The sequence below is a fragment of the Sturnira hondurensis genome, unplaced genomic scaffold (genome assembly GCF_014824575.4).
Source record: "Sturnira hondurensis isolate 20B ecotype Veracruz unplaced genomic scaffold, ASM1482457v3 Scaffold0018525, whole genome shotgun sequence".
In the NCBI taxonomy this organism is placed as follows: domain Eukaryota; kingdom Metazoa; phylum Chordata; class Mammalia; order Chiroptera; family Phyllostomidae; genus Sturnira; species Sturnira hondurensis.
Genome location: NW_028091156.1, coordinates 5,645,790 through 5,714,913, shown reverse-complemented (window position 1 = coordinate 5,714,913; position 69,124 = coordinate 5,645,790). Strand labels below are relative to the sequence as shown.

At 51.1% G+C, this 69,124-nt stretch overlaps 3 protein-coding genes, 1 long non-coding RNA gene and 1 other non-coding gene across 6 annotated transcripts in view; 4 read left to right on the top strand and 1 right to left on the bottom strand.

Moving 5' to 3' along the window:
• Window positions 1-1,857, top strand: part of CUNH1orf115 (chromosome unknown C1orf115 homolog) — a 7,870-nt gene extending 6,013 nt beyond the window's left edge. Inside the window, exon 2 of the mRNA XM_037069420.1 lies at window positions 1-1,857. This exon is cut by the window's left edge and continues 547 nt beyond it. The gene's annotated coding sequence lies outside the window, so the exon portion shown is untranslated.
• A 10,880-nt stretch (window positions 1,858-12,737) lies between these two features.
• LOC119003268 (uncharacterized) lies at window positions 12,738-13,933 on the bottom strand. The gene is made up of 3 exons (XR_005069919.1): window positions 13,485-13,933; window positions 13,318-13,410; window positions 12,738-13,108 (listed from the first exon to the last, which is right to left on the bottom strand). It is a non-coding gene; the product is annotated as an uncharacterized LOC119003268 (long non-coding RNA).
• A 79-nt stretch (window positions 13,934-14,012) lies between these two features.
• MTARC2 (mitochondrial amidoxime reducing component 2) lies at window positions 14,013-29,748 on the top strand. Of its 2 annotated transcripts, none has more exons than XM_037069524.1 (8): window positions 14,013-14,436; window positions 17,828-18,001; window positions 19,706-19,868; window positions 21,276-21,416; window positions 24,973-25,034; window positions 25,123-25,194; window positions 26,208-26,347; window positions 28,907-29,748. In XM_037069524.1, the coding sequence occupies exons 1-7, from the start codon at window positions 14,141-14,143 to the stop codon at window positions 26,332-26,334; spliced, it is 1,035 nt and encodes a 344-aa protein (XP_036925419.1). In that variant the 5' UTR covers window positions 14,013-14,140; the 3' UTR covers window positions 26,335-26,347; window positions 28,907-29,748. The 2 variants fall into 2 exon arrangements, with proteins under 2 accessions (XP_036925419.1, XP_036925420.1); XM_037069525.1 differs by having other exon boundaries at window positions 14,039-14,436; window positions 26,208-26,355.
• A 96-nt stretch (window positions 29,749-29,844) lies between these two features.
• Window positions 29,845-49,986, top strand: MTARC1 (mitochondrial amidoxime reducing component 1). Its single transcript, XM_037069370.1, has 7 exons — window positions 29,845-31,235; window positions 34,486-34,659; window positions 39,748-39,958; window positions 43,268-43,306; window positions 43,415-43,476; window positions 43,568-43,639; window positions 48,602-49,986. Exons 1-7 carry the CDS (start codon window positions 30,940-30,942, stop codon window positions 48,729-48,731), a joined length of 984 nt encoding a protein of 327 aa, XP_036925265.1. The 5' UTR covers window positions 29,845-30,939; the 3' UTR covers window positions 48,732-49,986.
• Window positions 49,987-59,502: 9,516 nt separating this feature from the next.
• Window positions 59,503-59,626, top strand: LOC119003289 (U6atac minor spliceosomal RNA). Its single transcript, XR_005069925.1, has one exon. It is a non-coding gene; the product is annotated as a U6atac minor spliceosomal RNA (small nuclear RNA).
• Window positions 59,627-69,124: the final 9,498 nt, after the last annotated feature.

Below are 69,124 nucleotides of genomic sequence, written 5' to 3'. Positions count from 1 at the left end.
CCCTTCCCAGCCTTGGTTCAGAAGGTACCCAAGTCACGTCCCCCCACCTCCTCCTCCACCCTTTGTCACCAGGAGTTTAATTACAGGCTTGAGAAGAAGGAAGGAAGAAAAGTCTCTTTGAAGGCTGACACTTTGAAGCTGTGTTGACAATGTGTCGTGACTGTTTAAAGTAGATAAAAGCTTGTCATTGTCACCTTTCTCTGACACGAATGTGCAGTGGGTGTGAGAAGAGGAAGAAGGGCAAGTTCAAGTGCAGGCTGCTTGGTGAGAAAGGTTGGGTCAGGGCCGGCTCCTGAGGCTGATGTGCCCGGTCCAGCCCAGTCTGGCCCAGACACGTTGGAGCCTCGGCTTAGCATCCCTACACCCAGCCACCGAAGGGTGCTTTGTGTTGGGCACGAGGGAGGTACCACATTCAGAAATGAACGTGTGTAATTTAGAGAACGGACCAGGAAGTAGGAGACAGGTGCAAAGGAAGTAGAAACGGGACAAGAAGGCGGTTAGGGGAGAGAAGTGGAGGTATGGGACCCGGATCTGGGTTCTGAGTGTTGGGAATCTTCGGTGGGCTGGGACTTTAGCTCAGGAAGGAACAGCCAGGGGCAGCCTGATGGCCAGAGGTGCTGTCGCTGCTGGTGGACACCCTCTGGAGCCCATGAGCTCACGTTGTCATCCTTTGTGGCATCCTTTCCTCTTCTGTGCTGCCCGCTCTGACCATGTGTCACCTGGATTCAAAGGTTAGAGTGAGCTGGTCCTCACACTTCCCCAGGATGACCCATCAACCAACTTTGGACCATTGGACAGGGAGGTGGGAGAAAGAGGAAGCCCCTCATCCCACGCCCTCTGCCAAGCCCCCGTGATCAGCCACTATTCCGACTTTGTTTCCAGAATATCCAAAAGCGCCCCCTGGTTATTGTTGACCTATCTGTGGGGTCAGTTGGCCTTAGAAGCTTCCAGGCCATGCCAAGGAGGCCTCGGTGCTCATGTGTCACAAATCAAGCCCAACCAAATGGCACTGGAGCGTGGGGAAGGTGGGAAGACAGACAGACAGACGGAAAGAAGAAGGAATGGGTGGAGGAGGACGCTGAGGTGGTGGAGCTAGCCTCAGCTTCCTGTCTCGGAGGGCCGTGGGGAGACACAATTTGGATCCAGTTTCTGCATCCTTAATATTTGTGAGGAAAAGAGAAAACGAATGTTCTTGTTTTAGCTCGAATGATGAAAGTTGATAACGGGACATTTTCACACATGTGAGATAATTATAGCTTGCTTGGCCACACTGGGAGTCGGGGGGAAGGAAGATGGAGGGGGAAGAAAGAGCGAAGCGTAGTTTAGCGGGAGAGCTGAGCCTGCTGCTCACAGAAAGGACCAGGGGACGGATTCTCCCCGGTGGTGCTGAGATGCTGAGCTGCCCTAGAGACACCCACTGAGTTTCTGGGGGATGAAAACGTCCGCCCAGGAAGGGACAAGACCTACTGAGGCCCGTGTGAGAAGACCTTCCCCACCCTGCCCCCCATGTTGGAGGCACCGTCAGGCCAGGTTCATTTGGCTTTGAACTTCTTGAAGCCTGGTTAAGAATTAACCCAGAAATTTCAAAAGTGGAAACCAGACAGGGATGGTCCCGGGAGCCAGATCCACGGGACAGACGATGAACCCCAGACCAAGGCTCAGCCTGAGTGGTCACTGACTGCGGGTGACCTTTGAGGCTTTTCTGTCTCTTCAATTTCGTCTCAACCTCCAGGTCCACACCCTACTACTGAGCATTGAAATTTAAAGGTTTTTTTCCTTTTTCTATGTGTTTGATTTTGAGGCTTCTTTTGTATCCCTTCCTTGCCCAATGATGTGAATAAACCGCAATTGGTTGGATTTTCTGTGTGTGAAGACTTTTTGCCACCTCCTGTTCTAGCCTTGCCTTAGGTGTCTGTGGCGTCCAGCCAACCCCGAGGACTTCGTACAGCAGGTGAAGGCCAGGCGGGAGACCTCCGCGGGACAAGCCCGGAGGGGCCCGGTCCTGCTCTGAGGCCCAGGGACAGGGCGAGCAGCCCCGACTCACCCAGAAGTCTGCTTGGGGGTTCCAGGTGGGGTCCACTTCCTGCAGAAGAGGTGTTGATGTGCGGCTCACCCTTTGTCAAGAATGGAAATTTCCAGACCCCTCGGAGTTGGAATGGGAGATTTTTCACTAGTAGCTTCTGGAGGAGTTAGTGCTCTCCCCGAGCTGGGGGACGCTGGCCCCTAGGGACTGCTGCCCTTTGCAAGGGCCAGGGGGCTCCAAGGTGGGACCCAGGGGTCTGGCCCAAGCAGGGTGCCCGCCCACTGGCTGAGTCCTGCCCTTGGGGGGGCTCCTTGCCTTCTACCCCGCAACCCCCTCTAGAGACTTGAATTAGGATCCGAATTCAACCCCCGCCTCAGGACTAGTGGTGCTTTTGTTTGAGGTGTTTCTCAGGTGACTCCTCTGGCAGAACAGGTTGACCAGCCTGGAGAAACAAGTGTGTCTGGTCCACAGCAGCCATAAAAATGAGGGCGGAAGCGCTAGCCGAGCCAATGGGCTACCCTTTCCCCACAGGGCTGTGCATTCCAGAGTGAACTGCCTCCATCCAGAGCTGCTTTCTCCACCACTTTCTCCCCGTCTGCAGTGGACAGACAGCACGTGTTTCCTTTTGCTGTCCTTCCTGAGGGACATGTTTCGAATTACTGCCAACACAGAAAGTGTGAGATAACACTTTCTCTTTTTTGCCGGGGATGCCTCCATGGGGAGAAACACTATAGGTGTTTATCTTTTTTTTTTACACTTTTTAAAAATTGAATTTATTGGGGTGACATCGGTTAATAAAAGCATACAGGTCTCAGGCATACAGATCTTTAACACGTCTGCCGTCTGCCGTCTGCATTGGCCACTCCCCAACTTGACTCCCCAAAGTCAAGTCTCTTCCCCCCCACCATGAATCCCCTCTTTGCCCTCTTCCGCTTCCCCGGCAAACCTCCTTTCCCTCTGGCATTCCCCTTACTATTGTCTGTGTTTGTTTTCCGGTTTTATTTTGGCTTAATCCCTTCCTCGTTTCACCCAGCCCCTACTTCCCCCCCGCTTCCCTCCGACAGCTCTCAGTCCGTTCCTTGGGTTTGTGCTTCTGCTTCTGTTTTGTGTGTTAGTTGGTTTGGTTCGCTGCGTTGCACCTGTAAGTGAGATCATGTGGTGTTTGTCTTTCTCTGACCGGCTTGCTTATCTTTCATCATTAAAAGGACCCTGAGTTGGGTGTCATCGTCAGACCCACGCTCAGCGCTGGGAAACAGAGACGGCTGATGGTGGGGATGACGAGGTGCCTATTTTGAGATCTTTCGACTTGAGGAGAAAAAAAGCCTGGAACTTGTTTATGAACCTTCTTTATCATCATCATGTTTCCGTACAAAATCAGGCTTGAATTTGCCCTTCAGTGTTTTCCTTGCGATACGTCAGAGAGTCCTTCCTTCATTTTTTTTTCTTTCCTGTTCTGTTTGTCCACTTATTTCACGCTTTAGAGTCTACATGTAAGTGAAGTCATGCGGCATTTGTCTTTCTCTCACTGGCTTATTTCACTTAACATGGTATGCTCTAGGTCCATCCATGCCGTCACCAATGGCACGACACCATTCTCTTTCATGACCGAGTCATAGGCCATTGCCTATACTACCACAACTTCTTTATTCATTTATCTGTTGATGGAAGCCTGGATTATTTAATCTTGTTATCAGTGACAAGGCAATACCCAGAGTGTTCCGAAGAAGGAAGGAAACCTAAGAGTTCTTATGATAAAACAGACATCCTTGACAAGCCTCAGTCCTGTAGTCTCAGCCTTGGGATTAGTCCAAGGCGTTCACCTTCCAGATGTCAGGTTGGCCTGGATAATGGACGTGCGGCAGCCTGGACACGGGGACGTTCTTTCCTTAGCCCTTCCCGGGCTAATCAGAGGGTTTATCTATAAGGTGTATGTATATATAGCTCCAGACAGAACCGGCAAGTTCAAAAGTTTAAGTTGCCAGGCTAGTTCAGGAGAGCATAGAATGATGTCCTCAGGCCTCAGCCTAACTATTTGAGTGTAGTAACTTGTCAGCGTGACTACTGGGACTCCGTTTGATTTCCTCCCTCGTTCCTCCATAGACGCTGTTCTTATTCTCGGGGTTGAACGGGAAAGCTGGAGGCAGGGTGGGTAGGGTAGCGGATTCCCCTCTGAGGCTGTGGCCCGGGGCCTGTGCGACCAGCCCTCCCCAGCGCTCTCCCAGCTGGCTCAGGCCCCTCCCATTTCTGTTCCCCACCCCCAGGTTCCCATTAGTGCAAGGGACTGTGAGGAAGAGGGAAGCTGAGTGTGGAATGTCATCCAGCTTGCGTTCTTGGTTCCAATATTGGATCCGAGTACTTAGAAACACTCAAAAAAAAAAAAAAAAGAGGCGAGGTGCTTACCAGCCCATCATACTTCGGATGTTTGAGATGCCAAGATTGCTGAGCTGCTGATTTGACAAGGTCAAGGTGTAAGGGGAGGACACAGGCCTGGGCTGGGGAAGGGACCTGTGACCCTGAGCCGCTGCGCTCAAATTTATTTTGCCCCATGTCCTTGGCCTGATTGCTCTGACCATTGACTGGTGACTGTGTCCCAAGGAGCCACCTCTCACCCCAGGACCCAGGGGCCTCAAGCCAAAGCCCCAAGGAGAGCAGGAAGCCACCCTAGGTGATAGGAAGGGTGTTGGCATAACCTGGCGTCAACTCCTCCAGCCCTGTGGCCTGGGCCACGTTCCCCAAGCCCTTTGGATTTCAGGTCTGGCTTGGTTTCATGGGCACAGTAAATAGGACCTGCTCCCCAGGGTTATTTGGAAGATTAAATATGGATTGCACTGAAAGCCCAGCAGGGGGGTATCAAAGTGCTCTCCTTCCCCAGCTGAAAATCAAGTCTTTCTTTGCCCCTGGGAGAGCAGAGGGAGGGGTGGACCTGGCAGAAGTGTGGGGTGGGGGAGGAGAGGAGATATAACAGGCCTCACCATCCCCCATGGACACCTTTCCCTCTTCCCCTAATTTCATCCTTTACCTGCTGAGAGTGGCTTCCAAGTTCAGGGTCAGGGTGATAACCCCACCTGTACCTTTGCTGCAGGGGAGCTGGGGCAGGGGCTGGAGAGCAGCAGGGAGAGGGGTCCAGGCTGCAGAGGGGACTGGGGATGAAGAATTTGGCCCAGGGGCTTGGCTGGAGGGGCAGGGAAGGGTTTGTAGCTCTTCGTCTCTTCCAGCGGAAGGGCTCTGAACTGTTACCCTGAACTCGGGTTGCTGGGGGCGGCTGGTTTCCCAACGCCTGCAGTGTCTCATCTGTGACATGGGGATGCGGACGTCCTGTCCATTCGCGGGTGCGCAGAATGTCCAGAGGACCAGCAGGCAGGCTGAGGACCAAAGGGAAGGTCCTGGGGTCTCCTGGGAGGGCTGGCAGGGGGCTCAGCCCTCACTCCCTGCCAACATGCAGGGGACCGGCTGACTCCACCGTAACAACCGAGTGACATCCAGGAGGGCCCATCTGCCCTTTCCTGAGTCACCTCTGGGCTCATTCATTTATTCACCAGATCAGTTTGGATCCCCTGCCCTGGAGCCCCACTGAGGCCAGGCCCTGAGACTTTTTGTAGGGGGCAGAGCAGGGCTGTCCCACCTGGTGGGGAGTCGAGAACCATCTTCTGCCAACACAGGACAGAGAGAGAAGGGCTCTCGCCCCCCGGAAGCCACCTGAGCATGACACAGGGACTCAGGAAAGCACCTCGCTGCATGGCCTTGACACCATCGCCCTGCCGCTCTGGGCCCAGCATCTCCTGCAAAACAAGGAGGTGGATGTGCATGCGTCTGCCCTTGCTCTGCTGTGCAGCTGGAGGAATTTCCTAGCAGCCTCCCTCTTGATCTCCATGGGCTCTCAAGGTCACGACACTGGCAGTCAGCAGCCCCGGGAGGAAACAGGAACAATAGGAATCCCTTCCGCCCTCTGCCCTTGGCCAGCAGAGGCATGAAGTTGTTTTTCTGGCAAAGCGGCTGCTTTTCCCCACCCTCAGCCCTGCTGCCCCTCCTGACCGAGGTTCCCCGTGGCAGGAGGAGTGGCCAGGACCGTCCGTCCCCCCACCTGGAACGAGGTGCCTGGAACGAGGCCTCTCTCTCCAGACTCAGCTCAAGGCCACCTCCTCCAGGAGCCCTTCCCTGATCTCAGGCCCTGGAAGGGATCGGCCTCGTGCACGTCCTGAGTTCCAGCCCCCTTTTATTCTGCTCTGTGTTAGAATTAGATTCCTCTATACCTTCCCCAGGCTGAGGTTTGCATGGGACAGGAGCTGGGGAAGGAAGGAGAAGGAAGGGTGACAAGGAAGGAAAGAAACCGTGCAGACTTCCATAGGAAGCTGGGCGGTCCTCCTAGGGCACAGTCGGCCCCTGTGTATTGTTTCACGGCCAACAGAAAACAAACACCTGTGGACGGCACGTGGGCTCCGGCCACTTCCACAGGCCAGGGCCACGCAGGAAGGTGTGTGAGCGAGGTCTCCCCGCGTGATTACTGGCAGCACTCGGAATGAACCTGCTGCTGCCCTTGGCTGCCCCTGTCTGGAAGGTATAGACAGGGTGTGTGGGTAGTGGGGAGGGCAGGGCCCTGACCAGGCGGCTCTGAGGTCCAGCTGGCCATGGGGCTGCCCGGGTGTCATCTGAAAGGGAGAGGGTTGTCCTGGGTGCTGCCTGGCCTGACTGAGGAGAAGCCGGTTGCCCAGAGGGAGTTTGGGGACAGAGTGGGGAGGGGACGAATCCAGGGAGCTGAGGGCTAGGGGACATGGGGCTGGGGACAGCTGTCATGCAGGCCTGTGGGGGTCTTACACAGAGTGAGACGTGACACCACTGTGGGCACTGCCTGCGTTGTGTGTTATAAGGGCCCTATGCTGAGGGACTGTCAGCCCATTTCACGGAGGAGGAGACGGGAGCAGAGGAGGGCCAGAGCCTGCCCAGCCCTGCCCCCGACGAGAGTACCTGGCTCCCCCTCCCAGCGCCCTCTGTGCCTCTGTGCACTTCCTTCTCCGTCCCATGCTCACGTGTTTGGGGCCTCACTCCCCCACGGGAATGTCAGCTCAGCGAGAGCATGGACCGTTTGGTGCACGGCTGCATTCTTGATGCCTGGCACATGGAAGCAACTCAGTGGACCTCCGATGAGTGGACGAGGACAGACGAGAGACAGACAGCCCAGAAGGAGATTCTCAAGTCCCGAAGGCCACATCCATCCTCCATGAAGGCTCAGTCAACACTCAAGGTTCCCAGGAATCCCTGGGGCCCTAAGCAGATTTGAGGTCTGATATGTGGGTGGCCTGCCTGGGCTGGTCCCCACCCCACCTTGGCGCTGTGTCCTGGAGCGTCAGCGAAGGGCGCTTGGTGACACAGTGCCATTCCCTCATCCGTCCCTCCATTCCATCACAGACTCGGTCACCCAGACAGTCCCACGAGTACTCCCGGAGCACACGCTCTGTGCTGACACTGAGCCGGGGCAGTCCGCAGTCACCAGTTCTGGGCCCTGCCCCCTTGCCTCCTGCTGAGGGGCGGCCCCAAGGGAAAAGGCACAGGAGTCAAGTGCCGTGGGGCCTCCAGTGGGTGGTCAGGCTGTCGCAGTCCCCGCCACCACGGAACAGCCATGCTGCAAGCCGGCAGAAGGCCTTGCACGTGGTCAGAAGAAGACACCCTGCAATGAGGGAGAGTGAGAGGGAGCTTCTGATGGGATCTTAGAGGAGGGGATCCATTCCATGGTGTGAAAAGACCACCCCCAGCTGCAGAGGGGACAGGCTGGGCCTGGGGTGGGCAGCATTGCTGAAATGAGAGGGAGGTCAGGCTGCTGCCTTGTTGGGGGGGCACAGGTAGTGTTGCTGGAGCCTGTGAGAAAACCCCAAACGACAGGGGATTTGCCTAGGAGGGTGCCAGGGTGAGGGAAAGAGAGGAATCGAAGCACTCTCTCAGATTCTGGCCTGAGCTAGGGAGTAGGGGTAGGGGGTGGGGGTGGGGAAAAGAATGCCAAAAGTCTTCTTTCTGAGTTCCAGGCCAAGACCGCTGTTTACTTGATTTGTACAATGCCTCTCTGCTTGGCCAGGAATGCGGTGAACAAAACCAAGGCCTCTGGTTTTCTGCTGCCAACACAGTGTTTCCTGAGTTGTTTTCGTTTTCACCTTGGAGCCTGTGTAGTTCCGTGACCCGCCCAGTCCATGACCTTGGTCTGGGGGGTGGGGGGAGGCGGGGACTTACTGTGCACTCCCCCTGGGTCTCAGCTGGCGGCGGAGTGGCTCAAAGGCACCTTCCAGGCCCCAGGAGGTGGGGCCTGGGAGGCAGGGCTGTGTGGGGGAGTCACACCTGCCGCAGGAATATCCAGGCCCTGTTTGGTGTTCTGTCCCACATGCGGTTTGATCCTCCGAACACCACGATGACATGGATGTCATTGTCCCCATTCCTGACACTTGGAGATGGAGACAGAACGGCCTCCTGGCTGCATTGGGCCTTCCAGGGACCAGCTCAGTCCCTGAGATCCCAAGCCCCAGCTGTGGTTTTGCTTTTCTTCTAGGTGGACCTGATTCACTTGTTTTTCCTGCCCTGACCCACCTCCTCCACACAACGACCCCCCCCACCCCTCAACCTCTGCCCCCACTGCCAGGTAGCTAATGCTGGGTGTCCAGGTGATCTCTGCTCTAGACTTTGTGTGGCTTCCACAGTGACAATTGGCCCAAACTCTTAGGAGGGTTCCATGGAATTCCCCTTCCCGTGGAAATACGGGCAAGGCTTTGGAAGATGCTAAAATAAATAGAATGGAACAAGCAGGGGCAATGGATGTTATTTTTGTGAGTAAGCCTGGGGGAGGGGACACTTTGTATAATATTCGCGTGGGGCAAAGACACTCTCTCCCTTTGCAGACACCGGATCCAGCCACGGCCCTCCCTCCTTCCCCCTGCGCAGGGCACAGGCCGCTGAGATGAAAAGCGCCTCTCCCTCAGCGGCCAAAGAAAACAATCGCTGAGAAAAAAGCAACTGAAACGAAGAGAGGAAGCAGAAATCTGCATCCTGGCTGATAACATCCTCAAAATCAAGCTGCAGAGATGGGCAGTGACGGTCATCGGTCACTGAGGGATCCTGGGGGACCCAGTTGGCCAGCGGTAAGAAGGTCTGAGAAGGTCCTTGGCCCTCGGGGCTGTCAACTTCAGCACCCCCGTAACCTGGCCCTTGATGTCAAAGGGCACTAGGTGACCTTCCCATGCCAATAAATTCCCTGGAGCATCCATTTGTTGATCAAGTATAAGCTGAGATTCTCTGTGCCCGAGGATACCCAGGTGCACGCACGGATCCCAGCTGGTGGAGGTCACCTTGTAGGGAGGAGATTTGCTGCGACAGGCACACATCGGCTTCTTTCTTCTGGCCTGTCTCTTCCTTGCTCCCTTCCTCAAGCGCCACGTCTGGGCACCCTAGGTGGGCCAGGGCTTTGTCTGTCCTTCCTGCCCCAAGGGGCAAGTGTGAGGAAGCCCCTGTGGTGGGGACCTGCCTCTTTCTTGCTGGGTGGGGGCCCTTAGGTGGGACAAGGGACCCTAAGTGTCTCAGCTGGGACAGGAATAGACACCTATTCTGACACAGGATTGCCATGAGGACCGAATAACATTCGGTCTTGTAGAGGGAGGCAACTACAAATTGCTCAAATGTAGGAAGTAGAATAAAGTGTGGCCTTTATTTCTCCCCAGTGTATTTACAAAATATTCGGCCTCCCTGCGACTCTTACTCCCCACTCTTCACTGAGCTGGGTTAAAGGAAGTTGTGCCTTAGGATTTACTCTCCAGGAAGGAAAAGAGTGCTTCCTTTCTCGGATCCAGTGAACCAGAGGCAAGCACTTCCTCCCAGCCCTACTCTCCAAAAGGCTGGTGACAGCGCCCCCTGGTGAATATCTGGAGCACCTGCCTGGGAAAAGCACAGAGGGAGGGCTGGGGTTGAACTGGGGGGAAAAGCAGGAACCCCAGTGTCACCTGACGGGGAGGGGGGCAGCGATGCCCAAAGGGGACATGCTGCTTTCCAGTCTGGCTGATGGTTAAGAATCAGATCTCGCTTCATCGGATATTTTGGTTTTTCAAGTCAAGCTAGAAACTTCCCTATTGAATATAATAAAGCCAACACGGATCCAGAAAACAGGCCGTAGTCCCCAGTTTGGGGCAGCGAACCGTCAGCAAGCCTGCATTTCTGTGGAAGAAACGAAACAGTAATAACAGTTAATCCCAGCACATAAATGAGGAACTGTCTTGGGAACAGAAATATGTTATATAAAACACAAAAGTCACAACCAAGAACATAGTGGACAAGGAGAAAAAAGAAGCTTATTCACTCACCTCTGAGTTGTCCCATTTTTATTTGCTTGTTATACTGATTTTTAAAAATATATTAACCAGCAGACATTAGGAAGTTTTGGTAAAAATTATGGGAGGAAAAACTCAAAATAAAAACATTCTTTTTATTAAGTTTCAGCAGCCCTCCCCCCACTCTTTGGAAAAATAAATGTTACCCTAAAGGTATACATTCACCAGATTCCAGAATACCGATGTCCATGTGGGTATATTTAAACTTCTTAGGGAAGAAATTTGTATTTTCTAATCCAACATGCAAAGCCTCCCAGGTTTGGTATCACCAAACCTGATAGTCTCACCTCCTACAACTTCCCAGGCTGCCCTGACCATCATTCTAAACTATTTTCTTCCAAGAACACCTCAGCATTCTTCAGAAAAGCCTATTTCCCTTTGAAGTGCTCTTTCTTACCTTTCCATTAAAAAACAAACAAACGAGCCCTGGCTGGCGTAGCTCAGTGGATTGAGCGCGGGTCTGCGAACCAGACGATCGCGGTTCTATTCCCAGCCAGGGCACATGCCTGGGTTGCAGGCCGGTTCCTTGCAGGCTAACTCCCAGCAGGGGATGCACAAACGGCAACCATACATTGATGTTTCTCTCCCTCTCTCCTTCCCCTCTAAAGATATATAAATAAATAAAATCTTAAAAAACAAACAAACAAATGAACTATGCATTTTTCAAATCCCAGTTCACAATGCAGGTCACCTCCCACCAAAACCTGGTTGGCATAATTCCCCCCCCCCAAGCGTGAGGGCACAGCACGCCACCCACCCCCAACCTGTGCTCTCACAGTTCTAAGCCGGTATCTCTAGTCTAACAATCAGTTTGCATACGTTATAGTTATCTCTTTGTACATCTTCTGCAACCTACCCAGAGATACAAAGCTTTGAAAACACCTCATAGCTTAGAAGCTGGTAGGCATGTTTGCTGTTTGTTTTGCTTACCCGGAGCCTAGTTACCTAGCCAGACAGATTGAATAAGATCGTTAAAAAATATACTTTAAAATCATGTTAATTTTGAATTTATGGAACAAGTAATAATTTTCATGGTTCAAAATGCAAAAGGCGTGAATGCGTGTAAGACTGAATAGAGCCCATCTCTCCCCTGTTTCCAGCCACCCAGAGTCTTTCCTTATCTGTAAATAATGTTAGTAATTTTTTTTATATCCCCTGGATGAAGTTCACATTCCTTTCTCCTCTGCGCAATTCTTCCTCCCCTCTGGGCTTGTTTATCTTCCCAGCCGTCACCCTGTGCCCAGACTTTGCCCTCTGCTTCTGAGTCTGCCCAGCATTTTAGTCACATGCCCTGACACCCTCTCCCCTACTCTCTCTTCACTTAGCAAATGGCCCTCATCAGTCTGGCCTCAGTGGCTCTGTCCGCAGTGGGTGCCCAGTGTCCAGTGGGTACCAGGAACCTCCCCTGCCCCCACCTCTTCCAGCTCTTTTCTCCTTGTAGCCTGTTTACTGATGGGGTTCTCCACGGGATCCTTGAGATCAGAGATCATCCCTCAATCAATGTTCAAGACCGAAGACCCAGCACACAGCAGGCCTGGGGTGACCATTGCCCTCCCCGTGGATAGTCATCAGCCACTGCACCTTTCTCCTTGAGCCCCTTCTGAGCTCAAGGAAAGCTCGGGGAAGCAGAAGCCGTGGTCACAGAGACGCAGGAGCTCATGGGCGTGCAGAGATGCTTCTGACCGTGGATGAGGAAAACGGCCTGGGCACCTTTCTCATACATTGCTGGTCCACATGGTGAGCCACGCTCCTGTCCCTGAGCCCAGGGGACTCTGTGCACACCTCATCTCCATGCCCAGCCTTGACCACGGAGCATGAGGAGGACGAGTGCTTATCGAGAAGGCAGATTTCACTGGCCTGGGCTTTCCAATGGAACTGTGCGGAGAAGCTCAGGCCAGTTTTGACTTCTACGTGATAGAAGAATAAGCTCAGGGAGCTTCGCCCTCCTGGTCCCCTTTCCCCCTGGGGAACAGACCCCTCATCCAGATGGGGGCCAATCAGGATTTGAGGGTGGCCCTCTGGCTGCTTTCTTAAGTTCTCCGAGAACTTGGCCACCACATAAGGGACACTGAAGAATGACAAAATGAATGACCTCTCACCAAATAGCCTGTCTGGAGGGATAAACGGGCCAGACATCAATGAAATCTTTTCATTCAGCAACAACTAACAGTAGCTGAGTTCCATCCCTCTTCTTCAGTGACCGGCCATCTTTTTAATCCTTACGCAAGGATATGTATTTATTGATTTTAGAGGCAGAGGGGAAGTGGGGGTGAGATGAGATGAGAGAGAGAGAGAAAGAAACATCAATGTGAGAGAGAAACATCGATACCCTGCAACCGACGTATGTGCCCTGACGGAGGATTGAACCCACAACTTTTTGGAGTACAAGAAGATGCTCCAACCAACTGAACCACCGCCCAGGGCACAACTGGGCCTTTTAGAGGGAGGCTCGGGGAGTAAGGAGGAGAGAGCCGGGGCTCTGTGAAAAAGCACAAGGCCAGCTGTGTCTGCTAGGTGGCAATTCCTGAAGGGACAACTGTCCTCCCACGGAGATAAGGAGACAGGCCCTGTCCTTCTTGCTGACGTTGTTCCAGGTCCTCAAGAAAGGCCATTCCTGAGTTGCAGGCCATACACACACATCTCCAAGGGAGGCAGCACGGATTCGTCATTGTCAGCCCTTCCTGGTAAATGCTCTAAGCAAAGGTGGTTGGGGCATCTCTTCCCATGTCCACTGGAACAAAGAGGGAAGCATGTTAATGGGGTGGGGTGGGGGCCTGGGGCTGTTCCGGGACTCCAGGGGTAGGCCACTTAGGGCGCTTCTGTTCAAGAAGGAGAGGAGGCCCTGACAAGGTAGTTCTGTTTACCTGCAGCAAGTAAAAGAGACAGGGGTTTCCCATCAAAAACTCTGCCCCCTAGGAGGGAAGCTTAGCGGTTGCTTACATGCACTGTTTGGTCCGCCTCTCCAGTGCTTCTTTGCAGCTGGCTGATTTGAGCCCTTGACTTCCTGTCAGCTCATGCTCTTTACTGCCGCATCTGCAAAGCACTACGTTACATGCAAGAAATAACGTTTAGCCCTGCCCAGACCTTGAGACCCTTGTCCTGTTTACAGGGGCATCCTGAGGACTGGCCTTCGGCTGCGAGAAGCGGTGCGGGAGTTTTGGCACAGCGTCAGCAGTTTCCTCGGCGCGGGTTAGGGGACGAAGTGCTGCCTTTCCCGGGGCGATTGGCCAGAAAAAGTAGTTCCTGCACGTTTTCAAATCTGCCCTTCTGAAAACCGCGGTCGCTTTTCGGTGCTGCTCAGTCAAGCAACCAGATCGGCCGTAATTGGGGGTAAATAGTGAGGGCGGGGCAGTGAGGACTTGGCTAGTTGGGTGACTTGCGCAGCAGGGGACAGGGTAAAAGGAGAAGTTAAGCGAAAGTCACCAGCCCAGATTAGGTGGCAGGGGCGGGGTATGGGGGTGGGTGGCCCACTTGCTTTGAGCGTAACAGTTGCCTCTCCAGGGCGCACGGTGCCCGACTGCACTCTACCTCTATTTCCCCAGTGTCTGCAGGGTCCTGCCACCGCATTGGACGCGCGCTCGCTCCCTCCCTGCTCTTAACTAGTTGGGCCTCCTTGGCGCACACGCACATACTTGGCCAGGGTGTCCAGGTCAGGGGTTATCCCCGCCAGGGGTTGGGCCAGCTCTCGCCCCTCCCCATCGCCGGGCCTGCAGGGCCTCGGCTTCCATTCCTACGGAAGCCTCGGTCCGTAACCGCTGCAGCCATGGGTGCTGCTGGTTCCTCGAGGCTGGCCGGCTTCGCCCTCCCTGTGTTGCGTCGCCCGGAGCAGCTCAAACCGGTCTGGCTCGGGGCGGCCGCACTGGGACTGGCCGCGGTGGCGCTGGGGACGGTCGTCTGGCGCCGCAGGAGGTCCAGGCGGCGGCGGCGGTGGCGGCGGCTGCAGCAGGTGGGCACCGTGACGCAGCTGTGGATCTACCCGGTCAAGTCCTGCAAGGGGGTGGCGGTGAGCGAGGCCGAGTGCACCGCCATGGGGCTGCGCAGCGGCAACCTGCGGGACAGGTACGGCTGGCCCGCCCGAGCCCAGGAGTTGGGGGGTTGTGGAAGGGGGGTCGGTGATGGTCCTGCTGCGGATGCGTTGGAATGCAGGGGGGGGGGGGCTTGTCCCGCCCCCTCCAGAAGGAGAATAGGGATTCACCACCTGGGTTTCCGGAGCTGCTGGTTGGTACCTCTGCCTTTGACACTTGAGCGGGGAAGGTCAAGTTCACGTCTGATTCAGATTCGGAAAGTTAGGCAGGGGCAAATTTTCCTTTGTGTGAAAGGCCTGGGTCTGACCTGGTGATAGCCAAGGCTCCTGTTAGTTCTAAACTTTCTCAGTTTATGGCACAACAGTAGGCACGTGAAACGCCGTCGGCACCAGAGGCAGACTGCAGCAGTGATGAAACCGATTTTTGTACAGGGACACGCTGTCTTCGGCCTTGCTGGTGCTTGCTTCCTCACCGTTGGCTGACCCCGCAGGTGCCTGACCCAGGAGGCAGGGACACCAGTGCCCAGGGGCACAGAGTGGAGTGAAGGCTTGTGTTGGGGACAGGGGTTGTGGGGGGAGGAGATGGCTGCAGGGTTTTCACTGAGGGAACCGTGCATCTCTGACTTCAGCAAAGAGCTTTTTTCTTCAAGTGTCTGCCCACAGAGGGTCTGGCACATAGACATTCCATTCTCCTTACTCAGAAAAGACAAGGTGTCTTGTCATTTAAGTCATCCCCAAGGTGAGGCCCAGACATGTGTCATTCACAGAAGGATGCAGCTGGGTAGGGGAAAGGCTCTCTTGACTGTGAAGGGTGCCAGTCCCTAATGGGAGTGATGGAGGAAGAATGTACAAACCCGAAAAAGATGACACCTGCTAAAAAGGGACCCTGGTAGGTAACGGCTCAAATTCAACAACCACAGAGCCTGGCCGCCGTTGCACTCCCAGGCCAGGAGAGCACTGAACTGCCCGCCAGCACCCCTTTCTGCCACCGGAGCCAGCCCTTACAAAGGAGTTAGCTCCTGGAATTCTATGTCAACCAATAGGAATGAAGCTTTTCCATCCAATCCTCGCTGCACAGCGTCGGTGCACTCTCTATTCTGACCAATCAGGACAATGCCTATTGGACCCATCAGACTGGGGATGTAGAGTCCTTCTTTGCATGCGGAAGAATCAAACAGGGACCAAGGGCAGGGACTTGTGTCCACAGGAGCCAGTTTCCCTCTGGCTCCGAGAGTGCACATTCCCTTTCTACGTAAGATTGAAGACTTCGACCCCCTGGCTGAGCTGCAAGACCGAAGGTGCTTCGCAGAGCAGAGCAGGCTGGCCCAGGATGGGGTGGGCAGGACTGCCTCCTGGTGGTCCTGTTCTCATCATTGAGCTCTTCTGCACTGAATCAACTTTCCTTCTTCACCACACCCTAAATGGGGGGCTCCTGTTGGCATTGAATCAACAACCATCAGTTGACAGATGGAACCTCCTTCATTTCCTTAGGATGAAGATGCCTTCGCATCTGGCTGGGATGGCTTAGTTGGAGCCCTGTGTCGGGGGGAGTCTAGGGGAGGGAGGTGTGCAAGTTGGTTGTTCAAGGGACCTTGTAGCAGAGGCGGTCTGGCTTCCCCGAGTTCACTCCAGGGCGCACGGACTCACTCTTCACTGAATGCTGCTGTCCTCTCAAAATGAGGGCTCCCACCGCATGGAAAAACATCACCTCATTTTAGGAAGTGCTGTGTATGCGGACAGTGGAACTCACAGGAGGTTGTGCATCCTCCTGCATCCCAGACAGCTAATCCTGGACAGTTTCTTAAAGCTGTAGTGTCCTAAGACTCCCATCCAGGAGTGAAGTCAGCCTCTCCCGAGTGACTCTGATTCTCTAAGGAGAGGGTTTATCTGAGGCTGTCAAGAGAAAGAACATGTTTGGAGTGTATGCAGATGTAAAGGACCAGACTTCCCAGACCTTGCTTGGGACGATTGTCCTATCTACCACAATCTGAACTCAGATTTGAACTCAGATCTCTGTGGGTGCAGCCTTCATGCTCTTTCTGTGGAACCAGTGTGTGTGACCTGGAAGTGCAAGGAGTAGAGACCAGCGCCAGGGGACCCTGGGCAAAGTCACTGGCCTGAGCTTCATTTTTTTATTCATTCGTGGAACACAGAGGTTGAACTCGATGACCTCTAGGACCCCATCTAGTCTAGCTTGTCTCTATGAAATGGTCATTGAAACTCGAAGGCCATCTGGGAAAACCTCTGCTCCATGACCCTACTGTCCTCTCAGCCTGAGACCTCAAACACAAAGAGCTTCGAAGAGCCTAGAATGCAGGAGACGGCCTCCTTTATTTGATTGCATTTTGAGCCTGAGTCTCTGGAACTGGGATCTAAGATCTGGGATCCTCCTCTCCCGGGGCTCTGTGTTTCACAATTGTAGGGACATTTTCATCAGAGCTCTTAACGCATTTGGGAACGCTTGGCTTGAACGCCCTGAGCTTTGAGTGGAGGTTAAAGGCTGCCACCGGATCCTGGCAGGAGCCCTCTGTCATGAGACGTGGCCACCATCATTGCCCATCTCCTCAGCCCCCCCACCTAGGACTCGATCACTTACACACATCCGTCCAAACCCTTGCTGAAGTCAGCGCCTCACTCTTCTGCACAGGCTATTATTATTATGGCTCGGAGAAATGAATTCCCTAAGTTCCCAATCCCGAGTGTCCTTTTCTCCTGGCTTCTCCCTGCCTGTGCCCGCCTCCTCTCTGTCATGGGGTCCCTGCTTCCCCGCTTTTCAGGCTCTGTCCTTCCTGCATCCCAGGCCAGTTTGTACATTTAGGAGAGGTTTCCCAGCTGTCTGGGGACTCTGCCTCCCCACCGTTGTTGGCTGCACAGGGCACTGCGGCTGTTTTGGAGAATCTGGGTTCTGCACTGACCTCCACAGGAGACCCTCACGTTTTAGGTGTGAAATGAAGCTGCTAGATTTTCGTGCCGTAGACTCAGTAGGGGTAACATGGTCATTGAGGAAAAAATCCACACTCCAGTTCTGTTCCTTCTTTCAGATCAGGCAGGACAGGACTAATGACTCCTCACCAGGCATCTCTTGTCTACGAGAGGTGAAGAATTGCATTCATGACCCTGCTGACGAGGCAGTGAGGCTGGTTGGGCTATGTTAGGGACAGTACCTTTGTATCTTTATCTCAGCGTTAGACTGCTTGCAAGCCGCAGTGGCCAGCATGGAACCCCCGGCCACCACGGTTGGTGACTCCTAGGGATAACTCCCACGTGCTCACTGAACAGGCTGGAGCGAAGTTGGGGTCTGCGGGCCAGAGCACAGGGCTGCAATTGCGGGGTGGGTGGGAGAGGAGAAGACTCAGCTCAAGGAGGGACTGGCCGTCAGTAATAACATGCCGTCAGGTCTGGGACTCTGGGCTTATTTCTCGGCAGGTTTTGGCTCGTGATTAAGGAAGATGGGCACATGGTTACAGCCCGGCAGGAGCCCCGCCTTGTGCTGATCTCCATCTCCTACGAGGACGATCGGCTGACCTTCAAGGCCCCAGGCATGGACCAGCTCGTGTTGCAGAGCAAGCTGCCTTCTTCAAACAGGATCCACAACTGCAGGTGCTGCGTCCGGGGCCTGGGGGGGGGGGGGGCCTGAGCCGGGCCTGGATTCCTTTAGGCTCCACCCTTCACTCCACAGTTTGTACCGTAGTGAGAGTGGAGAGATTGGTAAAGGAAGCATTTCCCAGAAGCCCAGTCTGGGTTGGGATCGGGCCAGAGTTCAGCTGCAAATAAACGAGGCAGCGTTTTGCTTTAAGAGTACCTGGGGGTTGTTTTAATCTGATGTGGTAAGACACGCAGACAAGGCAATGACCGTCGAAAAGAAAAACGTTCTTTTGTATTCACAGATCCCTAGAAACTGGCGGTGTGGGGGGGGCTTTGTCATGCAGGGCCCCACTGGGAAGCACCAGGGCTGACCAGGACATTGCAGAGGAAACAAGAATAACATGAGCAAGAGCCTCGTTATGGTCTCTGAAGGCGGGACTTCGAGGCAGAACAGAGGCTTGGGGTGGGCCTGTGCGAATAACTTCAGTGGTCGCTGGGACCTAGAGACCAGGGGAGACCCTGACATTCGCAAGCACGTGGGTGGACTTGGAGGACATTATGCTCAGTGAAATAAATCAGACAGAGAAAGACCAATACCATGGGACCTCACTGATATGTGGAATCAAACAAACAAAACCAAACAACAACAACAACAAAAACCCCAAATATCCGACTCACAGAAAACCGATCAGATCTGTGGTTCCCAGGAAGGGGGTTGGAGGGAGACAGTCACGAGGCACAAACCTCCAGTTACAAGAGAAAGTAAACACAGGGAGGGGTGGACCGGACAGCGTGGCGTCTCTGGTTAACAATGCCAAGGGGTATGTTTGTACGTTGATCCTGAGAGCTCTCCTCACCAAGGGAAAAGCACTTTCTTCTTTTCAAACCATTACGAGACGGTGCATATTAAGCGACCTGACTATGGTTAACATAGGTAAGTCAGGGCGGGAGGCCGCACACCCTAAACTTCAGGGCTCTGTGCCGATGATATCTCAACAGAACGGGAGAAAATCAGTGTTTTAAAATATGGACCATAAAAGAAGAGCTTAATCATGTATTTTTTTTAAGGGAGAAGGTTGACTATCAAAATATTATGGCATTTACATTCCATTGCATACTTTGAAAAGCATGATTTTTTTTATTTCAACATTGTTTCTGGATTTAAATATTAATATAATAGAATGTTAATTTTAATGTTAGTATTTACATTTCTATGGAAATGATATCTTTCACCACAAGCTAAACTTAAGAAAGTTCCCATGTTAACTTAAAATCCTGTGAGTGGTACAAAGCTTTAAAAAGTCCCTTTACACTTAGTTACTCAAGCAAAATAACCTTGAAGACCGTTGTGCGGTCTAATGAAATCTGCGCCCGATGTAGGATTGGTGCTCTCTTGCTGTCTCCTTCTTAGCACTGGAGACGGAAGGTCAGAGGGGTTGAGTCATTTGCTAAAGCCTACAAACTAGAGAACGGGAGCCTTCCGATTCGAGCCAGCTCTGCAGACCCAGCTCAGGGTGCATCTCCCGCACCAGAGATGCACCCTCCTCCCCTTTCTGAGAGTGTCCCAAATCCTTGCTACTCCGAGTGTGGTCCACAGACCAGCTGCTTAGGCATCCTGAGGCTTGTTTGCAACGGAGAGTCTCAGGCCCTAGCCCAACCTCCTGCCCCCGAACCTGTCAATGCAAGAAGGAACCCTGGTCTTTCTTGTTCCCGCTCCAGGATTTTCGGTCTGGACATCAAGGGCCGGGACTGTGGTGACGAGGCAGCTCAGTGGTTCACCAACTTCCTGAAAACGGAATCTTTCAGGCTGGTTCAGTTTGAAAAGAGCATGAAGGGAAGACTGTCAAAGAAAATCTTCCCATCTGCGGTGCAGAATTACCAGGTGAGCTGCCAGACAGCTGCCCTTCACCCCCACCAGTCAGTCACGCTTCCCTTTCTGCCTCCCTCATGGCCACAGGGAGCCTCTGGGGTCCCCAGTTAGGGAATGGAGACATGGCCAGGTGAGCAGTGCTGAGGGCACCGCCTGGGCAGATGTTGGGAATGGAGAGGGAGGTGGGTACCCAAATCCCCAGGGCTCTCCAGGATGCATGAAGATGGAATACGAGAGATACCTGTGCAGGGAGAAGCTGGGACAACCCCCCCTCCCCCGCCGCTGCCCCCCCTCCCCCGCCCCCTGCCTGCAGTGAGATGGGAGCTCGGGAGAAAATGGGTTGGGGAGGTGGAAGTGAGAGGTTTGTTTGGGACTCAGTCCAGGTTTTCTGCAGAAGCAGGCTTTCTCCAGTCCTTCCTTCACGGTCAGCAGGCTGCTTATTTCAGGTGTTGGGGTGAGGCCCTTTCTCCGGAAGGAAACAGCCCCCTCTGCCGTTGACCCTGGCAGTAAGATCAAGCATAAAATGCACGCTCCTCAGGGTCTCCCCCAGGCCCCCTGATGTCAGGCTCCTTGAATGCAGGGAGTTGAGTCTGCTCTGTTCGTTCTCTGCAATTTCCCCACCTCCAACGAGGCCCGATAGGTACATCCNCCGCCGCTGCCCCCCCTCCCCCGCCCCCTGCCTGCAGTGAGATGGGAGCTCAGGAGAAAATGGGTTGGGGAGGTGGAAGTGAGAGGTTTGTTTGGGACTCAGTCCAGGTTTTCTGCAGAAGCAGGCTTTCTCCAGTACTTCCTTCACGGTCAGCAGGCTGCTTATTTCAGGTGTTGGGGTGAGACCCTTTCTCCGGAAGGAAACAGCCCCCTCTGCCGTTGACCCTGGCAGTAAGATCAAGCATAAAATGCACGCTCCTCAGGGTCTCCCCCAGGCCCCCTGATGTCAGGCTCCTTGAATGCAGGGAGTTGAGTCTGCTCTGTTCGTTCTCTGCAATTTCCCCACCTCCAACGAGGCCCGATAGGTACATCCAGGTGCTTATCAAATGCATGTTGAGGGAACGGTGGTGGCTGAAAGAAATCATTACAAGAGCAGAGCTGAGTGGCTGCAGCCCTTTTCCCTGGTTGGTGATGACTAGGAAGGGGCTCACCTGTTGGATGCTGGAGTGAGGAGCAGGAAAGAAGGTGGAGTGCAAGGGTGAGGTCAGCCCCAGGCCCGGCTGCTGCCTTCCATGTGCGGGGCAGGCCCCACCGTAAGCCCAGAGCTGAGCTGGCCTTTTCCATGCCCAAAGCATTGCCTCTCCTTCCCCAGATGCCATGGGTTCCTTCTGCGCTCCAGGGGCTTTGCCTCTAGACTTTGCTTAGCGTTGCAGTTGGACTGAGGAATTTTACAGGGCAGCAAGGCCCGATGGGTCCGTGTTCTTGACGCAGGTGGCCTACCCGGACTGCAGCCCGATCCACATCCTCTCAGAAGCCTCTTTGGCAGATCTGAATATCAGGCTGGAGAAGAAAGTAAAGATGGACCAATTCAGGCCAAATATCGTGGTGACAGGCTGTGATGCTTTTGAGGAGGTAAGTGGCTCACTGTTTTTGTGTGTTACGCTCAGATGTGCTGTTCAAGACACTAACAGAGTGGCCATCACCTTTAGCCAGTGCCAACTCAGACCCTCCCGGGTGGGCAGTGCTGGGAAACTCCTTCCCCAAGTCACCTTCCCTAAGTCACCTTCCCTTTGTCCAGTGGTACTTGCGCTGCTGCTGCCATTTCCTCACTGGCCTCAGGGGGCGCTGCTCACCCTGTAGGGCTCCGGCTCCAAAGCAAGCAACAGGAAATCCAAATTGTAGCAAGTCTGGGACTAGGTTATCATATATAATCATAGCTCAGAGACAACTGAAGAGAGAACAGCCGTCTCTTCCTTTCCTGTACCACCCAACGGTACTTTCCAAGATTTGAGGCTCTGGGAATTTCTCCCCAGATCCCAAAGTGGGAGCCAAGAAGATTTGTGGGACTTGCCTGTGAACAGCCCCTGGGGACGGTCCATGCTGTGGCCTGAGTCGTCGTCTCCCAGGGGACTCAGGCTCTCTCTCCCATGTGGCTGACCGCAGAAAACTCCCAGCCTCTCCAGACACAGTCCCTTGTAGCCCTGAAGGGACAGTCACATGAAAACCCAGCTGTCACCTGCCCTGTGCACACGGAATACAGAGCTGGGTGTTGCTTTCTTAGAGGTAACGTGGGTGGTCGTAAACATTGGGTGCGGGCGAAACCTAAGCCAATAAATTACTTCCTGCAAGTTCACTAATTGATTCTTACGACCCCCCCCCCTACCCCCGTGAAGTCTCTGTTATTTTCTCCTTGTTTTTTTTTTTTTTTTTTTTTTTTTTTTTGTGAGAAAGTTGAAGCTAGGAGGTATTACGCAGCATGTTACCTGTATAAGTGGCAACTCTGGCCTAAGACCCAAGCCTGGCTATTCCATCCAGCCTCTGGGTGCTAAGGTCCAGGTTCCAATGCAGAGATTCCCAAATGGTACCCTGAGGGGAGAGGCGCCTTCTCAGCTCTCTGCACCCTTGGGTGCCTGCGCTTCCTTTTGTGTGAGTAAAACTATTTGCTCCTCTGTGTTCTGTAGGGTCCACTATTACAGAGAGCCAACAGAAATCTTTGCACCTGTAGACACTTCCTATTACTTGATAGTTTGAAAAATAGCCGCATAGACAGATGTTATCTTCTTGTTGGTGTTTTCCTGTCGTTCATTACCTATTCTCTTTAATTCCTCTTTACGTGTGTTAAAAATGTGTTTTAACTGATTATTTGTGATGGGCCCGGCACTGTGGGCCTGGACATGGAGGTTCGAGACCCAGATCCTGCCCTTCAGAATCTGCCCCCGGAGAGCAATGGCCTTGACTGAAGGGACTTGATGTTTCTCCCCAGGAACGCATCCAGATTTGGCCGGACCTGAAGTTTATTCAATTGAGGGGCCTCTTGAAAAGTAGTAATAATGCAATGAGGTGCAGGTCCTTGAAAGGGTCCAGGGAGAGTGGGGGGACCGAGATTCAAGGCTCACTTTGAGCTTTTCAGTAAAGCCACCCACCTCCCCGCTTCTACTTTCCCGAGTCGTTTCTTTGCTGCCCCTCAGTCTGAAGCCATTAGATGGTTGTTGAACACAGAATGAAATTAGCGCTTTGGGTCAACAAGACATGTTACTAAACCCCAGCTTCAAATTAGTCCACAAAGCAAAAACTCCTTTCACGAGAATCCAGTAATTGGGTCAATATTTTGAGAACTTTTTTTTTTCCCAAATAGCTTCTTGGTCTCTTGGCTGAGATCCAAGTGTAGAAACTTTCCTTTTAGGAAATACGATTTTTCTTGGTTTGATGCCACTGAGAGAGAAATTATTTTGCTATTCATTTTCATTTAAGATCTTGTGCCAGGGGAAGGAGAAAAGCTGGTCTCCTTCCTGCCTATAGAATTTTTTGCTTTCCTGTAACTTCTCAGGCTGACCCTAAGGCTAATGCAGCCTAATTGTGTTCCCTTAGGCAATCTGAGTGGGTAGAGTCCTTTTTTTTATCTATTTAAATGAAAATAATGTTCACTGACCAAGTCCCCTTCTTTTATTTATGCATTGCAGTGGGTACACAGAAATAGTCATGCTCATATTTCTCTCGAGGACTCAAAGTTTTCTAGAAGAGTCCTCTGGTTATGCACATTTAAAAAGAAGTCCTTATCATAAAATGATGCCAGTGTTGTTGAGTTATTCTCCCTTAAATTAGGAAACCCTGTAGTTAGTGGCCTGATGCATTAACCTATCTACCAGGCACCATTGCCTTCCAATTAGTGGGACTTGGTTAAATATTAATGCAAAATGATAATGCACATAAATATTTTATAGACCAACTAGTAATAAAAAAATAGCAAACTAAGCATGGTGCAAAACCTCAGGCCATTATTTATTGCAAAAATATAGAATAATAGGAGAATGCAGTGGGCAACATTCACTCTTTGTGACCCAAAGTACTTTATACTTTTTCTGTGTAACTCAGATTATTAAGCTGATTTTAAAAGGCAGCTTCCCTTGGACCACTGTGGCTTGTTTGTGTTCTGGGACTGAAGGGCAGTAAGATTTAAACATAATGAAATTAACCAGTGCCTCTAAGCTCAGCAGCTGATCCTATATACAATGTAATGTTTTAAAAAGACTTTTTAAGAGCGATTTTAGGTTTACGATAAAACTCAGAGGAAGGTAAAGAAGTTTCCTGTATTTCCCTATTGCTCTAGTCACCTCCCGAAGGACATCTTGGTTGCTTCCAAGTTTGGGCAATTATAAAATGTAATTTTCTACCTTGGTTCTCAGTAGGGAATGATTGCTTGGTATTCACTGAGGTGAGTAGTATTTTCCAGTCGTGGAAACTGAGACTCAGAGAGGTTGAGCAAATTGCCCCGTGTCACACAGCGAAGGTGCAGCCACGTGAGGACCTGCGCTCCTGTTGCCCTTCAGAAGTTCGTGAGGCGGAGCTGCCCGCACAACTCTGCCCCCTTCAAGCACTGCCAGGCCTCATGGCAAAATCGCACTGGGCCGCCTCTCACTCTGGGGTCAGGGGGCGGGTCCCAGGCCGGACAGTGAAGGTCACTAGGAAATGGACAGGAAGGGCGGGGCCGGTCATCATGGCTGCTCTGGCTGCCTCTGCAGGGATGGGAGTGCTGTGCTGAATGTGGGAATCTTATGACTGATTCCCCTTGGGTAATGTCCTTCCTACTCACCCCCAAAGTGTCCAGTTTTAACTTGGTTTCCATGTGAGCTGGAAGGAGAGAGGGGGCTTGTCTTGCAGGCCATGTATTTCTCATTATAGAGCTTTACATACATTGGCCTTCAAGTTCATGTATGATTCTCGTGGCGACTGTCCCCCAGAGAAGGTCTGTTCCTTTGCTGACGGTCAGGTTTCCAAGACCATGAGTCACAGGTGGAGCCTGCTGTCACCAACCTGCACCCCACCTGTAAGTTGTTCGGGGAGACCGGTCTTGGCGTCTTCTCACACTGCTTTCTTCTGCTGGCTTCAATGCTAACACCAGCCGAAGAAGAAACTACTTTAAATACAAATGAAGCCTTCATTCAAGAGATAATGTTTCCTTTTCTCCTAGGACACCTGGGAGGACATCCTAATTGGCAACGCAGAAATGAAAAAGGTTTCGGCTTGCCCCAGGTAAGGGCTCTTGCGAGACTTGGCCTCTGGGGTGTGGCATGCCCATGGGTTCTTGATCGTCACCTAACCCTTGGTTACTGCGTGACAGGTGCATCATGACCACGGTGGACCCAGTCACCGGAGTGATAGGCAGGCAGGAGCCGCTGGAGACCCTGAAGAGGTAGAATGCATGTCCAATGTATTTTTAACATCCCCCCCACCCCACCTAGGACGACCTGTGGGTGGAGGCGCTGTGCCTGGACACCTTTCTCTCGGCCTCCTGATTGGTGTGTGTCTATCGGTTCATGTCAGTGAGTGATGCTGCCCCCTTTTTCTTCTGCACACATCGTCCAATGCTTTGGATGGATTTTTAATTACAGAAGAGTAGGTTCTGAACTTTTCGTATCTCTCCTGTCAATTTTTAACAACATTCACATGGGGTTTTCTTCCCGACTGAAGATGTCTCATCCTTTATTTTTATTGCAACTCAAATTTCTTTACAAGAATCCATGTCAAGGGCTGTGAGAATAGTTAAAGTCGTACCATAAAATATTAGAAAAGATAGAATGTGGGGAGCTGTGTACCCAGGAGCCTCATTGTGCCGTCATGTTTTGTTACTTAAAGAATTTGGGCTGGCTTTCATTCTCCATATAAAATGTGTTTCTAAACCCAAGTTAACACTTCTGTGGGGAGGTGTATTCTATTTCCTTGCCGTTTCTTCTGTTTTGTTGTTGGTTTCCCATGAGTTTAGGGTAGAGAAGGGTTATTTCTTGAAGTATTAAGAGTTATAGTTCCATTTCATTTTACTTTCTAAGGGGCAGTGAGGTTTATTTGTGTTTTTTTCCCCCCTTGGGGTTGCAGACGCATTTGTTTCTCCAAGCTGTGAAGTTGGAAGTGCATGTATGGTGTTTAAGTACTCAGCACAGAAAAATGTTTTCCCCTTTGGTCTCAAACTGAAGTCATGGAAAAATTGTTTAGACTCTCAGGATACGTCCCCCCAAACCAGAATTACTTGCAGTTTGATTAATGGCCCCTAAGCTTCTCTGTCAGCATTTCAAAAAAAGCTGGCCATCTCTTTCTTTATAAATAAGCGGGTTGGGTGGGTGGCGCGGGTTGATAGCTTGAATTCCATCAAAAGCACCTGGATTATCTTTCCCTTTCTGTGCCTAATAATGGGCTTTTGCTTTTTTCCAGCTACCGCCTGTGCGATCCTTCCGAGAGGGCAATCTACAAGTCATCCCCACTTTTTGGGATCTATTACTCAGTGGAAAAACTTGGAAGCTTGAAAGTCGGGGACCCCGTGTACCAGATGGTACAGTGACGGCGCCATGAAGGTAACATGGTAAAGGGCCAGCTTTGCTTCTGGACAGCAGGGTCTCGAAATCACGGCCACATGGTCTTATATTGTTTTCATGTTTTGCCGCTTTAGCGGCTGGGAGAGTGAGCAGCTGGTGTTTAGGTCTTCGGAGGTGGGAGTGCCCCTTATTTTCAGTCCCGTCTGTCACTGGTCTCCTCCCACCCCCGCAGCTCCAGCCCCCTTCCATTCCGCTAGAAAATGCTGAGACAGGAGCTTCGGGAAGACAGTGGCTGGCCCCCACCCATTAAAGGACAGTCATCAGGAATAAGAACATGAAAGAGACCTGCCCTCCTGGGTTACAGCCTGATTTTTTTTCTGCCTCTGATGGAAAAGCCAAGGGGAAATGTCGAGATGATTCAGCATCAACGTGGGGAGGAAATGGGAAGTGCTTTGTATCAAATGAATGTTTCAAGTGTGACTCAAAGCCTGAAAAATGCCAGTGCATCGAGGTGCCCGGACTCGGACTCACAAGGTAGAAAATGTGCGCTCAGAGTGATGCTGTCAGGCCAGATGAAGCCCTGAGCCCGCACAACGCCCGACTCCCAAATGACAGGGGAGTCAGTGTGAGCCTTCAAATTGAGGTTGAAGGCTTTAGTAATTCTTCTCCTAAAATCCATACCCCAGGTATTAGAGTTATCTAGTGTCCAAAACTCTCGCCCACCCTTCTCTCTAACTGTGGTCTGACCTTCTCCACCTTCCCACGTGACCGTCCTAATGGACAACATAGGCTAGTGGACTAGATAGCCTGCACTTGGCATTCGATGTACTTGGGTTCCTAACCCCAGCAGCAACATTTTCCAACTCAGTGGAATACTTCACTCAGCCTTTAAGCCCCAGGACCCTTATCAGCAAAGTGGAAATAAGGACAGTACTCCCTGAAACAACCAATACAAATTATATGGGGAATTCATTCATTCGAAGTTGCAACACTGCCACCAAAACATAGCAAATAATCAGTGTTAGTTATGATGTTCACGGGTGTCATTTCCAACAAGTGCTCCACCTGGGTCCCCATCTTCAATGCCAGAGTCGTCATCAAGATGAGACAGGCTTCGCCCTTGTGGTGAGCAAAACAGAGAGACATTTCTGCCGGCCACCTGTCATGATCTGGCCGGCATTTTCAGAGCCATACCCATATGTCAACACTTCTGAGATGCCAACTTCCCCCACATCTTAACATCGCTGAAATTGAAAAGATGCTGAAATCGAAAAGATGACACCAGTCAGGATTCCTGTAAAAAAAAAATCTCAGCGATGCATAAAAGCAATGGCGCCTCTTAGGATTTGATAAAATGCAGCCGACTCCGGAGTGAACATTCTTAAGTGACCCCTGCTTCTAAGGCGCCACCTGGGAGGTGGGGCCCAGTCTGCGCCACCCTGACTCAAAGCCTTAAAAATAAAAAGAGTGGCCCATCCGTGCACCAGGGCTCCTGGAGTGGCCCATGTATCCATTTAAAGTGTAATTACGTCGGAGCGTGTCTGCTCCATTATCAGTGTGATGCATGTTCACCGTGGCAAATTTAGAAAATAGAACATATGAGAAAAGTAGAGGAAAGAAATAGCATCCATTGTCCGTGTTTATACATTTTATTCTGGTTGGTTTGGTGTAGCTGTGTAATATACATAATTGTATATAGTATGCCTCATACAGATATATAAAGAAATACACATAATATGCTATGTATACATATATATCATATATCATATGACATACAACATATTTATATATCATATCACCTCTACATATCTATCATATCTATCATATCATATCTATCATATATATGATAGATAGATAGATATTATAAACACTTCCATAGCCCTCCAGTCTATTCAAATGTCAGTTTGATGGTTTTATAACATTACATTGTATAAATATAATACTTTTTAAACACCATTGTACCGTATTTAACTATTGGACTATATCCAATTTTGTTATTAATAATTTTGTACATATGCTTGTAGGCAGAGCATTTAAAAATTAAGAGTTTTTCCCTGGCTGGTGTAGCTCAGTGGATTGAGCGGGGGCCTGCAAACCAGACAATCACAGTTCGATTCCCAGTCAGGGCACATGCCTGGGTTGCAAGCCAGTTCCCAGCAGGGGACGCACAAGAGGCAACCATACATTGATATTTCTCTCCCTCTCTCCTTCCCTTCTCCTCTAAAGATAAATAAATAAAGTCTTTAAGAAAAAAATTAAAATTAAAATTAAGAGTTTTTCTATAAGTTCAATCCTTAAGGTGGAGTGACTCACTCACGGGGCACAGACATATGTTTTCTAGCATCCTGACCCATTGCCCTCGAAAGGGTGACTCCCATCTGTGGCCCTCATGTCAAGGGACACCGCTGGCTCTGGGCTGTCCCCAGAGCTGCGTGAGGACTGTGTCTTGAGGCTGCTCTTTCCCAGTGAGGTAACTTGGAGCGAGACACGGCTGATATTTCCTGCATTTCCAGAAGTGACTGTTTTGTGGGTTTCTGAATTATGTATGACTGGGAGGAGAAATGAGCAAATAATTAGAGATTCTCATTATTTATTCAGGTTTCGGCGTCCAGCGGACATCCATCAGGGTCTCATCTTCGATAGCAGCGCTGCCTCGGCCTCCGCCCTGGAAATGAATCTCTGTTCTTGACTTTCTGGAGTCAGGCTCCTGATTAATTCAAGAAAAGTATTAGAGGTGATTTGGGGATAAGAAGGTTATATAGATTTTAGGTCAGGAAGACTTTGAAATAAATAAAATTGTCTTACAATTCCTTCAAATGTCACTAGTAGCTCCCATATTCCTGACACTAAAATTGATGAGATAACAAATAACCTGCTCCAAAGCTGCAACATTTTCCTAAATGTTTACATTTTATGACCGACCATTCCGTGTCTTAGGCGACTTGAGGAACAGCAGGTGTCCTGACGTGCCTTTATATGCAAACACGCAAGATTCCGTTGGTGTTTACATGTCTACGGAGTCTTGTGGACCTTCTGCTCACGCGGGTTTGACCCGACCCTCACAGAGTCAGACTGTACTTGAGTATGGCCGTGATTTTACAGACCCCGTTTTTACAGGCAATGACGCAGCTTTGCAGCCGTATAAAAGTAGTTGTGCGTAATTGCCAGGTACGCCACCTGGAAGGCCAGGCGCGATACAGGAGAGCATGGGGTTTAAAGTAGAGTGGAATTCAGAGAGTCGAGTGGGAAGAAGGAAGGTTGCATACTGTTTTTTAGGCGCAGCTGGGTTTTTTTTTTTGTGTGTGTGTGTGTGCGAACAGAGGAATGAAGTCCTTCGGAATGACTGAGCACAAATTCTCACCAAAGCAATAGGGGAATGAGCCAACCTACTTACAATGTTGCGGTTCCTTTGGCGTTAATAAATGTGACTTTCTGTTGTACTTTTTATTTGGTATGGGTGAGTCTGTTTCCCGGGCTCTGTCATTGTACTTAGAACTTCAGTCCTTGTCATTCACCCTTTCTGATGGCCTGGCAGAGACATAATCGGGCTCCCCACACGTGACCTCTTGTTGTTGGTGGGGACGGGGGACATCGGGGAGGACTCGGGCAGCCCATCTGCAGCTGCTGGTTGGTGACTGGCAGGAGCCTTCCAGTGGCCAGTGAGGAGCCGCTGTCCCTTCTCTGGTTTCCTTTGCTGGGACTGGAACTCACCTCCTTCCCCTGTGAGGGGAAGGTGTTCACTGAGCTATGTCCTGGGGTAACTTTGGGAAATGATGAAATTGAAAAATCGTGCTCACCAGAGAGTGAACCATTAACAGAGCAGAAGAGACATGAAGGACAGAGAGAAACCCAAATACACACAGTTGAATGTTCTGAGATGTATGGTTATTGACTCTGTCCCCAGGGGGCGCACATCGGTCAACATTTTTGCGGGGGTTGGACCCTTCCAGCTCATTCCTGGAAGAGGTGAGCTCATGGACGCACCCCAATAGCTGGAGCCACACTGACCTGTCCCTCTGACCACAATTCTTCATTTCACGGGTGTGGGGAGATGGAGAGGGTGACCGGCGATTGGAAATGGATAGGACAAAGGGGATCATCTGTTTTCCCCGGTTTCCTGCTGGCCACAGGCTCCGGGCCCCTGGAGGCCCGGCGGGGGCGGCGCGAAGGGAGGGTGGCCCAGGGCAGCTGGACGCCAGGCAAGCCACGTGTGCGCGCCCGCGTCCCACGCTCCCAAGGACAGGGCTCTGCCGCTGCCTGATTTCTAACTCGAAATCACGCTTTGTGCTCAAATGGCCTCTTTTTGTCTATTTTAGTAAACAACCCAAGAATATGTAAAGCAATGGGTCGCTTGCAAGGTTCTCGGGGCCCGGAGTGGGGAGTGCACCGCCTCGCGGCTGCAGGCACAGAAAGTGGTGGAAGCGGCGGCTGGAAGACTTTGGAGGCCGAGCTCGCTGGCACCCCGTGACCCGGGCCCACCCCTCCAGAGAAGGGCGCTCTGATAGGCCAGGCATGGGTTCCGGGAACGGCCCTCCCGCTGGGCTCCGGACCAAGGGTCGGACGAAGGGCGGACCTCCGACAGCGGTGACCCTGCCCAGCTCCCCACCTGGCCCACCCACAACCGTTGAGCTATGGGCGCTGTGGGCTCCTCGGTGCTGAACCCCCTCGGTGTCCCACCACCACGATCACTCCCGCAACTCAGGCCCGCCTGGTTCGCGGCGGTGGCAGGGCTGGGACTGGCCGCGGTGGCGCTGGGGACAGTGGTCTGGCGCCGCACTCAGTCCAGGCAGCGGCGGAGGCGGCGGCTGCAGCAGGTGGGCACCGTGGCGCAACTGTGGATCTACCCGATCAAGTCCTGCAAGGGGGTGGCGGTGAGCCAGGCCGAGTGCACCGCCTTGGGGCTGCGCCAGGGGCACCTGCGAGACAGGTATGGTGGAGTCCTGGGGTTGGGGATGGGGATGGGTGGTGAGGTGCTGCCCAGGACCTGCTGGGGGTGCGGTGGGGCCGGGAAGTCACGGATCCTCCCAGTAACCGGGAGCTGGGTGGGACAGGGACAAAGGGAAGAGTGTTCCCTCTCCTCCCAGAAGCACACCCCAGGGTCCCGACCTGCTTTCCCCTGGTGGCTGTCTTTCCACCTCGTTCACCTGGTTTGCTCCTGAAGAGGTGTGGCCTCTGTCCCCAGGTGTCAGCCAGTGCTCATGAACTTAATTAAACTCCTCTAGCAGAAGCTAGACCCAGGATTGGTCCCCGTGGCAATAATTTTAGTCACGGTCCCTTGAGAACTTGGGGCAGCTTGGAGGCCCCAAGCCCAGCCCTCAACGAGCACCAGAGCTGAGCCGAACACAGGATCACGTGGAAAGAACAGCAGTTAGAGCTGACGATTCTGCTTAAAAAGTGCTGTTGCCTAGGTTATTGCCCCCAGTTCTCTCAAGCACGCTTTTATGGGTTGAGAAGCTGAGATTTGCAGCCACACTGCAGTGGACTCAGGACTGTGGCTGGTTTTCTGGCGCGCACTGTGACTTTGTAGGATAGTGGTTTTGTTGGTCTACCTGGGTCGGCACACTCTGTGCATTCCTGGGGTTCAGCAAAGGTCACAAAGGCCCAGAGCAAGTGCCTTTGACCTCTTCTGGGTCTGGTTTTGGGCCATCTCCAGGCCTCATTGCAAGGCTGCACCTCAAACTCCTTGCTCCCCAAAGCAGCCCTCACAGCTTCTGTGGGTGACCTGCAGTCTGAGGGGCTGTGACTCTTCCCCCAGCTCCCCAGCCAGAGGGCAATTCCTGAGACATCTGAAAGGTGAGCTATGCATCTCTGCTTCAGGAAAGGAGCCAAGAATCCCAGCTATGCCAGGGTTTCAGCAGAAACCTTGTTTTCAGCAGACGCTGAAAGATGGTAGGATTTGATTTTGGCAGGCTCAGAGGCAAAAGGCCATTGTAATTTTGCAACATCAATTCAGAAAAATGTATTGAGCTCACATTACAGTGGATAATAAGAAGAGCTGGCATTTGTACCAGAAATGATGGTAAGTTCTCTATTGTTATGTTGCCAAGAAATGTAGCCAAAAGATGTAACCAAAGGCTTCCAGACCTCTGTGACAACTCACTCAATGGGACAAGTGCTAGGGAACCCAGAGAAAGGAGCCCCAGCAACTGTTCAGTGTGGTCAGGAATGACATTGGAGCTTGAACGGAAAATTTGAGAGTAATTATGAATTTCCCAGACACACAAGCTGGGAGACGAACATTCTAGAAAGAAGGAGTTTGCTGGGTCAAGACCATGCATTTGAGAGGATGGGTACGCTGGGGCAAAGGCTGGTGAACTCCAAGGTGTTGACTCTTCACCAAAAACAGTCGGCAGCAGGGACTTGAAAAGCCACTCGTACACCAGTTCCCTGCAGTATAATTCACAGGGGCCGACAGGTGGCGTCAACTCAGTTCTGTCGTCAGATGGCGGGATGAACAACGCGTGTGTGCGCACGATGGCGTATAATTCTGCCCCCAAAACGAGGTTCTGATACATGCTGTAGGGTAGCCAAGTCTTGGAAACATTATGTTCAATAAGGCAGACACAAAAGAAAAACAATCTTACATGCGTCCACTGACACGAACTAGGTAAAACAGGCAAATTCGTGGAGCTGGATTAGAGGTTACCAGGCTGGGGGAGGAGCAACGGGGGGCCGCTGCCTCGTGGGTACAGAGCGTCTGTTCGCCATGATGAAAGGGTTCGGACGTAGATGGCGGTGGAGGTTGCGCAATGCTGTGAGTGTACCTAGTGCCGCTGAGTTGTGCATTGGAAATCATTTTAAAAAAGGAATGATTGATGGGCACTGAGTCGTCTCACCCTTTGGCATTGTGACCCTGCCTCTGTGAACCTGGGTGGGCAAGTCTCTGAGTCCTGCTTTCAGCTCTTTGGGGCGTACACCTCAGAGCGTGCCAGGTCGTTGATGCTGCGTGTAAATATGTGTGCGCACACATTGCATATATGTGTATGTATATGTGTGCATACACATACATATACACACGTGCATGCATATACATCACTGCAATCAACAATGAAAAGGAAAGTGAAAGGCCAGCCAGTGTGAGGGCACGGGGAGGCGAACAGTTCCTGCCTCGCTGAAGAGTTCGGGTTTTATCCTGAGAGGGGGAACTACGGAAGGACTTGGCCAGAGGGGTGACGTGATCAGATTCGTCTTTTAGAAAGAGCAGACTGCCGTCGTGACTAGGGAGAACTACTAGAAAGGACATTCGTGTGCTGGTCCCGGGGATCTGGCTCAGGCCAGAGCTCCATCTCCCGGTTCCAGAAAAGGCTTACCTTAACCTCTTTCTGCTCGTTACTCGCACACCTGGACCACCATCACTGGCTGGAGGTGACGACCCAAAGCACCTGCCGGATTTTTCCGTTCACCTACAGACCCCCAAAGCACGAGCTCACTTCTACACTGGTGCTCAACCAGTCCCGTGTGAGTCGAAATGACCAAAGCAGCGCTGTGTTTACCATTGTTCGTTTTCTGAAAATGGTTCTTTCTATGGCTCTTATTTCTCCTTCTTTTTCTCTTGTGGTAAGTACCTCTAGACCAGGAGTACTGGCCAGAAGTAATATGGTCCATATCAGCAATAGACTTTTCCATAAATGGCAGAATTCACAGTTCTGAATGCAGAAGCATTAATTTTCTTTAAAGAGGAGGGTGGATCTGGGAAGGTGCATGTGGCATTGAAGGCGGCCAGCTGAGCTCCAAGCTCTGTGAATGATATAGCAACAGCGCTGTGATTTCAACAAGCGGGATCCCAGCGCCTACTGCGTGTCAGGCACTGCGGGCCCTCCACGTCATTCTGGGAAATCCATAACCGTCACTTCCGTGGGGTCAGTTGAATGAAAGTGGTCAGGCTCTCTGGCAGTTGAGATGAACATAGAATTCACTGAGGAGCTTGGAATGCCCTCTAGAAATCACGTCAGATGCTCCAGTGGTTATTCAACCCTTTGAAGTGGACTGACAGACTCAGTCTGGCTGGGCTGCCGAGTTGATGTTTCGGACAGACAGACAGACACACACAAAGTCACACACGCACACACCCCAGGCTCACTGGGAGGGATTCAGAGAGGACAGTCGTGACCGAAGGTCCCGTTGACTCGCGGCCTGTCATGGGGGCCCGTACACATCTCCTGGTTTGAACATGGCAGGTTTTGGCTGGTGATCAATGAGACGGGGAACATGGTGACCGCTCGCCAGGAACCTCGCCTGGTCCTGATTTCCGTGACCAGTGAGGGGGACACCCTGACCCTCCATGCACCCTCCATGGAGGACCTGCTGCTGCCCCTCAGGACGCCCACTACAGGCGCAGTGTTGAAGTGCAGGTAAGGGAACGGCCGTCCTTAGCCCTGGCACAGTGTCTAGGCACACAGTGTCGAGAAAGCTCGAATAACGGAGGGCATCCTGAGAGAGGTGGTCAGAAATGCGCCCGTGAGTGCCAGGGCACCGCATGTGGGGGCCAGGCCTCAGCATCCTGACACTCTAAAGGGAGGAGGGACAAGGAGGGGGTGACAGACATCAAAGTCCTATGTGAGAAAACCCTGGGGACAAAAGTGCAGGGACAAATAGCACCACCAAAGCCTAGAGAACCAGAATGCAGAGGGGGTGACTGGGGGGACTGGCCTGGGCGAGGTGAGATTAGATCTGTGTGCGGTTTGGGACTTGCCCTGCTTTGCCTGGGTGACCAGGATCCTTCCCAGTCCCAGCAAGAGGTCACAAATGGCTCTCTGACTCGTGAGATGTAGGTTCCAAAATAGAAATGAGCCACTGCTACCTGCAGAGCGATCCAACCTACAGGTTCCCCCGGGGGTCCGAGCCCCACGGAGCGTGGGGAGTCAGCTGGGAGCCCCTCTGTGCGAAGTCTCTGGTCTGCCACCGTCAGATGAGCTCCGTGGAGACAGCAATTCCAGGAAAAGTGGCGTCGCTTCTCGCAAGTCATGCCTAGAGTTGATTTTTGTATCCTCTTATGGGAAGATTAAAATTTGGCCTAGCTATTCTTTTTTCCAGTTTCTGGCTTTTGACTAAGAATGCTGAATGTAACCACACATAACCTATTGTAGAATGTATCACATCCAAAAACGTAGTTAGCTGAAAAATGTCTGAAGACCCCACCTCCCCCCCCGCAGAAGTTCATTGAGGGCAGCGCCAATGATAATTTCTATAATGCCCTGGAGTTGTAAACATAATAATACACTTCTATTATAATTTGGTGGGTTTTTTTCTGATTTCAAATATACATTCATAGCTGAAAAATTAGAAAATACTGCCCTTCCAAAAGAGAAACGAAATCCACCTGAAATAACAGTAGTTAATATTTTAACATATTTTCTTTCTGTTTCTATGGCTAATACATTTAAAACCAAATTGAAGCCATACAAAAAAATCAGAGTCTTGCATGCTGTTATCTACTTACGTCGAGACACTGATATTTTCCCATATTGTCAAGAAACCTTCAAAAATACCATTTTTCATGCTGGCACAGTATTTCCTTATGTGGGTGTCCCCCAATTTAAACATTTGAATTATTTTTCATTTTTTTCCAAGTATGAAGAAGACGGTGATAAATATCTCAGCATAAACCTTTGTCCACCTCTCTTATTACTTCCTTAGGGGAAAATTTTAGCAGTCATTTTGTTAGAAGCAACAGTATGGGTCCCCTCAGCTTTTTGCTACATGTTGCTGAATTGTTTTTGCAGAATGGTCACCAGCTGTACTGCCACAGACAATGATTGGGCATCTTCCCCTAATTACATTCTGACCATCATGCTCAAAAATATTTTGCCATTTGTGTGGGGAAAATATCTGGTTGATTTAATTTGCATTTTTAATATGCCCATTGCGGTTTCTCTTTTGTGTTTGTGTGTATCCGGGTTCCTGCTCGTCTGCCACGGTTAGGCACCTGCCCCTTCTCTCTTGCTGTGAAAATTATTTTCATGTAATTTCTGATGCATTTGCAGTGACGTGAAAACTTTTTCTTGATCCCATACGGGCTTTGGGCTGCGCCCCAAAGAACTAAACAAGAGCATTTTTGGAAACTGCAAACTGAGAAATGCTGAAACTCTTAGGCCAGGATGTCCAGAACCTGTTGGACTGGGGTTTATTACAGCCCAGGTCATTCTCTTGTGCAGGAGTTGTAACTTCAGGCCACCATTTCCTAAAGATTTGTGTTGACTTTTGGGAGGCCTCAGGGTCACCTTGAGAAGGTCACAACCATAGCCAGCGCACCTGTTTTCGTGATGGAGGTTGTGACTTGATTTTTGCACAAGTCATGCCAACCACATTTAGGGTACAGAGAATTAGGGCCTTTGTAAGGATTACTTAGGCAACATTATTTCTATCGGAGGTTTTAGGAATATTTGGATTTTGGGGGGGAGCTTTATTTATTTATTTGACCTAAAGTAGCAGGGCTCAGTGCTTGGCAGTTTTCTGGATTGGTTAGGGTTATGCTGGGAGCCACCCTCCTGGTTTCAGAAGCAGTAAGCCCCCTCCATTGGCTAAAGCTAAGTAAAAAGACCTTGTGAAACTGGAAAAGACACCAGAGTTCGGGCTGCCCGTCACTACCAAACCCCATAAGCAAGGACAGCAATTGAATCTTTATGGGCGCTTTATTCAGGTGGCCGGCGATCTGAGAAGATGGCAGGTTCATACCCTAACAGACCATCTCCTCGTCTTTTCTTTCCAGGCCAGGGTTTTTAGAGCAGGGAATGAACAAGGTGTGATGAAGGCTTTGGAAATTCAGGGAGGGTGAGGTAGAAGAAGCTGAAACATTCCTGCCCTGGGCAGTTAGCTGCTTCCAGGGGCAGGGGGTCATTTGCCCCTCCCTGAAACACAATGGCCTGGATGCCTCCACTGGTCCCCAGGCAATAATCTTCTAGCCTGTGCCCCAGGACGTGGGCTGTGTTCCCAGGAGCCAGGGTGGGCCTTATTTGTAGTTTCTGAAACAAAAGTTTTAACATACACATTACTTGCTAGGCTTATAACTATTCACCTTAAACTAAAATTTTCCAACTCTTAAGTCCCCTATCACTTGGGACCAGAAGCCACTAAGGAGATAAAACTTATCCTCCCAGCAGGAGTGCGGCCTCTGCCCCTTTACTTTACCCTGCCTGGCCCCGGGGGGATGACTGATTAGCCAATGATGGGTAAGATCACTCAAAGGAAGGACGACCTAAGACAGGCATGGTCATGATGGGGCCATCAGGGAAGGACTTGGGGGGCTATAGAAAAAGGGGGTGATGGACCCTCACCGCTTGGCTTTGACAAAGCCTGAATCCTCATTCTCTTTGTAAAAAGTCTCCTAATCTCTTGCCTGCCCAATCCCGCACCTGACTTAATCCTGAAACAATGCCGGGGGTGGGTGCAACCCTGAGCTAGAATGGGCAGTTTCCCCAGGTGATTGGGCCAAAGAAAGAATGCATAAAATCCTGTGAAACCTGCTTTGCTAAGAATGCTCTCAATTTTCTGGTAAGGGTCCAAGCGTAAGATGAGTTTGATTCCCAAAGTTTTATGGCCCTTTAGCTATCTGACCCTGATGCAGAATAAGCCCTCATAGTTCCTTGAATGTTATCTAGTTGATCATGATTGCCTGACAATGATTGATGAGCTTTCCACCCTATATTCTTATGCAAATTAAACCCAATAAAAACCCATTAAAGCCCATTGAGGAACAGGCTCAAGGCCATTTTCCTCTGAGAGATTGGCCACCTTTCCTCCCCAAGTAGATCACGTCTTGGTAGAATTACTCTCATCCATGGTGTGGCCACAGAGCCCACCCCGCCCCCCATAGGACTAATGTTAGAATGATTACTTTGCTTCCCAAGGTGACTACTTTGAAAGCTAACAGGCACTGGAGTGGATGAATTTTGGTGTTTTTATTTTGTACCTTCTATTTATTCTTCCTCTTGACTCAGCAAAGAGCAAGGCAGATAGATGCTCCTGTGTTTATCAATAACAGGACCTCATTATCCCCCATAGCATGCGTCCGTCAGCCCTCTGACTGTTAGGAGGTCAATTTAGAGTGGGTAGGAAGGAAGAAATAAAAATTTTTTGCAGATAAAAATATCTTATATAGAGAATATCCTAAGGACTCCCCCAAAAGAGGGTGAGAACTACTCAACAAATTGAGTGAAGTTGCAGCATAAAAAAAATCTGCATACAGAAATCACTCGTGTTTCTAAACACTAACTATAACATATCTGAAAATAAATAAATAAATCCATCCCATTCACAATAGTATGTATCAAAAACAATAAAATACTTAGAAATAATTTTAACCCGTGAGGCCAAAAATCTGAGCTTTGAAAGCTCTAAGACGCTGATGAAAGACATTGAAGAAGACACGAACAGAGGAAAAGATATCCCGTGTTCATGGATTGGAAGAATGAATTTTGTTAAGATGCCCCTACTACCCAAAGCCATCCACAGATGGAATGCAATCCCTATCAGGATCCCAATGGCATTTTCTCACAGAAAGAAAAGAATATCACCCTAAAATGTGCAGAGAATCACCAAAGACCCACAAAGCTGGAGGCATCACACTTCCTCATTTCAAACTATACTCCAAAGCAATAATAATCAAAACAGTCCTGGCATAAATCTAGACAGTCAATCAATGGACCAGAATCAAGCGCCCAGAGAGAAATCCACGCCTATATGGTTGGCTAATATTTGCTAAGAGAGCCAAGAATAATCCGTGGGGAGGGGACAGTCTCTTCAATAAATGGGAAAAAAACTGGATATTCATTCACGGAGGCAGGAACAGGGTAAAATTGTGTCTCCTGATAATTTAGGAATTGATAGGGGACTTAAGAGTTGGAAAATTTTAGTTTAAGGTGAATAGTTATAAGCCTGGCAAGTAATGTGTATGTTAAAGCTTTTGTTTCAGAAACTACAAATAAGGCCCACCCTGGCTCCTGGGAACACAGCCCACGTCCTGGGGCACAGGCTAGAAGATCATTGCCTGGGGACCAGTGGAGGCATCCAGGCCATTGTGTTTCAGGGAGGGGCGAATGACCCCCTGCCCCTGGGAAGCAGCTAACTGCCCAGGGCAGGAATGTTTCAGCTTCTTCTACCTCACCCTCCCTGAATTTCCAAAGCCTTCATCACACCTTGTTCATTCCCTGCTCTAAAAACCCTGGCCTGGAAAGAAAAGACGAGGAGATGGTCTGTGAGGGTATGAACCTGTCATCTTCTCAGATCGCCGGCCACCTGAATAAAGCGCCCATAAAGATTCAATTGCTGTCCTTGCTTATTTGGTTTGGTAGTGACAGGCAGCCCAAACTCCGGTGTCTTTTCCGGTTTCAGAATGACAGCGACATCACAGTTTGTTGAGGCTTTTCTGATATGGGCAGGGCGTGGTAGGATGTCCAGATTTTCCAAGCCACGGCCGTTCTTTGCTCCTGCCACCCCTGCAGAGTCCACGGCCTGGAGATCCAGGGCAGGGACTGTGGCGAGGTGGCCGCCCGTTGGATCACCGCCTTCCTGAAGACCCAGCCCTACCGCCTGGTGCATTTCGAGCCCCACATGCGACCTAGGAAGTGTCACCAAATACAGGACGTATTCCGGCCCACAGACCAGGTCAGAGGCTCATCCCTTGGCTTTGGCCTTGGGGGCATCCTTTGGAAGGCAGGCTCCCTCCGGAGCTGAACACCATCCGTCCATCGCCAGCCCATCAGACAGACAGGGTGCATGTTGCCGGGCTCAGCTGTGCTGTTTTGCTGGGCGGCCCGCAGGCCATAGCAACGGGCAAAAACATAGCTCTTCCCTCAGCAGCATCATCTATGTATCAGGGGAGAGCCTTGCATTTTTGGCTCCAAGCAACTACCTGGCTATGTATTAAGCTGCCGGTGCTCTGAGCGTTTCAAAATGGTGNAAACCCTGGGACTTCTCTCTTAGAGCTACATTATTTTAGTTGAAGTTTTTGTTCATTTGCTAAATTCAATAGCGTACAGCAGAAGGTAACACAGTAACCTAAGTAAAAGAATATATAAAGCTTTACAAATTATAGTTTATGAATAAATAAATATGCATAAATCCCAAGGGTCCTGAATGGATTGAGATTATTCATAGAAGTAATAAAGGAAGGAGCAGATAATACTTTGTCAGTGTGAAGAACAAAACAACAGATTGTGAGGCATAGTGTTACCTCTGCGTAGACGGCACACCCCCCCTTGATTTTTAAGGTACGAGAGTCTTTGGCATCCGATTAGGTGATTTCTAAAGATGTGTTACTTAGTGGCCCTTTCCGACACAGGCTCGCTTTTTCCATTTGCTGAGCCCCCGTCGGTGTTGGGGATACAGATGTACATGAGGCGGAGGTTTCAGGGCGCAGCTCAGGCTCTGAGGCCTCTGGGGAGACTTCCCAGGCAGCAGAGGAGTCCGGCAGCCCGGTTTCCTTAGCAGAGGGCTCGGGAGGTGTGTGGGCCCCAGGACAGTGCTGGAGCATGCTCCCTCTGGTTTAAGAGGGCCTTCCTGTTTAGCCCATGGCTCTCCTGGGGGAGACGGCATTTCTGCCGTGGCTGCTGGAGGCGTAGTGTTCACGTAAGAATCTGGCGGGAGGAGGCACACACATTCAGTCTGTGACCATCTCGGTCTGTTCTTTGGAATGGTCTCTACCCTGAGGATCTTCTAACTGATATCCTTAGTGCCTGCTCCGTATTTCTGATCTCAACTTCGGTGTGTCCCAGAGCCAGGACTGAATACTCCACCCCCCCCCTACCCCCCCCTGCCCAGTCTCGCCCATCTCAGGGTATAGCGGTTCTGACTTCCATGTACTGGCTTAGGCCTCAAACTGAAAATACCTCTTTTGGGTTTCTTTCTGTCAGTTCCTGTCCTCAGGTGGTGGACACATCTTGCTGGCTCTGTCCTCTTCCCCTTCTCCTCCTCTGCCTCCAGGGCCATGTCTCTGCCCTCTCTCACTCGGTTTATTGCCATCGCCTCCCCTCACCCCAGTCCTGCTGCTGCCGCCCCGACCGTCGCCCACTGCACACAGTCCGTCCTCAGCACATCAGCCAAAGGGAGCCCGTATGTCCATTACTGTCATTCTCCTATTCAGGACCCTCTCTTGAGCTCCTGTCCCTCTTCAAGGGTAAAAACGGGATCTCGATGACTAGGTCCCCACGTGGTGCCCCACGCTGCTGGCTCGGGGCTCCATGTCCTTCAGTCTCCTGTTCTCTGTCACTCTGCTCCAGCCACACTGGCCTCCTTTCCACCTCAGGACCTTTGCACTTGCTGGCGCCTCTGCCTGGCGTGCCTTCCCTCACACACCTGCGTAGTCCACTCCCTTACCTCTCCTACTGTCTTGCTGGTCACCTTGAATCCTGCCCTGAACCCCCGCTAGAGACCTCTGGCCTTCTTGAAAAGTCCCAAATCACAGGCCACCTCCTCTGAGAAGTTGGCCGCTCCCCTTCAAAGCCGAAGTTGGCCGCTCCCCTTCAAAGCCTCTCTCTTTTTTAAAGATTTTATTTATTTATAGAGGGGAAGGGAAGGAGAGAGGGAGAGAATATCAATGTACAGTTGCCTCTCGTGGGTCCCCTGCTGGGAACTAGCCTGCAATCTAGGCATGTGCCCTGACTGGGAATCGAACCGCGATACTCTGGTTCGCAGGCTCGCGCTCAATCCACTGAGCTACACCAGCCAGGTCCCACACATTTCTTTTCCCTTCCACTTGCTGTGCTCTGGTAGGGGAATGTTCACAGATTTCCCACCGGGTGTTCAACGCAGCTCTGGGCCCATACTCTGCACGAAATATACGATAGATTCTCCTTTTCTTCCTCTTTGCCAAATACTGTAGAATATTTCCTTATATGGGGGAATTTTTTACCTAACTTATCTGTGAATCCATTTCTAACAGTTTTTACTGCACATAAAAGAAGCTGTGGAAATATTTCCTAAACTGATTTCCTCACCGGAACTCTCTCCCCTTGTGGGATCTTTGATGTTTTCTTTGACAACAGTGTCCCCTGGTGGGATAATGTGTCCATTGTAGGCTGGGGCTGTTGTAAACCGAGGTGCCCAGCTTCCTGGCCTGTTTAGAAACAGGCAGTGAAAGAGGCCTGTTTCATGACCTGCGAGAAAAGGCTGCAATGCACATACCAAGGACAGTGCACACTATGAAAGTTAAAATTCTGAGTCTGGGACTCTGTCTCTGGGTTGTGATCACCAAAGGAAGGGGCAGGTGCGGTTCAGCTTTATGGGTGTTGATCTTCAGCCCAAGGTCAGCCCTGCTACCTGATGTCCTTGTCTCCCAGTGTCCCCCCTTCTAACAATTGCCTGGAGCCCCCTCACGCTTCCTGGTCCCTCTCAAAATCTCCGCCCGGGACACTCAGTACAGGCCCACCTCTCCCACAAATCCTGAAGATTCATCCTCCAACGCCCCAGGACAATTCTCGCCAGCACGCTTCCACCAGCAGGAGCCGTGATACCTTCCGAGGCCTTTTCTTGCTTTTCCGGCACCTCTACAAAGAACACTGGTCATTAACTTTTCATATGTGGGTGTCGTGTCTCCCCTGCTTGGTTTCAGGGGGTGCAGTCGATTGCTTTGAGTTGTCCTGAAAAGGAGGCCACCGGGACCCCCGGGGCAGCTGTCCTCAGGTGCTGCGGAGCTTCCTGGGCTGGCCCACTTTGTGAGTTGCTGGCCGAGAAAGCAAGGCCTCGGAGCCTGCTGTTGATTCGTTCCCCTCGGCCAGGGGAGAGGCAAGACTCACTCACGTGTGCAAAGACTTTAGGGTCTTAATCCTCCTTAATTGTGCACCAGCCAGTCTGACACAACCAGTCTCCAGCTGCCTCCTCTCTCACCTACCCCTCTGCCCCCCTCTTTCCCCACCCGCCTCGGGAGTCAAGCAGGGGCAGTCCCGGAGGCTTCCTGGAGGAGGCAGCCTTCCATCACAGCTTGACAAGTAAGAGGAGAGGGAGCAGCTCACTTCAAGTGAATGAACTGACATCATCCAAGACACAGAAAGGGGGGACAGGAAGGTGTGTGGCTTCTCAGGACAGATGCACAGCCTGCTGTCTTCGGCGTGAGTTGCCAGGCAGGGCAAGGGCTCAGGAGCACGCCCGTGAACTTCGTGTTCCATCCTTTAGGATTCGTGGAACGAGCTTCGTATTGGGGACGTGGAGCTGCAGCGGGTGATGGCTTGTTCCAGGTAAGGTGCTTCGGCCGCTGCCTGGGAGAAGCCCGGGAGGGGCGAGGTCACTCTGTCCTGTGGATGATGCTCAGTGGGTCTGTGTGTCCAGGTGCATTTTGACGACCGTGGACCCTGACACCGGCGTCATGAGCAGGAAGGAGCCGCTGGAGACCCTGAAGAGGTAGGAGTCGGAAGCGGGTAGGGATTTAGTGTCCCCAGGAGGGAGCCGGGAAACCCACCACACGTTCTGTCTTGGGGCTGGCGGGCGCCTGGTAACCGAGAACCCGGGAAACATTCCTGTCCGTGTGGGCCCCTGTCCCATGAAAATCCCACATAGGGTTTTCATTTCCATGGAGATTTCATGATTCAAACAAACCAATTTAAAATTATTTAGGTATTTGGGCAAATTATATGGCTGATGGAGTATTCGGGGATACTCAAAATGTCGTAGGTGTGATGATGACATTTGGGTGATGTACGAAACATCTGTGTGCTGTGGAGAAAGGTGTGGACGTGTGGGGGGAGGTGGCTTATCTGGGATGTGCTGTAGATACTTGTATCCAAAAAAAAAAAAAAAAGGGAGGCCCTGGCTGGTGTAGCTCAGTGGATTGAGCACAGGCCTGCGAACCAAAGGATTGCGGTTCGATTCCCAGTCAGGGCACATGCCTGGGTTGTGGGCCAGTTCTCAGTAGGGAACACACGACAGGCAACCATACATTGATATTTCTCTCCCTCTCTCCTTCCCTTCCCCTCTAAAGATAAATAAATAAAATCTTTTAACAAAAGGATACAGGAAAACATGCGTCCAATTCTTGAGAAATAAAATCTGGGTGGTAACTGTGGGATTCCTTGCCCTCTTCTTTCTCCTTTTATGTTTCCTTTAAGATTTCCATTAAAAAACATAATGTGAAAGACACAATTCTAGAAAAAAAGTTTAATTCATAGGAAGTTAGGATAACATGAATTTTTAAAAAGATTCTATGAAATAGCACCCACTGGACTTGCTTTTTTGTTATTCAATTTTACTTTTTAAATTATATAAATGCCCCTGAGTAGATAAAAGGCCAGAAGTCTGGAAACCAAAATGTGAATGGAAGCAGTCTTTGGGTAACTGAGAAAAGAACCTATACAGGGGTGGGGAAGAGTAGGTTTACTGATGTAATACAAACAAATAATACAGTTGCTAAGAACTCTTGCTAAGTGCAAGAGTAAACTCTGCTTCACGAACTCACAACTGTAAACCCCCTTCTGCCCACCCCTGTGTGTTCGTACGTGTCCTGTCTAAATTTCCGACCACCACCCTGCATTGCCCGAACAGTTCAGGGTCCGAACCATTCGGGGTCCATGCACTTCAGTCGAATCTGGGATGAGATATTGGCGGGACGCTGAACGTGAACTAATGATGCTCGTCTTCATTGGCTCCTTCCAGAGGCAGTGCAGGGTCACGGGGTCGGGTGTCAGGTCTCATCACAGCCACCCCTGAGACGGTTGGCCTTGACCCTGACTTGTGCCCCCAGGGGTCACTTGTGGAGCATGAGGGGGGAGCTGGGGAGGGAGCCAGAGTCACCCCCTGGAGTGTGAGTCCTGCTGCCTCCCCCTTTCTTCCGGCCTCTCACTGACCTCCTGCTTTGTTTCGGGGCCAACAATTTGGTTTCCTTTGGTCGGCACCAGCCCTCTCTGCCGATAGTCTTGTCGCCCTAGAAAGGACCCTGGCTGGCCCCTCGCCGTGGGGGACACTGGCTCTGCTAGACTCAGCTGACGTGATGATCACGGGGTCCCCCTCTGGCCCAGGGGCTGGGTGCTCTTCTCCAGGAAATGAGAGGGAGACAGGGCAGAACTGGATGACACTGTGTCAGACCAGCCAAGTGACTGGGGAAATTGGCCATGGTCCTTTATCGTATGTCTGGTTCTCTCTGCCCCCCACATGTGGCTGGGCCCCTGGTACGTCTTCCTGGGATGACGCCATGTGTTTGGGCTGCTCCTCGGGGTCTTCAGTGCACCCCCCACATTGGGAACCTGTGTTTATAGGGGACAAATGATCCCAAACACAGGCAGGCTGGGGTCACAGGGACCGGCCAGCTCTCCTGATCCTCTGCTGACTTTCTGCGGACCCCCAGCCCCCTCTCGCAATTGTCCCTAAGCCCCGAGGAGACAGAGCGGCCAGACTGGGTGTCTTCTCCTACCGTTCACTGAGATTTAAGTTGCCAGTGTGGTAGCAATTGATGTTCTCCCAGGACAGGTAACCATACATCTTGCAGAGAAAGCAGCGGTGTGACGTAAATCTGGGGAAGTAAAGCAGACGCGGCGTCCAGAATGCCCTCCCGGCGCAGGCCGGGATGCTCAGAGCGTCCCCTCCCTCCCTCTTCTGTGTCCTCGTGGTGTCCAGGGGCCGTGGAGACCTCTGCTGGCCGGTCACCCGCAGGCCAGAGGCTATGGGGACCTTGGTCTGTGAAACAGTCAGGAATTAGTCTTTCCTTTCTTGAGGGCAGTGGCTCCCACGCTTACAGAGTGACAGGAGGTCACCGTTCTTGCCTCCAAGTATCTTGCTCCTCACAGAAAGGAGAGAGCCTGTTCGGATGAATGAATACTGTGAGGAGGGCATTGGGCCCTGGCTCCACGTGTTAGCTTGCACTGTGCTGAGCTACAGGGAGGAAGACACAGTGACAGTGACACACCCCACCCTGATCTGGAGCATCACCTGCTCATTGTGTGACATTAAGTCCCTTGACTTCTTTGTTTCTTTGTCCAAGCAAAAAGCTTGGGGGGGGCACAGGACTTCATCACCGCTTGCGATACCTCCTCATGCCCACAAGAGGGCGCTGCTGACCTCATTGATGGAGTCCTTGCTGGCGGGAGGTGTTAGCAGGAGCTGGAGGTGGGGCAAGAATTGGGTTGGGTGGGCCTGGCCAGAGGTTCACCTAGGGAAGCCAGGCTGGCTGGGCCACAGAGGGCCACACTCCTCTCCTGTAGTGCTTCCATTTCTATTCCAAAACAGTTCAGTGGACCACCACCTGCGAGTCAGGTAACCAGAGCTGTGCTTGTACAAACCTACCCCCTTGCTCTACCCGCTGCCATTAAAGGGCTCCTTTGGCTCCCTCCACTCCAAAGCCACCGTGGGGATGGTGGGGGGGCACTTAGTGTGATGTGAGTGGTTGGTGAGCGGGGTCAGGTGAAACCCCTGAGTGGCTACCCCTTTGCGTGGACGAGCAGATGTCGCTCATCTCCGTCTTTGCCAGGCCCCTGCATGTACTCACCAGGTCTGTGGGTGTCAGGGCCACATCCGTGACAGAAAGCCTGGTTGTGGAGTTACCCAGGCCTGGGTTCCAGCCCCAGCCCAACCCCTTAGATCTGAGGTCTCCGGTGAGTCAGTTACTCCCCTGAGACCCCCTCCATGGGGTCTTCCCCATCCCCATCCCTACATAGTTTCCACGTAGGCCTGTTGCAAAGACTGAGAGATGACAGGTGTGATGTCCTTTATAAACTGTCCATGGGTGATGCACACGGCTGTGAGTCTCGGGTCCCTCGCCGGGATGATCAGAAGCCCAGACCACAGAGCCTGGCGGCGAGGGGACACCCTAAGTCACAAAAGCAGCTGATCCCTGCCCCCCCGATCCTGAAGAGGACACCCTCCGACCTACACAGATCCCCAGGTGTCCCTGGTGTTGCACACTGACAGAGGAGAGGCAGGCCAGGAGAGGCGCCTGGGAGCCCGGGGGCCAAGGTCAGGGCAGAAACCTAACTACAGAAATTCGACCCTCAGTGTCTTCTCATTAGCCGTTTCTGTTTCTGACTTGGAGAAAGCAACTGGGACCGAGTTGTTGCAACAGTTTTTTTGTTTTGTTCTGTTTTGTTTTGTTTTTCCAAGCATGATACAATGCGATAGATGCTTTCTGTAAAAAGTGTTTTACCTATTAAAGTGATGGAAGTTGGAGTTAGTTTAAGTAAGGCACTGAAAGACAACTCTCTCCCGGGGGAGGGAAGAGCAGGGAGCCTCTTGCCATGTTATTCCCAGACGTCTGCTCTCCCTGGGGCCTCTGGCCTTCTCTCTCTGACAAAGATGTCCATACCACTGCTCACAGAGGACTTCGCTCACCGACACATTTGTCCGTTCTGCGAACGACTAGGGCCTATGGGGACACCGGGCCCACGCTGGGTAGGAGCAGCACAGAGGACTTGCTGTGCTCTCCAGGGACTCCCCATCTGGCAGAACAGAGACATGTGTCCTGATGCTACCTGACCAGACCTGTGAGTGTTCCAGGCCCAGGCAGGGGAAACTGAGGCAGGGTTGATACTCCTGGCTGGGGTCTCCTGGGCTTCTTCCTACCTGGGAATGCGCCATTTGACCTGGGCGTTGAGGACAGGGTAGAAATTGAGTGCGTGGGGACTGGGGCGGGGCGTCCCATCGACCCAGTAAAATGCAAAGAGGTTGGGACCCAGAGGAGTCCAGGGCAGTGCTGCCAAGATGCATGATGCAAATCAAGGGACAGGGGGTGACAGGTTTGCAGAGGCTGACTAGGGCCAGGGAGGGCCCGTGGACACTAGGCTGCCTAGTTGGGGTGCTGCTCTGTAGGCACTGGGGAGCCACTGAAAGTTTCCAGGCTGGGAAATGATCAGGCCGGGGTAAGAATAAGAATTGGAAGGGAGGGGGCGGGAGGAGGAGGGAGAGAGGCTGGGTGAGAAGTTATACCACAGTCGGAGCCTGCTTGGAGCAAGCTTGTGATGTGGCAGAAGGGGGGGCAAGTGCAAAGAGTGGGGTGCAGGAGGAATCTGGGGACTGGGCCACCAGGCACCCGCTGTGGAAAGCCAGGGCAGAGGTGTAAGAGATGGGCTCAAAGTGACTAGTGGGACGGTGGTCCTGGTGACAGATGTGAGGAGTCAGGAGGAGAGATGTCTGGGGAAAGGAAGGTGGTAGCATAGGTCTACACATGGGGAGTACAGTCAACATGCGTGGAAAAAGGAGGTGAGGATCTGGTGGTTGGTTGCAGTTCTGCAGCGTGTGCACGGGGAGGCGCTGTTCTGCTAGACTTTGATGGGGATGGCACGGTTGGGTGGATTCTCTGCGCCACCCACAGGAAAACCCCCTGCGGGTTGAGTTCTTGCTCATCCGTGGCGGTGACTCATCCTAATCTCTCTCCTACTGTAGTTACCGCCTGTGTGACCCGTCTGAACAAAAATTATATGGAAAATCACCTCTCTTCGGACAGTACTTTGTTCTGGAAAACCTGGGGACAATCAAAGTGGGAGACCCCGTGTACCTGCTGGGCCAGTCATAGGAACCACAGGTCCTGGAATATCAGATGTCCTCAAAAGATGTCCTCAAAAATGCCAGTTCTTGCAGAACAGCGTTTGGGAACGGATCCCTCCGAGTTTTCTGTGATTTAGATCTGTGATTTCCAAGTCTTTCCTCTTTTGGATGTCCTGGTGCTCCAAGCAGAGAAATGCACTCTCAATAACAAAGCAGGACGTCAAGAAGTCACTTAAAATGACAAGATTCTGAAACCGTGTTTAACTACGATTGTGGAACAATTCTTTCTCCTTCTTCTACATTCGTCTACCCAGAACTCTAACCTCCATCACCCCATTATCTCTCCCTGGGGAAAGAGAAGAGAAAGAGGAAGGAAGAGTGGGCGAGTGAGGGGAATGTTCTGGAACGTTCTGGAAGGTTTTATTGCCGCGTGTGGGGGGGGGGCAGGCAATGGAACTTAAATACCTCCCCAAATAAGGCTGGGATATCACTTCGCCCCCAGCTGGCTTTTGAAAGGAAATCGGAGAACAACAGATTTTGGATCTGGCTCGGCTGCCCCTCAGTCAGTGTCCCTGAAGATTTGATGAGCCCTCCTCAGCACGTGGCCTCTGGGCTGTGGGACGGCAGCAGTGTCAGGCTGGACATCCTGCCCGTGACCGCAAGGTGGCTGTCACACGCTGATAAAGAAACAAGTGAAGAGCAAGACCCACCCTAATGCCCCTGCGGGCAAACACATTCCAACTCATGATCCAGAGCTGCTCCTGACAGGTGACAGTGACCAGCAGCACCACGGAGGGGGAGACCCCTGGTTGGATGTTGTCTGAGATGCCCTTTGATGTTGCCCAGGAAGGAAAGGACTGGGCGCCTCCGCAGGTGAGAACCCAAAGGGAGCTTCTTGACAGGGTGGTGCCATCTAGTGGCACTGAAGGGCAGCACGGGCCATGCTGTTGCAAAGACAAAAAACAAACCAACCAACCTGTGGGTGGGTTTTAGTTTTCTATTCTAGCTTTTTTTTTTTTTAAGAAGCCAGGTACCCTCCAGGTGTTTTCTGTGTCTCTGCCAGAGTCATATGCGCTTCTGTAAGGGTGGCTGCACTGTCCCAGAGTGTTCCTGGACCCTTGCAGCCCCATCAGCGCGTGACTGGGCACCCATCTTCAAGTTCAGGGTGAGAAACTTCTGAAATCCACGGATATGAACAAACATGATCGTGTGATTCGAAATAAGCCACTGAAGACCTCTCATGGGAGAAGAGGAATACATAGGTCCATTCATTTAAAACCCAATATCTAAAGCAAAATATAACCAAAGACACTGAAATTGAGAACAGGCTGATAGTGACCAGAGGGGACAGGGGAGGGAATTTCAGGGGAAAAGGACACATGGACAATGACAAGGGGGGGTGGAGATGGGAAGGAAGTGGGGAGGGCTGAGGGGGGTGGGCTGGGATGGGGGTAAAAGGCAGAAAACTGGACCTGAACAACAATTCAAAACAAAACTAAACAAACAACAAAAAAGTTCTCTTCTCTCCACATTCTTGTTAACAGTTTTTATTTCTTGTCCTTTTGGTAGTAGCCATTCTAACATGTGTGAGGTAATATCTTACTGTGGTGTATAGAAATGCAATTACTTTTTATATATTAAAAACCCCAATATCTACTTTTTCTGTTGATGGAATGAGGTAACTACATCCCGACAAAGTATATCATCACCGTTTTGTCCTTTGATTGTATTATTAGGAAGTTGACAAAATCATGGCAAAAAAGTTTCAAAAATGTAAATAACAGGAAGCTACTTTGAGTAGTTTCAGATCTTATTAACTCCTGGGCTCTGAGGCAGGCCTTGAAAGCTGGCTCAGGTAAGGACAAAGGGGAAGCCACTAATTCTGTGGCCCGGGGCTTGCAGACATGACTTGCTCACACAGCAGCCCCAGCAAACTCCTGTTTTTGAAAGGGTGCCAGGTAGCCATGTTTCTGTACCCCCCCCCCCCCAAAGCTGTGCATTTTTCACTGGTTTTATAAAAGGGGTCAGAAATTGTTGGAATTGAGCCTAGCTTGAAGGTAAAACAACAAGTTAATAGGTGCCTGGATATGTGTTTTCTGGTCGGTGAATCATTGCCATTTGTTCTCTGCCCACTTGCTGTGAGGTGAAGAATTAAAAGAATCAAGTAACCTGGCTCATCCTACTCCCCCCACCATAAGTTCACTTTATTATTGAACCTACAGATAGAGTGCGGCAAAAATAAGAGTTCAGCACAAAAGCATTACTAATGGGACCTGGGGAACCCACAGGGTTTAAGAAACTATGTGAATATTGGCTTTCCGAGGGTAGCCAAGAGTTAGAAACCAATGAGAAACTCAAGGCTAGTTGGGGGGCTGCGCCTGGATGTTTGTAGCTGGGCAAGCGAGACACCTTGGACATGAATTTCTGACCCTCGTAGGCACTTCCCCAGGGCACACCCCACCTGGGCAAAGGCCACACTGCGTGCAGACCTGTTGTCTTCCTGCATCGCAGGGTAATCCTCCAATGGCGGGGGCACCCCTTTTTCCTTCCTCAGAGTGCGGGGAAAGCTATTCGAGGACAGAGGTTCCAACGGCCTCAGAATCTCCAAGTAGCTGCCAGGCTTCCTGTCAGTGAGATTTAAAAGCCATTTGCTTGCGTTTGTTTGATATTTATGAGCTGGTTAATGCTAAAGGCAGGGCTGATGTCTCGTTATTTTGGATACTGAACATTTGCACACCCTTCCGCTTGAACTGTGGGATCAGGGGTAGAGAGGGCCCCTGACCCCCAGAAAGGTCCTGCCGGCTGCAGGGGGTGGAGAGTTGAGGTCAAAGCCTCCAGCCTGGATGGGGGCTTCATTCTGGTGGTGACTTTGGGCTGCAGTCACAGTGGCAGTACAAAGCCAGAGCTGGTCATCTGGCTGCCGGCAGTGTGGGAGAGCTCAGCACAGGCTGCTTAGGGGCTCTATGGAAAAAGTTAGACATTCGAAACCAGGAGATAAAAACAGCTTCTTCGACACCCAAGGGCAGAAAGAACTCGGGTGGGCTCAGGAAGCGAGGCAGTGGTGTGGCAATGAGAAATGCCGCCCCCCGCCCCCCCCCCCCCCCCAGCGTGCCTAGCGATTTGAGGGCAGGGTGAGGAGCTTTTGGTAAAACTATGGGTGGAGGCCGGGTGATCTCGACTAGCCAAGTATGACTTTGGGAAACCATCTCTAGGGCTGCCGCCACCAATGCTGGCATGCTGGGCGTGCCCGCAGGTGCCCCCCGACCCCCGAACTCAGAGTGTGACACGCTCGGACAACCCGCAATGGCAGACAGCAGCTCCCAGACCAGGCGCCCATTGTAGGTGGAGTCGGGGTGCTGCTGCCGCTGCGTCCCAGCGCTGCACTTCCCTACAGTTCATCGGTCCATGAAGTTGGGAAAGTTTGCGCGGAGGGACACTTCTCGGGGAGTTCCGTGCACCGGTAGCTTTGGGAAGTCCTGTGTCTGCTGTACTCCTCAAGGGCCAGCGGCCCACTGAAGGCTCTGGAGACCCGCAGGGAGGAATCCTGTTGGTTCACAGGCCCTCCCCAAGGGGGTTCTGTCTCCGATCCCCTGGAGGAAGCACCACTCCCATCTCCAGGGACCGCCAACCAGGACAAGGAACCGTGCGTAGCAGGAAATGTGCATGCCCGGGAAGGCTGAGGAAGTTCACAGGCCCCCTGGTCTTGGTGTGCTTCCTCTTGTCTTCTCCCCTGTGGAAGGATGGGACTGGGGCTTAAAGGGTAAAAGACACATGGAGAGGGTGTCTGAGACCAGCTTTCCTGTCATGAGTCCTAGGGAGAAGCATTCCCTTTGGACTCGTTTTCCAAACCCGCATTCAGAGATGGACAGCTGGACCAGGAGGCGGGGGGCACAGACTCTGCCCTGGCCTTACAGCAATACCACGTACCAGATGCTCCAGGGTGCTCCATGCACCCGGGGGGGGGGGGGGGGGGGGGTGGAGGGGGGTTTNCTCCTGCCAAGTAGAGTTGCCTCCCACGACATTAAGCAGAATCCCCCGAGGCCCCTACTGCCCCCCGGCCACATGTAAACAAGCACTTTATTCTGTGATCTCCTATCAGGAAGATTGACTTCGTCAGCCTCTACCATGTTCTTAGCGATGGACAAGAGAGCTATCGTGGCATCTCAAGTTACACCCCTTTCAAGCAAGGGGAAGACACTAATGTTTTTGGAATTGGGATCATAACAGTATATATATTTTTTAAATCTGAAGGATCTCAGTGTCAACCACGACTGTCCTTTGGAGGAGGAGGCCCAGGCCATAGTGTTGCGTGGGACCCTGCTGTCCCTCAAACGCAGCTGATGGGGGCCTGGTGGAGCCACCGGGTCCCATGCTCCTCCCCTAGCTCAGAAAGAGGCATTGCCTTAATCCCATTATTAGTCTTCAAGGACAGGCTGTAGGTTATATTAGGTAACAAAGGGGGCTGAGAAATGGCTTCCCATCCAACTTCTCCCCACGCTGATGGGTAGGTTAAGTTCACTCATGGTTGGCTATTGACCAACGTAATCAAACCCCCCTTGGTGATCCTCAGTTATGCTCCCTTCCCTTCACAGAACATTCTAGACTGCTCTTTCTCCTTCCTCCCTTATAAGCCCATAGCCCCAAATTTTCTCCCCTTCATTTCCTTCTTTCTACCCTCCGCCAACCCCTGACCTGTGTCTTCAAGTCCAGACCCCCGTCTCGGTGGAGCCCTGTGGTCTCTAGGTCAAGTCTAACTCTCTCCCTCTCTTTGGGATTTGCCGGGTGTGCTGTCCGTAAAGCGTTGTCCTCGCTATTTCTGACAAATATTTTTACATGTAGGAAAGTCTCAGAGAGATTGCATTTGCCTGGTCTTGGGGAGGGACCCCTTCCAGATGACTTGCTTAAGCAATTAAAGCGGCTTGTTCGTCGGAGGCCGGGACGGCCGAGGACAGCTGGAGAGCTCTTCTTTGCAAGCAGCTCTGGCCAACATCAGCCAAGAAAGCTCTCTGTAAACACATGAATAATGGATCGCCCGGCACTCGCATAGCTACCGCGGATCTGAGCCCGTATGACTCATGTGCGAGCCATTCCTGTCGTCTGGATGCCATAACATTGGAGGAATGATGACCGTTTCTTGGAGATTCTTCTGTGGCTAGAGTTGCCAAGACCAAGGCTGTAATGGTTTGTTATGATGACCTTTGTTATTCCATTAGGCTCAATGGCTTTAAAAAATGATGTGTGCATACTTTCGGAACGTTTTCACCCTGTACGTTGACCTGACATCGTGGTTTATATTACAAAATGTATTAATGAAAGAGGGGTGTTTTCATGTCCCAGGGACAAATTTTAACAAGCATAATCTGCCCTTAGTCATCATAAATATAAATGTATTGGTCAAACAGATCTCGTTAATGTGGCCAAGATAAATGCAAGTCTATCTTTTAAGGCGGTTGAAGTCCTAGAAAATATATTTGGAGCTTTTTGCGGGGCTAAGAGATCTGGTGTACCTGCGCTGAGAAAACTGAGAAAATTAACGATCCCCCCCCTCCGGTTTTATGTTGGACAGATTTAAACGTCTTGAGGATGTCGAGGAAGATTAGTCACATAGTTTCTGGACGCCGTTAATGCCTGGTGGGGTGAATCTTAGTTCTTAAAGCTGTATTCTTCTCGTTCTGCTGACAAAAATAAAGGTTGTGGGGTTTTTAAAAAGATTTTATGTATTTATTTTTAGAGAGAGGGGAAGGGAAGGAGAGAGGGAGTGAAACATCAATGTGTGGCTGCCTCCCGCGCCCCCCACTGGGGACCTGGCCTGCAACCCAGGCATGTGCCCCGACTGGGAATCGAACCAGCGACCCCTTGGTTTGCAAACCCACTCTCAGTCCACCGAGCTATACCAGCCAGGGCCAAAATAAAGGTTTTTGAAACAGGACAAAAATGAAGATTTCAAGTCTTCGCTGTGTGGGGCTCAACTGTGCTTTCTTGAGCTCCACCCCTCCTAGAATTTTAATTACGTGAATGCTCCCCCCTCACCCCGCTCCGGTGTCCACATTGTGTTTCCTGGGGGCTGTCCCTTCTCCTCAGCTGTTTCTGACATTTTGCATCATTCCAGTGGGCAATCCATGTGTTGGCAGGCGCTGCCCCAGGCAGGAGCTATAGGACAGACCAAGCACTCCGTCTTCCTCCCCATGACGTCACCCTCAGAAGTGTTGGCCTGGCTTCACGGTGGCCACATTTTAAGCTTCTCAGGCAGTATATAAATCCTTGTTTCAGAAACACTTGCTAATTGTGTTTTCATGCTGAACCGTGAAACGGCATTGAAGGCTGTGCCTCAAAGGCTAGTCTCCGAGAAGGCGGACTGTTTGCAGCGGTGAGTTCATCCCCCCCAGATGGTAAACACGGGGCCACCTGGCAATGACCGAGGAGCGCTTCAAAGACAACCAGGGACCTTCTTGGCTAAGAAGGACCTTCCCTTCTCAATCCGCAGTGGCCTCTGCCGGGATCGCACAGGGGGCTTTAGAAATGCGATTTTGCCTGGAACGTTTCTGGGTGATTTTTGAAATTTTACTGGTGTGACGACAGCGCTGTGATACTCTGGGTGGTTGGAAATTTTTGATCTGTTTCAAAAGCAAGGCACATCCAACTATGTTCATAGCAGCGCTGTTCACCAGGGCCCGAGGCCCAAGTGGCCACCGACAGAAGAAATGTGGACGAAATGTGTCCGATGCACACGGCAGAATGTTATTCAGCCTTGAGAAGGAAGGGCATTGTGAACCGTGTTGCAATGTGGATACCCATTGAGGGCATGGTGCTGAGTGCAATAAGCCAGTCGCAAAAAGACAAATACTGTAGACTCCACGTATTTGAGGCGCCTGGAGTAGTCGGATTCAAAGCGACGGGAAGTGGGATGGTGGCTGCCAGGGACTGGGGGGGCAGGGGACTGGGACTTACTGTTTAATGGGGACAGAGTTTGAGTTTTGCAAGACAGAAAGAGTTCTAGAGATGGAGGGTGGTGATGGGCGCACAATGATGTGAATGCACTTGATACTCTGGATGTGCGCTTACAAATGGTTACAAGGGTAAATTTCAAGCTTTTTTTTTTTTTTTAACCACAGTTAAAAAATAGAAAAGGGCCCTGGCTGGTGTGGCTCAGTGGATTGAGCGCGGGCCTGTGAACCAAACAACCACAGTTCAATTCCCAGTCAGGGCACATGCCTGGGTTGTGGGCCGGTTCCCCGCAGGGGACCCACAAGAGGCAACCATACATTGATATTTCTCTCCCTCTCTCCTTCCCTTCCCCTCTAAAGATAAATAAATAAAATCTTTAAAAAATAGAAAAGGAAATAAAGTGAGGCCTATCAGAGACCTGGAGGTGAATTTATCCAAACTCTAAAGCCCCTTTTTGGGGCAACAGCCCGGGCCACAGACACCGGAAAAAACCCCCACCCCCACTCAGAACACCAAGAACTCTTCTCGCAGAGCCTAACGAGGATAAGACATTGAAATGTGATGTCTTTGAACTTAATCTTGATGGAGGGTGAGATTTTAACTTCAGGCTTTACCTTCTGGTTTTAACTCCTTCAGACCTTCACTTACGAGGGGGTTTAATTTCGGAGTTGGACTCCCTGGCCGTTTGATATTTTGGAGGGGGTTAAGTTCAAGTGCAGAGCATCTTCTCGGGGCGACTTTGTGATTCACCAGGTTTCACTGCCTAGCCTCTGAGAGGTTTTCTCGGTCAACATGGCTAGAAATAATCTGATCTGGAAAATACAAAAGGATCTGCATTTTCTTGTGGGCCACAGAAAGGCCTTGAAGAACATAATGTACCGTGCTGACCCATCTTAGACATGCCATTGCTTCTGTATTCATAAACCACATTCTGCAGCCTAGCTTTTGTCAGTAATAAAACAGGTATTTGGGGCTCAAAAAAATAAATAGGGCTTTTGAAAAAAATCTAAAGCCACGTCCACCTTTGAACTGTGCCTCACAGGCACACGGAGACTACCATGAAGGCTGCCGGAGGCTACCGCTTGTTCTGCCGGTGGCCCCTTGGGCTGCCTCCACCTTGGGCCCTGGTGAACAGCGCTGCTGTGAACATAGTTGTATGTGCCTCGCTTTTGAAACAGATTAAAAAGTTCCAGCCACCCAGAGTATCACAGCGCTGTCCTCACACCAATAAAATTTCCAAAAAAAAAAAAAAATCCGACCTCTAGTCTGCCTGAGGTTTGAGCTCCCCAACAATCCAGGGAGGTTGGGTGGATGTAAACCCCCGTGCGAGCTGCCCCGGAATGATAATCTCACGTTTCCCTAATTGCATGACTCCTGTCAGTGAGGTTTGATAAAGTTAAGTAACGAGCCCAGGTTAAAGGCGATGGGCTAGAATTAAAACCCAAGACTTTTGGCTTCTGGCCATAGCTGCTAAAGCAATTGACCTTGCTCATTACTTGGCAAGAATTCATTCAGGCCCCGGCTGGGTAGCTCAGTCTGTTAGAGCATCATCTCACTAGGCCAAGGGTGTGGGCTTCATATCTAGTCAGGGCGTATCGTATACAAGCAGCAACCAATGAATGCATAAAGGTGTGGAACAGCGAATTGATGCCTCTCCCTTTCTCAAATCAATAGATAAAAACTTAAAAAAAAAAGCCTTAATTCAAAAGAGTGGCACCATCTTCCACTAGAATCTGGTTTAGTCCAACAATCTTGCTTTGAAATCTTTGCTTGTGACTCCGTGGAGGGGACTTGGAGGCTGGTGTGTGTTTGCTGCGCGTGGGTCGCCTGGGAACCACGTTTCAAGTGGGTGTTTCGGGACCTGACCCCCAACCATCCCGGAGTGGGTCTGCAGTGAGACGCCAGAGTCCCCATTTTTTATAAGGACCCAGCTGTTCTAAACGCTCACCTGATTTTTCTGTAGGTCAAGTTCTCACACACACACATTCTTACCCCAATTTAGTGCTGACATTCTCTTTAACGATGTGGAAATACCAGCGTGACAAATCCTGGCTTTCTTAGAAAAATAGAGCTCTCTCGCGTACATCTTGGTTAAACATGCGTGTGCCCATTTTGGGTGATGGGTTCGCACTGATCCAAACTCCTGCCCCTCACCCCTCAGGGGTCCTCAGGACCCCTTTAGGGGCCCAAGCAACTGAGCTAACTGCCTCATCATTAGCTAATCCTGAATCAATTAGCTAGGAAGAGGCCAGACTTGGGGCTTAACAATTGTGTACACATTTGTGCCAAACGCCTATGTGTTGGGGGAGGGGGTGGATAAATGAAAAAGGATGCTTGGTAAGAATATTTGCTTCTTTAAAGGATCAATTAGTATCTTTTAATGAATCCACCAATAAGAGGCTCAGAACACAGCAATACAATGTAAGGACCATGAGAGCCAGTGGTGTGGTTTTTTGTGTTTTGTTTTATTTTTAAGACAAGGTCAGGATTTGGAAAGCTGGTGAGTGATGGCCTTGCTCTCTAAGAGCCCAGGGACATTCTTTGTGCCAACTGGTTTTTCTCTCTTCCCACCTCCCCGCCAAGCTTCAGAGGAAAACCTTTGCATGTGAACTGGAAAAGATGAATTTCAAGCTTCATTGAGAGCTTTAAAACCTTAAATCCTTCTCAAAAATAACCTGTCTCTCAGGAATCCTCAGGCCGAAAGAATTATAAAGCTATTCCTTGGGCCGTGGAATGGCCGCATTGTTAACTAGGATTCCTTTGGTCTCTGAATAGAAGGGTGTCATCAATCTGGAAGTATTTGTTCTGGTTTGTGACGAAGCAAAACTGTATAATATTAAATCAGATGCTGTTCTAAACCCATGAAACAGCACATTTTTTCCCCACTTGGGGCACTGTGGCAGGGAATTTCTGGGAATGTAAAAAAAAAAAATGTTTTTAAAGCCTTGGACACCGAGTCAGGTTTTAGCTCGGTTTTCTTCTTTCTGAGCATGGATCCTAAATAAAAGCTCTTCCATTCAGCTCAGTGGCTCCCAGCGAGCGTGCAGGGCCGAGCAGAGGTGAACTTAGTCCTTTGCTGGCTGTTCTGTGGGGTGAAGCTGGAGACTGGGCAGTGTGTATGCCTGCTGGGTGGAGAGTGTGCGAGGGGTCCTAGCACCCTGGGACGTTCAGGCTGAAAGAAACCTTGGACACGAGCTCGTTCACCAACTTCCCTATCACCGGGGGCAGGCTCGGGGTCCTGGGTAATGCCAACCCTGACGCTGGGGGAAGCTTCCCACTTCCCACTCGTGAGCTAGCTGTCCGTCATCTTGGCCTCCAGTGTGCCACCCCCGGGTGACGGTGGTGCCACTCTGTGGAGCAGTGATGAGAAAGGAATGACAGAGAGGTCGTAACATACGGAGTGCTAAAAAGTGGTTATATTCTCCCTTGTGGTGGCGCTGGTGGGTGATTATTTTCTGTATGATTTACACATAATTAATTTTTATAATTAAGAAGAGAAAGGTATAGGTAAGACCATAGCCTCAGAATGCTTGCGTGTGTGATGATCAGCCTTTGGAAAGGTGGTTGCGTCCTGTGGGTTGTGTAAAGCCACACTGTCCACGTGGTGGCTCTTAGCCACGGGGGTGGGGGGTGGGGGGGGGGTGCTGAAACGTGGCCGGTGTGGAGTAAGATATGCTGTGTGTGTGAAACACACACCAGATCTCAAAGACTTGTACAATTATTTTGCTCAGGATGACATGCTGAAATGATACCGATTTAAATCAATTGGGTTAGAGAAGTTATTAGAATTCACTTCATCTGTTCCTTTTTATCTTTCGAACGTGGCTATGGGAAAGTCTACAATTGCAGCGTGGGTGTCCTATAAGGGAGAGAAGCTTAGCTGCCCTTTTGTCGAGGATAAAAAAGGCCCTCGGGCCCGGAAGGCATGCAGGTGGCTAAGGCATCGCCACCTACCTGGTGGCATCTAAGCCTGGGTGTGCGGAAGGAGAGTGACTGTTTGGGGCAGTGTCCTTTTGGGGTGACAAATGGTGGTCGCACAATATTGTGAATACACTAAATGTCGCTAACGGTACATTTCATGTCCCGTGTATTTTACCCCAATAAGGAAACAGATGTGCCATCTGTGGCTCACGTTGTACTCCTGCTGTTCGATGCCTTGTCTGAAGCATCGAGAAGGTGAGGGTGTGGCACGGAGCAAATGGAATGCTTTTCTCTCCCTCTTTGGGCAAAATGTTAACATGGGGTTCAGTTTCCGGGAAGCCTGGCAGCCCCCCTGGAGGCCTTGGCTATGGGGGGCCCCCATCACCTCACAATGCCTCCTCTTCTTTATCTCATTCTATGTCCCCCTCCCCCAGCCCTGCAACTTGGTATTCTGCCGGCTGCTAAGTTTCTCACTAAGGTAACTCCTTCCCCCCAAATTCCTCACAGTGTAGGTGGTGCTAAGGCCATAGGGGTCTTGGCAGCTGAAAATGAAACAGAACACCCAGGTCAGCCTCAGCACACTGCCTGCCTCTCAGAGCCAGTCAGAGAAGAGAAATTAAAGTCTCCTCTGTGCCTCGGTGGAATCTGGCTTCTTCAATGCAAACCCCACGAGGCAAAACCGGTCTTGGGTGAGGATGGGGTTGGGGCAGTGGTTGTGGGTGGCTGGGGTGGGGAGGAGGGGGCAGTGGCCGGGTTGGGACCTAAGACAGGGCTTCCAGCCCTGGCTGCTCTGTCTCAGTTGGTTGGAGCGTTGCCCCAGAACCGGACAGTTTGTGGGTTCAATTCCCGGTGGGGGCACAGCCCAGGTTGCGGGTTCCATCTCAGCTGGGGCGCAAGCAAGAAGGCAGCAGACTGATGTTTCTGCGTTTCTCTCCTCCTCTTCCCTCCTCTCTCTCTGGAATCGGTGACTACATCCTCGGGGGATGATTTAAAAAAAATAATAAAAAGAATGGGCTCTGTCTGCGGGAGATGTCCCGTTACCGTTTGCGCCGATGACCCCCGTGTGTCCACTTTGTGAAAGTTTAGTGAGCTTGCGCCTGGTGCGCTTTTCTGAATGCGCCGCAGGCACGTTTCTGAGTGAGGCGCTGACAGTGCGCGGTCCCGGAGTGCAGAGGGGTGGCTGCCCGAGGGGTGAGGGTGGCCACCAGGGGGCGACGGGCGCCCGCTCCCCTTCCGGTGGGACCTTGGTTGAGAGGGCCTGCCAAGGCCTCTGAGGGTCCCTCCCTGCAGTCCTCAGACTGGAGGTTGGTGAGTGAGCGCCCCGCCTTGGAAAATTAACCCTGGTACCTTATCTCGCATCTGCCCACTTGGAGAAGCCGTTCACTTCAAAGACTGGGCGGGGCGGGGGCGGGGTTCTTGCACACCAAGAGGCTCGGTCAGCTGTGGGTGTAGGTGAGACACTAAGGACAGTCACGGTCTTGGGGGAGTTCAGAATTCTCCGCTTGTCGTCAGTAGACACCGGCAAGGAGAGGAGGGGCGGCTGGGGAGGGACCCGGCTCCGCAGTTATCACCCACGGAAATCCTGTGCGGTGGATGCAGCTCAGCCGAGTCTGGCGCAGCGATTAGGGGAGCGGAGACGGGCTGACACACTAAATGTGGGAGGTTGGGAGCCGGAAAGTGGCCGGGAAACCGGCGGCAGGGGGCCCGGCGGGGCGGTGGGGGGGGTCAGAGGAGCCTAGGCGGAAATGGGGGAGGAAAAAGAAATAAATGAGATAGACCGTTTCATTGGCTTCCTCCCTTATTGCCCCTCTGTGCTGTGCTTGGGACTGAGGTCCCCCCCCTGAGATCACCTCTTCTGGGGACAACAGCCTGGAGGCTGGTTTCGGAAACCAAGCCTGGCTCCTGGCTCCCGGCCTTTGGCAGTGAACTTCCAGTGGTCGGCTTTCCACAAGCCCCCATCACTATGGGTGCTGAGAGTCAAGGTACATGCCCAGCACCACCACACACAACAGAGGCCAAATGCTGGGGTCACTGTCGGGTCCAAGGTCAAGAGACCTTAAGAAGGGTTGTCGGCCTGTGGAAAGATCCATGTGGATGAGGCTGTGATGAGAATGGACCCACACAAGGGTCCTGCGAGAGGTCGGTGCTCCAGGTTCCAGTACCAAGGGCAGCCGGTTCCCTTGGAGAAACATAAGACCTCAGAGCTGGGCGAGGAGACGCAGGTGGGTGGGTGGGTGGTAGGAAAAGCAGCCCTTCTGCTCCCAGCTCTGGCCGTGTGACCAGGGGCGGGATTCCTGACCTTCCTGGGCCTCCTTCCAGACACCCGTATAATAGGGACAATGACGATAATGAAGCATGGACCTGACAGTGACAACAGTGCCCCAGGTACATGTGACGCTCAGCTGGTATGGGAGTTAAAACCGGGGGCCACTCTCTCTACTCCGGGCTCCCGCAGCCCCTCTACTGGCCCATGCAAAGCACACGCTGAACGGTATTTTCACTGCTCGCCTTGTTTCATAAACGCAAAAATCCTCTTCGGGTGGATTAAGGTTACCGAACAGGTTAATGTCAGCCTTCCGTGAAAGCGCAGGTGTGATGGGTCCGTCGTAAGGTATATAAATGTTGTAGCACTATGTTGCACACCTGAGACTAATATAATGTGGCATGCCAACGATAGTTTAATTTAAAAATTTAAATTAAAAAAAATAACAAAGGTAGCCCTGGCCCGGTGGCTGCATTCGCTGGGGCATCATCCCATACACTAAAAGGTTGCGGGTTCGATTCCCAGTCACAGCATGTATAGGAGGCAGCTGATCAAGTTTCTCTGTCGCATTGATGTTTCTCCCTCTCTCTCTCAAATTCATAAATGTATTATCGGGCAAGGATAAAAAAGGCATAAGGCAGACTTTCAAAAAGCGGGGGGTACCTGTATTTGCAAAAGCGATGTGGGCTACAAAGCAGAAGTACAGGGTGTCAGAGTGACATTTCATCTGAGCCCTGAAGGGGGTGCTGGTGGCTGGGGTCGGAAATGGGGAAAGCGTTGCAGCAAAGGAAACACGCATACCTATTCCCACCCCAACCCAACCCTACTGGCCCCAGAGCCGGCTCCCTCCGGAAGGACGCAGATGGGGTTTCTTGAGCAGACACAAGGAGGCCAGCTTGCTGTGAAACCAGCCCCATTTGTGCATTTTTGTACTATGCTCAGAACCCTTGCCCATTCCTATTGGCCACCCCCTTGTGCCCCTGACGTGACCCGCCAAGAGAGAAATCCTAAGAGAAAAACACACTCACAGAGTTTATTATAGTTACTATGACTCAGATCTGAAGACTAGAATTTAATGGAGGGTTTCCTAACAGTCCTTAGGGACTTGAAGAGCTTTTTTTTCCCACCAGCCATGAAGTAGGATTATAAAAACACATTTCTTTCTTAGAAAAATAAAAGAACCCCTCTGACCTCAAAGTTCTGATTATTCTAAAAGCCGAGCGCGTGTTCTAAATTTCCATGTCGTCTCCTCACACCTTCCTTTTCTCCCACATTCTCTTTATTTCTCGGGTGTAGTAATAAGCCACAGAGAGAAGCAGTTGACCTTGCTCCTGACCTTGCTGTGTGAGTTCGCCAAGGCCCTTCTCCTCTCTGAGCCTCAGTTTCTCCACCTTGGAAGGGCAGGGATGAATCTCAGGGGTCAGGTAACATTCTGTCCCGAGAGGACCACAGAAAACAGGCAATTCGCTCCACACTCCCGAGTCTGTGGACTGAAATTCTCCTTCCTCAGGCGGCAAGGTCTTCCTTGTCCTCAGCGATCACCTGGCTGAAGCCACATGAGGTATCAATAGGGGTCTCTTCCCCACCCCCTGCAGGGCAGCCTCCCTCTCCACCTTGCCACTCCCCCACATTCACCACGCTGCACTTCTGGAGAGCTTCTGAACTCCAGACATCCTTCCCCAGTTTTCCCAGGTCCACCTGCAGCTCCCCACGCATCTCCACTCCCGCGAACATCCAGACCAAGAATTCAATGCCTCCAGGGTCCCGGTCTGTCGGGAAGAAGTCTCGAAGGGGCGGCCAGGCCCACGCAGTATAACAAGGAAGGGTACAGCCACCTCTGGGCCTGTGCTCAGTCCATGGGGGGGTGCTGGAGAAGAAGCAAGTCCAAAATAACAACGTTTTGCTGAGTTCGCCCTATCAGTTCTGCTTTGGGGAATGGATCACAGGAAGTCCCTTTATTATTTTCCCTCGATTGGTGCTTCCTTGCCACCTGCTGGATTCCCTCTTAATTCCTGCGGTCCAGCTGGATTAACTGGATCTGTTAACCTGCCCTGCGTACTGTCCCAAGTGGTCTGTAGAATTGTGAGCTTCGAGTCTAAAACCCAGTGAACTTGAACTTGGCACTCCTTGCCCATCCCACTCGGGAGGAAGGGGCCTTGTTTCCATCTTTCTCACTAGTGTCTGGTAGACAAGTCCGGACCTTTAGGAGAATGTGGGCCCTTTCCACTCCGATCACCCCAATCCCAGTACTCTGGGCTGTTGAACCAACAATGGAACACAGATGTGCTCACGTGGAGTCTGGAATGATCTCCTGGTAGCACCCTGCCCCCAGGTTTCTGCTATGGTGAGGTCTGATGGGTGCTATTGTGCACCATGTAGAAGAGAAAGGAATTTAAAGCATTTCAACAAATCTTAGCCCAAATTACTCTCTCTTTTTGTCGGTTGTCAGCAGCTCCGGCCCCAACTGAGACATACATTTTCCCACAGACAGTCTAGGGTGCAAAACACATAGTTCTTACTTGGGGGGCGGGAGGAGGGGGAAGAAGAAATAATAAAAATAAGATATTGTGTGAGCTTTGAAGTGCCCGGGGCACAATGGTGGGTGCCTTTGTTGAACAGCGGATTTTCCTCCGCCACTCGGCTAGATCCTTATCAAAGATCTCGGAGCAGGAGACAATGAAAATGACCCAGCGTGAACATAAGAGCGGATGACAAATGTGCTGTGAAAGGCGCTCCGGTCCTCATTGAAAACAAACGGCCCCAGGCAGCGAGCGAGGCACCCTTTATCTGCTTTATCTTCTGTCTTCGGCACCCTTTTCAGAGCGGGGACCCGAACTGTTTTCCCTGGAAAATGAATGGAGTGCCGCGGAGGCAGCCTGGCCCTCTGCTCTGGCCCTCGCCTCTCACCCTGTGGTCTGTTTAATGAGTTATTTCTTACCATCACCCTGCCAGGCAGGTCACCATCAATATCCCTGCATGAGAGGCAGGGCTGGGAGGTGAGGCAGTCATGGGCCTTGACGATGGGGCATCATGTGGCTATGGATGGGGAAACAGCTGACCTCAGAGTCTCCCCTGAGTTCAGAGGCGGTGTAGGTGTGAGCCGAACTTGAGCAGGGAGGGAGGGCTGCTGAGCGAAAAGAAGTTCCCCGTCTAGGGGGTGGTGTTTCCTGGGACCCCGTGAATCTGTCTTTTGCCTCTTGGTTGCACGGCATCTATTAGATATACATGTGCCCAGGAAAATCAGTGTTCAATTGCTTGACGGACGAATAGCATAGACAGCTCCTTAGATAAGCATCGTCCAGCCAAGGCTAGGGACCTGTGGATCTACCAAGAAGATGGGACCAAGTGACTCTATAAGGTCATTATTGTTTGGGGGATTCCACAGTTAGCTCCTGAGAGCAGTTCTGTTCAAGTCAATCATCGTTCAGTCAAGTCCATCCCTCTTCATCGTCTATTATGTGGAAGCTAATAGAGAAGGCCTTGGTGGATTGCAGAAATGAATTAGTCACGGCTTCTGCCCTCCCAAGCAAAGGATGGAATGGGAGAGAAAGAGACACATGTAACTTCTGACAGCACAGGCATTTGCGAATATGAGACGCGTCATTTTAGAAATCCAATCAAAGACCCGAGGCCATGGAAAAGGGAGCGATGGGTTCCAGTTTGGGAACTGGGAACGGGGTGATGGTGATGACGGTAATACCAACGAATGCTACTCTGGGCCATGTGAGTGGTGAGTGTTTTACTTGGGACGGTTTTATTTTATCATTAGACTAACTGCACACAGTAAGTGCTAATGCTGTCTTTATATTCCTCGAGATAAGATAGAAGCAGAGAGAGAATGTAAGTGACTCCCAGCCAGCGGCAGAGTCGGAATGGCGGTTGATATAATGTAGGCTAAGTCTGAGAGAAAACGAGCACGTTTAGTACACGTAGTATCATCCAGGCTCTGGGCAAGGTGTTTCGCATGGATAATTCGTTTACGGCTCACCATAGCTCTGAACATTGTATTTTCATCCCCATTTTAGAAATCTGCGACTCAAAGGGTTTAAATGACTTAACAGAGAGACATGGCTAATAAATATCAAAAAGGGCATTCAAAACCAGGGGCGTATGGTCTGAAAATATGTCATCCCCCCCCCCCACTATCCACAGCGCTGCCTCAAGAAACAAAAGGCCACTGGCTCCTCACGGCCCCAGAAATTGCAGGAAGGGCAGTGGTGCCCAGCTGAAGGCAGCTGGGGGGTCTCAGTCTCGGACCCTGAAGAATCTTCCAGCCCAGCGTAGGCGTGTCCCACAGAGGGACTCTCACCTGTGGTAGGCCTGCGTCAGTGGGAGACTTCAGAGAGAGCTTCTGTCTTTTTAGAACTGGTCACGCTGTCCACTGGGCAGTTGCGTTAGCCATTTAACACTGTGCCACAAATCACCACACATTTCATGGCTTAAAACAATACCCATCGCTATCTTGCAGTTTCCACTGTCAGGTGTTTGGACACAGCCGAGCTGGGTCCTCTGCTCAGGGTCTCACAGGGTCTCCGATGCTGACCTGCTGGGTTCTCAGCCGGAGCTCAGGCTTTGCTTCCAAGCTCACCCCCATTGTTGGCAGACTTTGTTCAGTTCCTTGTGGTCATTGGGCCTCTCAACTCCAAGATGCTGCCCATCTCCTTAGCCTGCTCATGCCATGGCTATTTGCTTCTTTAAGGCCAGTAGGAAAATAGCTCTTTCCTGGGCAAGGACCTAGTCTTCCTTGGAAGGTCTTCTACTTGATTAAATAAGATCCACTCAAGATTGTCTCCCTTTGGATTAACTCAAAATTAACTGATTTGAGATCTCAGTTGCGTCTGCCACATCCTTTCGTCTTCCCAACCACAAGTGAAGGTACCCAACCACAAGTGATTTCCTGCCCTGTTTATAGGCTCTGTCCATCTCAGGGGGTGGAGATGGTATAGGACATGCATACCCGAGGAGTGGGACTTGGAACTCGGATTCTGCCTGCCACGTGGAACTCACTCCTGACGGCTGTGGAGGTGTTGGCCACCTTTGGGTTCAAATAGGACCCCATCACGTAGGCCAGACCGGGGCAGAGTGTGTGTGCGAGCTGCGTGCACTTGGAATTGTACATCTCCATTTCCTCTTTTGCAAGGCCCCTCCACCACCCAGTGGCCACTTTTGGCCATGGGTCAGCATCTCCGATGAAAGATTTCATGGGAAAAAGATGACATTTATGTCTGAAGTTGATATGGTGATTATCTGTGGTGATTATCTTTTAATTATCTCTGTTTTCCCTTTCTCCCATCATTGTGGAGAGTCAAGACTTCGTTGTTCATATTATTTATTGAAACAGCTACAGAGGAAAAGGCCAAGGTTAACGCCAAATAATGGACAGGAAGCAACACGTCTGAGGACATCCAGATGTTAATGGATGGAATCAGCTTCTAGGCCTGAAGATTTTTCTCTTCAGACAGCCTTGGGAAACTTCATTTTACTTCAACCAAGCAACTCTTATAAGTGGAATTTGATGGCTTGTTCCAGGCTTGTCTTTTGGCATTCCACCTGAGAGTTGGTTTGGTTTGGTTTGGTCCACTTTACCATTTTCACGTGTAGACACTTAACCCAAAATCTTATTGCACAGAGAAAGAAGGCTGAGCCTGCAATACTAAGCAAATTTGTAAGAAAGCAATTTAGGGATTTCAGTCTCACTTAAAACTGTCCAACCTTTCCATATCCTGAGGCACTTCATGAAGTAGTATTGCCAAAGTAGAGACAACTTTGATGGTGGACCAGCTTTTACTAAACAAAAACCAAAACAAAAAAGAAACAAAAACCCCCACCATTCTGATCAAATGCTGATCTTTACGATGTCCACAAGACTGAAGAGAAGTGTGTTCCTACCATCCTCCATTGCTTCAACAATCACCTCTGCTCAGAACACAACCAAATACCCTGACTGCTGTGGCTCAGTTGGTTGGGAATCGTCCTGCAAACCAAATAGTTACCAGTTCGATTCCTGATCAGAGCCCATTCCTGGGTTGTGGGTTCAGTTCCTGGTTGGGGGCAACTGATGTTTCTCTCCCTCCCTTTACTTCTTTCTAAAAATAAATAAAAATAAAGTCTTTATAAAAGAACACAACCATCTCACAATGCCTTGGTTCCTACAGCTGCGTGAGAAAGGATTGAACTAGATCAGCAGGGCAGAGAAATTTTTGTGGGCTTGACATCTGGGCCCAGACTGGGACCAAGGTGAGCCTGGAATATTCTTTCCGATCCCCTCCTCAACGCCCAGCCGGACCAAAGAGCCTTGGCCTTGAAGATGGCGGTGATTTTAAATATCTTCTTGCAATGAAGATGCTTATAAATATTACAAGAGATTTATCACTTCAGTGTGAAATTCTCTGATACCAACAGGGAGTTTTCAAACACAACTGGTAATAAGAAGCATATGGTCAGAGATTCAAGTTACTGCTTTTTTTTTTTTAATTGTTGTCTGCCAAGGACAATATATTTTTCCCCCTTCTTCAAAATAAACACTGTGGAGGAATGTGCCTCAGCAAATGGCTAGGGTTCTATTATATTTCAAGCAGCTTTCTAAACAATTTCCAACCCTGGGCTGGCCTGGTGCCAAACAGAAGGCAACCAACAATAGCGAAAGCCCATTAAAGTCCAGAAGGTTCCTTCCTGAGGTGAGTCAGGCCAGAAATAGTCATCTTGGCTTATTCTCCAGTTTGGCACCAGGGACCAATAATGCACAGTCTCTTAATGGAAATTATCTAATTTCATCCCAGAACTCCTCTGGAGACAGCCGGGCTGACGCACTAACAGTCAATATAACAACATTCTTCTTGAAGTGCCGGACAATGGGCCTTTGGAGAGACTGATGGACGACGTCAGACGCCGGACAAACACGAGAGTAAAAATAGGCAAGAGAGGCATTGACCCGACCGCCTAATTTCTCGGGAGGGAGGCCCGCAGAGGAGGGCTGGTTCCGAGCGCTTGTTGGGAATAACTTCATCAGCGCTGTGGAGGGAGAAGAACTGTGGAGAGAGAACGGAACGGGGGTGGTAGGGAGAGAAGGAAAAGACAGGAGGACGAGAGGGAGAACAGCGAGAAGATGAAGAAAGAGGTGAAGGAAAGAGAGAAGCGTTCAGGATCTGTCTGTGATACAAATTAGCTTAGTAAGAATCCGGCTTTGGGTGCAATTCCCATGAACATCACGGGGTGTTTTCCAAGTGTTCTTTGCAAGGAACAGCCAGCAGGAGCAAATGCCCCATTTAGAGATAGAAAGGCCCTGTTTAAAA

Coding starts and splice junctions, on each gene's coding strand:
- MTARC2 (XM_037069524.1), top strand. CDS start 14,141: ATGGGTGCTGCTGGTTCCTCGAGGCTGGCCGGCTTCGCCCTCCCTGTG. Junction 19,869..21,275: donor CTGCGGTGCAGAATTACCAG/GTGAGCTGCCAG, acceptor TTCTTGACGCAG/GTGGCCTACCCGGACTGCAG. Junction 25,195..26,207: donor CCGCTGGAGACCCTGAAGAG/GTAGAATGCATG, acceptor GCTTTTTTCCAG/CTACCGCCTGTGCGATCCTT.
- MTARC1 (XM_037069370.1), top strand. CDS start 30,940: ATGGGCGCTGTGGGCTCCTCGGTGCTGAACCCCCTCGGTGTCCCACCA. Junction 39,959..43,267: donor TTGGGGGCATCCTTTGGAAG/GCAGGCTCCCTC, acceptor TCAAGTGAATGA/ACTGACATCATCCAAGACAC. Junction 43,640..48,601: donor CCGCTGGAGACCCTGAAGAG/GTAGGAGTCGGA, acceptor CTCCTACTGTAG/TTACCGCCTGTGTGACCCGT.